This window comes from Aquarana catesbeiana, linkage group LG05 (assembly GCF_042186555.1).
Source record: "Aquarana catesbeiana isolate 2022-GZ linkage group LG05, ASM4218655v1, whole genome shotgun sequence".
Taxonomy (NCBI): Eukaryota; Metazoa; Chordata; class Amphibia; order Anura; family Ranidae; genus Aquarana; species Aquarana catesbeiana.
The window spans coordinates 292021884-292093972 of record NC_133328.1 but is presented as its reverse complement, the minus strand read 5'-3'; positions in this window follow the sequence as shown (position 1 = coordinate 292093972).

Here is a 72089-nt window from a genome sequence, read left to right as displayed (position 1 = left end):
AACTCAATGTTGGCCATGCTGCAGTGGCTGCACATGCAGCAGAGGGCCATCAATGAGTACCTGTGCGACTATGGCACCAGAACAGGTTCAGGGGAGCTTGGTTTTTTCCCCACGCCAGTGGGCCATGATCAGGGATGCATGCACTGTCCTGTCACCATTTGAGGAGGCCACGAGGATGGTGAGCAGTGACAGTGCATGCATCAGTGACACTGTCCCCCTTGTTCACCTGTTGGAGCACATGCTGCATGGAATAATGTACAGGGCACTTGAGGCAGAACAGAGGCAGGAAGAGGAGGACTTCCTTAGCTCTCAAGGCCCCCTTTATCCAGACAGTGTTCCTGCGTGCCCGCTGATCACACAGGAAGAGGAGGAGGAGGAGGAGGAAGAGCAGGATTGTGTCAGCATGGAGGTGTAGCCTGGCACTCAGCATCAGCAGCAGTCTTTAAGGAATAATTTACAGTCCCAAGAAACCCATGGACTTGTATGTGGCTGGGAGGAGGTGGCTGTGGATCATGTCGTCCTTAGTGACCCAGAGGACTCCAGACCGAATGCCTCAGCAAACCTACGCTGCATGGCCTCCCTGATCCTGCAAAGCCTGCGGAAGGATCCTCGTATTCGTGGTATCAAGGAGAGGTATCAATACTAGCTGGCAACCCTCCTTGATCCACGTTACAAGGGTAAGGTTGCGGAGCTTATCTTGCTGCCGCAGAGGGAGCAGAGGATGAAGCATCTTCGGGAGGCCCTGCAGAAAGGTCTGTGCAACGCGTTCCCAGAGACTGGGAGGTTACAAACTCCTGTTCCTGGACAACGTGTTGCTGAGGCTTCGGTCAGTCAAAGAAGGAGCGGTGGAGAAGGTGGCCGTCTGACCGATGCGTTCAGACAATTTTTTAGTACACAGCCCCAAGGTATGATCGGTTCCAGCAACCATTGCCAGCGTCTGTTTTACATGGTGCAGGAATACCTAGAGGCAAGATCTGACTTGGGCACCTTTCTCACCGAAAATCCTCTGGGTTACTGGGTCTTGAGGATGGATCACTGGCCAGAGCTTGCACAATATGCAATTGAGCTACTGGCCTGTCCTGCATCCAGCGTTCTTTCGGAACGCACATTCAGTGCTGCTGGAGGTTTTGTAACCGATCACAGGGTGTGCCTGTCCACCGACTCAGTCAATCGACTGACCTTCATAAAAATGAATCAGTCTTGGATCACCACCAGCTACCAAGCGCCTGATGCTGATGTAACCAAATCATTTTTTTTTTTTAAATGTCAGATCCCTTCAAGACTGCCTATGCTGATGCTGAGTGACTATCCTGTTATGCTGAGTGACTATCCTCTTCCTCCTCAATGATCATGCTGATAGCTTCTAAGAATATTTTTGGATCTGGGCGCCACCACTAGTGGCTAAGGCCCAATTTTTCAGCCCCTGTTTAACAGGGGCATGTAATTACAATTTTTGATGCAATATTTTGCAAGGAGTGTTCGTTGCTGCACTCAACTAGAGTATTTGTGAGGGGTTGCTATGTTGAGGCACCAGCACCAGTGCCTAAGGCCCAATTTTTCAGCCCCTCTAACAGGGGAGTGTAATTACAATTTTTGATGCAATATTTTGCAGGAGGGCTCATTCCTGCGCTCCAACTAGAGTATCTGTGAGGGGTTGCAGTGTTGTGGCACCAGTGTCTAAGGCCCAATTTTTCTGCCCATGTTCAACAGGGACATGTAATTACAATTCTTGATCTAATATTTCACAGCAGGGCCCGTTCTAGCTCCCACCAAGAGTAACTGTGAGGACTTACAGTGTTGTGGCACCAGCACCACCACCACCAAAGGCCCAATTTTTCTGACCCTTTTCAACAGGGGTATGTAATTACAATTCTTGATCTAATATTTAAAGCAGAGCCCGTTCCTGCGTCCACCAAGAGTAACTGTGAGGGCTTACAGTGTTGTGGCAACACCAACACCTAAGGCCCCAATTTCTGAAGAGTATATAGGGCAGGCCCCTACTTTCAAACATCCAACTTACAACGACTCCTACTTGCAAATGGAAGGAGACAACAGGAAGTGAGATGAAATCCACCCCTAGGAAGGGAAATTCTCTCCTGTAAGAGTTAATATGGGAAAAACGTGTCTCCTCTCCACTGATGCTTTATCACCAATCCTTGTTTCACTAAAAACCCCAAATTGTCAAAAAACATTTGTCATTGGGACAGAAAGTGAGGTAAAATCTTCTGAAGAGGTGCACAGACAGAAAAACAAATGTCACAGGGGTGATAACCCTTCCCTATGTTTTCCAAAAAGCTTAAAAATAGATTTTTTGGCTGGAGCTACACTTTAAAAATGTACCAGTTCAAAATTACAAACAGATTCTACTTAACAACAAACCTACAGTCCCTGTTTTGTTTGCACCGCCTGTATACTGCTGTTCAGAGGGCCTGGGGCTATCCTTTTTTTAATTTGGGTGCGGGGTTCCCCTTAATATCCATACAAGACCCAAAGGGCCTGGTAATGGACTGGGGGGGGGTACCCATGCCGTTTGTCTCACTGATTTTCAACCATATTACCGGGACCAGACATTACATTAAAGCCGTAAGCAGTTTTAAATTACTTTTATTACTTTAAAAATGTCATTTTGTGCAGGGACTGTTCTAAGCATGGGAAACATGCGCCACGTTACATGTCACTTTTTTTTTTCACTTTAAGCATCATTAAAATCACTGCTCCCGAAAAAACAGCCGTTTTTAAAACTTTTTTTGCATTGATACATGTCCCCTGGGGCAGGACCCGGTGTTGTAATATGTTGGCCAATTTATGTATAATATTGTATTGGAGTGCCATGCTGACCAGAAATTCAGTTGCATTGTCCAACTGAATTTTAACATAGCAAGGGGACAGCTGAAAACCCTTTCATGTGTTAGTCTCATGCAAGTCTACCTAGGGGTGTGAGGTATGGGCTGTTAACCTAATTGAACATTTCAAAGGGTACATTGTTTAAAGGACCATAGAAGAAATATTTATGGATGGTAATTAGACTTGAGGGGGTAACAATGGGATCAAGGAGTGTTTTGGGTTGGCCTAGCGGAGGCTCCCTCCTGTGGGGCTAATTTATCAGGGGGGCTTGTTGATATGCAGGAATGTAGGTATTCCAAAAGGTATTCAAAAGGGTGTTCAGGTGGTATACACATATCTAAAGGGGACTTGTTGATGTTGATACGCGGGAGTGCAAATTGGGGTGGTTCACGGCTGTTCACGGCTGGGGGTTGTTGTCTGTTTGAAAGACTAAAGCTAATCAAAGTCCTAAATTGAAACGGCCAATCAAATTGCTCAGCCATTCAATATTTAGTGAATATAACACGGCATTCAGTCTATAGGTTTGAGGGAGGCTTGTCTGTGTATGCACACAGACCTAAGAACATGGGACTTTGAATTATATTTCCTCTGTCGGATTTCTTTGTCATCTGTGGACTTTGGACTTTGTTCTGTGTTGGAAGTCAATAAAGTGCATCTCTCTGGAAGAATTGGGTTGCTGCGGAAGAGTACTTACATCATCATTATAATAATACCTAAATATTAATTATCATACCCACTCTACATCATATCACCCAGTATATATTAATATACCCGATCACTACACCCGGGTCCCCCAACCCTTTTTAGGACAATACCATGTAAATTAGCCTTTAAAATTAGCACTTTTGATTTCGAACATTCGAGTCCCATAGACTTCAATGGGGTTCTAACGTTCGTGCGAATTTGTGGTCCGTTCGCAGGTTCTGGTGCGAACTGAACCAGGGGGGGGGGGTGTTCAGCTCATCCCTCGTAAATACATTTACTAATATTTGATTCTTTTATTTCTATACAATATTATTTTGCATTTGAGGCATTCATATTATGGAAACAGCCATGCCCATGCTGATGTAGTATTGGCTATTAGGAGGCATTTGCCTGTTGCAGGGGGAAAAAAAAAAAAAAGAAATATTCTTGCGAAGATGCGAACGCTATTAATGTCTATGGGGCACAAACATGACAATTCCAAAGTCATAATTTTAAAGGCTTATATGCAAGTTATTGCCATAAAAAGTGTATGGGGACCCAGGAAACTGCCCTGGTGGACATGTATCAATGCCAATTTAAAAAAAAAATTGTTTTTAAAGGAGCAGTGATTTTAATGATGCTTACAGTAAAACACTGAAAATTAAATATTCCTTTAACTCTCGTGCCTGGGGGTCCCCTTGGTCTGCCTGTTAAGTGGCACATCTGTGCGATGTATTGAACATACCGTAGCAATAATTACATTTCTAAGCCCAAGTTCACACTTGTGAGATGTCAGACATCACATGTGATTCGCACCCGCACTGCGGTGCCGATCATATGCGATGTCTCTGCAGTGCAAGTTCAGCTATACAGTTGTATGACTGGACTCGCACTGGATTTCCATTAAAAAAAAGGTGCAGGGACTTTTTCCCCCACACTGGAATTCCTGTCCAAATCCACAGCTTGCACTGCGATCTGTTAACCAATCTGTGGGTGTCATTAACATTGTATTGACACCCACAGCGGTTCGCAGAGGGCAGTGTGAACTGCCTGCGGGAGAGATGCGATGCGGGAACCGGCGCTGGAATTGTGCTGATTCCCACATCGCTATAGTGTGAACCTAGGCTAAAGGAAAAAATGTCATATAAATTTGCTTGCAGCTGTAATGTATTGCCGGCTCCTGGCAAAAATGATGAAAAAACGCCAAAATGTATACAAAAATTGGCATGGGGTCCCCCCCAAACTCCATACCAGACCCTAATCCGAGCATGCAGCCTGGCAGGTCCCCCTGAACCGTACCAGGCCACATGCCCTCAACATGGGGTGGGTGCTTGGGGGTGCCTAGGATTGCTAAAAGAATTGTCAAAAACTGGCTCTTGTGTTTTTTACATTTTGATACTTTTATAGTGAATGGGTAGGGGGACAATGTACCCGATACCCATTCACATGAGGGGGTGGGATCTGGGGGCCCCCTTGTTAAAGGGGGATTCCAGATTCCGATAAGTCCCCTGCCTGCAGACCCCAACAACTACAGGCCAGCATTGTCGGGGAGAGGCACTTGTCCCCATCAACATGGGGACACGGTGCTTTGGGGTGGGGATTCCTTGTACCCCCCCTATCCTGACCTACCAGGCTGCATGCTCAGATAAGGGTCTGGTATGGATTTTGTGGGGGACACTATGACATTTTTTTTTATTTTTTATTTTTTTTTATTTTGGCGTGGAGTTCCCCTTAAAATCCATGCCAGACCCGAAGGGTGTGGTATGGATTTTGGGGGGACCCCGTGCCAATTTATTTTTTTAATTTGGGAGGGGGGTAAATTTGGTGCTTAGAGAGAATTCACATTTAGTTGACATATCTTATGGTTTACCTAGTCCACAAAAGAATTCATAGAGCCCTGAAATTCAACATTGGAGCAGGGATTATTTTTTTTGTTTTTTCTTCCCCATCCCCCATTACACTTTCTACTCAAGGACTTGAATGTGTGCACAACCAAATACTTTTGTATGCAACTTATAAAATATGTATTTATAGCCTGCAAAGGTCAAACAAAGCAAAAATGAATCAACTTTTTGTTTCAACAATATTAGTATAAACATTTGGTACATTAATGTACTTGGGCAAAACATAAAAATAAAAGGCATGGAAATAATGCTCCAGCATTTGAAAATAGAGTTAGAAGGGCCCTGCACAAAAAAGCTTAAAATCTACAAAGTAGAAAAGCAGAGTACAAATCAAGCTAATAACAACTATGACAAACCTTTCTGGTGATCAGAACTCCTCGTTCCTAACCCCTAAAAAGTTAAATTGCAGGATAATAAGCAAAAACAGAAAAAATTAGTACAAAATCCAAAAAGGCAGCGCACACACAAAATCCATGCCCACAAAACACACTTGAGGGCCTTAATGCAAAACTATACCAGCAAACACATAAAGCAATCATCAAACCACAGCCTTAGTGGGGTGTGGGTCGGGTATTACGCACACCACCACCCCAAAAAAAAACAACAACATATCTGTTTGTAAACCAATATAAGCACTGCAAACAAAGATTCTGGCCTCTTTTGAGGCCAGACACCTGCCACAACTGCAGGCCTTTATATAACCTAGCTAGGATTGCTAAAACACATCCACCCACCCAGTAAAGGATACACCCACAGTGCTCACACCTGTTCATTAGGAACACACACTTTACAAATAAAAGAATGCAATAGCATATATATCCATACAGGGTAAATTTAAAAATAATAAACGTGCAAGGCTCTGGCTATGATCAGTGATACCAAAAATCGAAAAAATTAAACTTGTACGTTGTTGGGCATGTGAAGGGTACAAAACAGGACCACACCATACGTATACATCCATATCTGGCCCATAACACACAGTTCTAGATTTGGTGCAAATCTATAATTTATAAATTGATTTAAAATATCATTTCTTGGGTTTCCATTACGTGAAATCAGTTGAAAATGTAATAACTGGTGAAAAATGTAATTGAAAACCAGAGGAAGAACATACAAACCTATAACTAGGCAGTGGCATATTTGGTATTTGAACCATCTACCCCAGTACTGCTAAGCAGAAATGCTAACCAGTTAGCCACTGTGCTGCCACATGGATGGAGTCTGCATCTCTGTGTTGTTAAACAGTCCTAAGTCCCAAGGGTGCAATAAGTTAATCAATGCAGATGTCCTGTGGAAGGCCAGAGAGCCATTGAATAACCTGTTTCTGGCATATGCCATCTGTTTTGAAGGCTGGGTATGGCTGATTACTGTCAGCATGCTGAACCATCTCTAATTTTGTTGCTTTTTGCTTGGTAAGAGGCTAAAATTGGTGCTTAAGGCTGATTATTGTCCTTGCCCAAGGAAAACATATGGCATGATTTGCAATGGTGGTGGAACCCTCCTACACATAAATACACATAAATACTGCATTTCTTTGGACATATAGCTATAGGTGGTGGAATGACATCAGTCAGGAGTTATGCTTCTTGATTTATTCTGTGATATTTGGTGGTTCTTGGTGTGTGAGTGTAGAAGACAGGAGACACATGACGTCAGAGGAAGGCGGGGTCGCCCGTTTACATCACCGAGTGGCCCCGCCCTCAGCTATATAACAGCTGTCACAGAGAAGAAGAGTCACTCAGCGGGAGCCTCCCATGGAGGCGGAGCTTTTGCGGCTTTTTTTTTCTTTTTTCAGCTTGTTGGGCGGCGTGAGATGGATCTACATTGTGGAACATTTTTATTTTTTTATCTTTTAATAAAGGACTTGTCCCAAAGTGTCTCCTGTCTTTTTTACTATTTTTGATACTTTTTTTGTGAAATGGCAGGGGTACAATGTACTCGTTATCAATTCACATGGGGTGAGAGGCCAGGATCTGGGGGTCCCCTTGTTAAAGGGGGCTTCCAGATTCCGTTAAGCCCCCGCCCGCAGACCCCCACAACTACTGGGCAAGGGTTGGGGGGATGAGGACCTTGTCCCCATCAACATGGGTACAAGGTGCTTTGGGGGTGACTCCAAAGCATCTTCCCCATGTTGAGGGCATGTGGCCTGGTACGGTTCAGGAGGGGCGGTGCTCTCTAGCCCCCCCTCTTTTCCTGCTAGGTTGCGTGTTCTGATAAGGGTCTGGTATCAATTTTGGGGGGCCTACGACATTTTGTTTTATTTTGGCGCAGGGTTCCCCTTAAAAACCATACCAGACCTGAAGGGCCTGGTATGGATTGTGGGGGGACCCCCACGCAATTTTTATTTTACATTTTTGGTTTAGGGTTCCCCTTCTTATTCATACCAGACCCAAAGGGCCTGGTAATGGACTGGGGGGGGACACCCATGCCGTTTTTTTCCAATGAGTTTTACCTATATTGCCGAGACATGACAATTCATTACAGCCGTAAATGACTTTTTTTCTTTAGAAATGTCATTTTGCTGTGGTACTGTTCTAAACATAGGAAAACTGCACCACTTTACAGGCATACTATAGACACCTCACAGGAACAATATTTAAAGGAATATTTCATTTTTATTGTTTCACTTTAAAGCGGGGGTCCACCTAAACCGCCAAAAAAAAATAAATATTAAAAGCCAGCAGCTACAAATACTGCAGCTGCTGACTTTTAATAAATGGCCACTTACCTGTCCCAGGGTCCAGCGATGTCGGCAGGCGACGCCGAGAACCCGCTCGGTTCTCGGCAGCTGCCGCCGCCATCCTAGGTGAGGGAATCAGGAAGTGAAGCGTTGCGGCTTCATTTCCCAGTTCCCTACTGCGCATGCGCGAGCTGCGCTGCGCATCGTAACTGGTCCCCGCTATCTCCTGGGAGCTGTGTTTTTCCCAGAAGACAGCGCGGAGGGACAGGAAGAGGCATAGACTCCCATGGGAGTCTATGCCGGAAGTGGGTGCAAATACCTGTCTTAGACAGGTATCTGCACCCCCCTGAAAGGTGCCAAATGTGGCACCGGAGGGGGGGAGGGTGCCAAAAAGCGGAAGTTCCATTTTTGTGTGGAATTTCGCTTTAAGCATTATTAAAATCACTGCTCCCAAAAAAACTGACTTTTTAAAACTTTTTTTTGTATTGAGGCAGAACCCAGGTCCCCAGACACTTTTTATGGCAATAAATTGCATATACGCCTTTGGAATGAGCACATTTGGTTTTTCATGTTAATGTCCCATAGACTTTAACGGTGTTCCGCGGTTTTCGAATTTGCCGCAAACACCGCATAATGTTCACTGTTCGGTGAACAGGGGAACACCCAACGTTTGAGTCGAACTTACGTTCAACTTGAACATTGGGCTCATCCCTATTTTTTAGGCAGATTATCTTTAAACAATATAACACGTATTTTGGTACCATTTAGGATATCATATCATGCTCTAAACGTTTTTTCCATGTGCAACTCTCTTGTTTCAAGCAAGTAATTATTTGGATGGTCTCTGTTGTCTGGGAACTATAATGAATTTGATTTTGGGAGTATTTTTTCCCCGGAGCTATATTGAATTAATTTTAGAGCTAATTATCCCAGTTTTGGCTATTTTGAGTGTATTTATTCTCCCATTCACATATTAGCGCTATAGTAAATAAACCCCTCTCAGTTTTTTTTCGTTCAAGAGGAGCTCGCTGTGCTAACTAGTACAGCGATCTCCCCACTGAGATACTGTGTTCTGACAGGGCTACTGCCCTGCTGCCAGAACACACCGGCCAGAGCTCGCAGCCACTGGCTAGGTTTTTCAGCATGCCCATTTGACAGAAGCGGGCAGTTTTTTAGTGCCCCCTATCTTCCCCCTTAAGCTGCAAAGGTACCAGACAGGGGGTGTTTACATGCCGCAATCATGATGCTTTACTTTGCGCGCACCGCAAAATTATCACTCCGCATGTGTTTAGTAGGCGGTACCACCGAACACAACACCTTCAAATTTCCTGCAACTGTGTGCAATGAACAAGGTTGTAGGGCATTGGTGCGGCATTTACAGGGTTAAAACCTGCAGTGAGTAGGCATCAAATTGCTTCCTCATGACTTGTCAAATGCCTCTGAAAAGAGACCTGAATGAGGAGTTTAAACACAGGGCTCACTGCATACCTCCTAACTTTTGAAATGGGAATGGGGGACACCCATTAGCAAATGTATGTAGGCATAAGACACACCCCCTGCCACACAAAAAAAAAAAAAAGATTAAACCCACTTGTGCTTTTTTTACCACAACTTTTCTATTTTTTTTTACTTGTAATTTTATTGAAATTTAAAGGTATACAAGTGACAAAAACATTTGTACATATTATACAAGGGCATAACAGATGAGTTACTTATTTCTGTACTTGTTTACATATAAAAGGGCATATATTTCATTATACATGACTGCAAAGTAGTTGGAATGGACCACTTCGGATAACATCAAGCCCCAATAAAGGGGATCTAAGTACGCAAAACAGGGTTGAAATAAGCTCCAACCATAAAGATTAACTACGGTATATACTGTAACCCAAATGGCAGCAAGAGAGATAAACTTAAGTATGAGTACCAAGGTAGTTACAAATTAGGTGGTATAGTGGAGAATAAGCATCTAGGTGTTTAGCAAGAGGGTTTATCTGCTCCTAGGGTAATAGACAAAGACCTGAGAGAGGGCCCTATGAGAGAACAAAACGGGACAGACATTATCCTTAAAAAGTGAGGTGGGTTACTCGTACCATAGAACATAGGGTTAGTACTGACCTTTGCTGGAAGTAAGGCCTAGTGGCTTATTGATGGAGACATGCCCTATTTTTATTTATGTATTTATTTTATTTATCTATTTTATGTGAGATCAAATTCACATTTGGGGTCTCGTAACCAAGGGGCCCAATGAGCGAAAACAATTTGTAAGGTATGATGTGCTCTAGCATACATATATTCCATATGAAGATTCTAGTTAAGAATGGATATACAGAGCTGAGAGGTAGGGGGATGAATGGCTTTCCTGTTTTGGGCAAGGCCTAGCTGTGCAGCTATCAGAACATGTGTGATCATTAGATGGAATTGTATATGCCATGCCTGTATTCCTAATCCCAGCAAAGCAATTTGAGGGGTTAATGTTACATGCAATTCTGTGAGTTGGGATAATAGGGTATTCACATCTTTCCAGAATGGAGTAATTACTGGGCAGTACCACCATACGTGTGGGATGTGCCTGTAAGGCCAAAGTTTCTCCAACAGTGGTTTGAGTGCGATGGATACATATGAGACAGCTTAGCTGGCATGTAGTACCACAGGTGGAGGATTTCTAGGGCTGATTCGCAATGTGTCATGCACTTGGAGAGCTTTAGGTAGGTTGTTGCTCGATGCCAATTTTTAGGTTCTTCTGTGAAGTGAAGGTAATGTTCCCATTTCTCAATTGAGGAGAGTTTTTGATGCTTTTTGTTTGGCGCTAACAGTTTGTAAATAGTGGAGATCCCCATGCAAAGGTGGAAGGAAAGCTCGTAAGTTTAAATGAGCTGTTGGGGCAGGGTGGAGGAGGACCAGAGAGTGTCCAGAGAGTGTTGCATAGGGCATGTCTGATGCGTAGATATTTATAAAAGTCTTTGTGACTGATGTGTGACTTGGTCTGTTGCGTATGGAAGGGAGACAAGACTTTATTTTCATATAAGTCTCCAATGATCCGGATCCCAGCAGATCTTTTGGTATTCCTTGGGATGCTTGCAGAATGGATTTCCACACTTTTATTGTAGCAGTAACTGTGTCAAGATAAAGTTGCGGGGAAGTTAATTGAAGCCATAGGACTGCTAGCAGTTGCTGAGGTGAACATCCAATTACATCTTCCTCTATTTGTAGTCATAGATGCTCCTGCGATGAGGTCCACCATCTCCTTGATTGATCTAACAGGATAGCTTTGTAGTATCTTTTGACTTTGGGAGCACTTAGGCCAGCTGTGCTTGTGGGAGCATATATGGTGGAGCGACAGACTCAAGGGTGTTTACCATTCCAAATAAACAAGTTGAGGATCCTCTGAAGCTTAGACAGTTGATCTTGCAGAAAAGTCATGAGGATGGAGTGAAACAAGTAAAAAATATGAGCCATGAGAAACATCTCTACTATGGCAATTTTTACAGCCCAGGATGCTTTTATGGAGCGCAAGCTATGGGATAGGTCCTGCAATTTCTTGACCACTCTATCCAAATTAATCCTTACTAGATTAGTTGAGGGCGTTGTCAATTGAGTGCCTAGGTATGCTAGTAATGACGCTGGGGCCCAGGGGAAGGGGGATAAGTCAGAGATTCTTTGTTTAAGTTGGGGGTCTAAGCATATTCCCAATAATGCAGATTTGCAGCAGTTAACTTATTAGAGAGAGACTTTGCCAAATTGGGTAAGAAATTCGCTAAGGGCCAGTAGTGAATGATTCGGATCGGTAAGTGCAACTATCACGTTGTCTGCATAAAGTCCTATCTTATGAGTAGCGTTACCTATTTGAAAGCCATTTATGAGGGGATGTGACCTGATTGCCTCCGCCAGTGGTTCCATCACTAGCGCAAAAATCAATGGCGAGAGGGGCCATCCCTGCCTTGTGCCATTGGTAATATTAAAGGGCATAAAAGTAAGACAAGACATTTGAACTGTGGCAGAAGGAGAGGAAAATAAGTTCAGGACAGCTGTAGCAAAGGGGCCATGTAGACCGAACTTCCATAGGACCACTGAGAGATACCCCCAGTTCAATCTATCTCTGCATCTAGAGATAGAAGAAGAGAAGGCATTTGGTGATGTTCTGCCCACTGAATGAGATTAATAAATCTCCTAGTGCCATCCGGTGCTGTCCTGTGTGGGACAAATCCTACCTGATCGGGATGGACCAAAAGCGGAACACATTGGAAGAGACAGTTGGCCAAGATTTTTGGGTAAAGTTTGGTGTCAGTGTTAAGCAGTGAAATGGATCTATAGTTGGCTGGATCCTCATGTGACTTGACGGGCTTGGGAATAGTGACAATCACTGCCTCTAGGGATTCCTTAGGGATGTGTCCTGATTCTACAAAGTGAGAGAAGGTCTTACATAGTTGGGAACTAAGAAGGGCGGGGAAGGTTTTGTAATATTCATAACAGAAGCCATCTGGCCAGGGGGCTTTGTGTAAAGGGAGGTCATGGATCTCTTTTTCTAAGAATGGTTTGTTGATCTCTGAGAGTTGGGCGAGTGTTATGCCCCGTACACACGATCGGACATTGATCGGACATTCCGAGAACAAAATCCATGGATTTTTTCCGACGGATGTTGGCTCAAACTTGTTTTGTCTACACACGGTCGCACAAAGTTGTCGGAATTTCCGATCGCCAAGAACGCGGTCACGTACACCACGTAGATGAGACTATAAAAGGGCAGTTCAGAACCAAGCGCGGCACCCTTTGGGCTCCTTTTGCTAATTTTGTGTTAGTAAAATTTTGGTAAGAGGCGATTCGCGCTTTTTCAGACTCGTGGTTTTCAGATCGTTTTCTGCTGTTCAGTTTGTGCTTGTGGGTTTGTATCTGTTCTTCAGTGCTTGCAGCGAGTTCCCCTTGACTCTGTCATTGTGCTCTTGTTCGTTCGTTACTGTTTTTCAGGTCGCTCTTCACAGACCTTGCTGTTCTTCAGTGCGTTCTGTTACTTTGTTCTGAGCAGCCGACCATTTTCTAGCCATGTTGCGTATACGTACTCCTCGTAGAGTTCGTGCTGTGCGGGGGCTTGGTGTTGGGGTCCTTACCTTGACACAAGCCCAGTCCATGAACAGGGTGGGGAGTAGTTCATGGACCAAGAATTGGTTGCTCCAGCGTGACCAGTTCTGTCACATGCCTTTGCTCCGTGAGATCCGTGAGAATAATCCTGACGATTTCAGGAACTTTCTCCGGATGACGGACCCCGTATTTCACCGTTTGTTGGCTTTGCTGACCCCCTATATCAGCAGGCAAGATACCTGCATGAGGCAAGCCATCACTCCGGAGCAGAGGCTAGTCGCCACCCTGCGGTACTTGGCGACGGGGAGAAGCCTGCAGGACCTTAAGTTCTCGACAGGCATCTCCCCCCAGGCTCCGGGGATCATTATCCCAGAGATCTGTTCTGCCATCATCCAGGTCCTGCAGAAGGAGGATATTAAGGTAAGATTTTTATCCTTTTACATCACATTTTATTGTATAGAATGTTTGCTAATGTATTGTATTTCTTTCCTCATTCCCTAATTACCATGATTGTAATATGCTGTGAATGTCCCCTTTGTCCTCATGCATGCTGGATTTTTATATAATTTTTATTTTTGTCCTTCATATATATTTGCCTTCACTTACCTCCCCAGCATGCTCTCCTGGGCCTATATTCACCTCGTGTAGTCACTTAACAATGTATTTTGTCAGCTCCATAGTAGTGCTTTACCCTAAATACCCCCTAAAATGTTTAAAATTGTGATGTGTGCTTGAAATTCAGGCAGAGTGCCAGAGGCTTTTTTTTGGGGTTCACAAAACCTTTTTGAACCCTCCCTCCCCCCAACTGCTAACTCAGCTGATACCAATCCTCTATCTATCCTCAATCCCCTATCTGCTGACTTTGCCAAACCCATACACACTATACCCACCTCTTTTGTGGTCAGATTTATGGATGAATTCCCCAAAGCACGTAGCGCAAGGGCCTACCTGAATACTTTCAAATGGTAATGTTTAAAATTTTTGTATCCTATTATTATCTTGATAGGTAATAGCAGAATGTAAAAATGTGCTAAAATGTGTACAGTGTGTATTTTTCTCTTTGTATTATGACACTTCTTACCTTTCCAGTGGGCTGCCAGTGTAAAGTAAGAAGGGGCTGGCCAAAGTAATCCACATTATTTAGGCATTCATCTCTCAATGAAGTGTAGAGGGTGACCTGTCCAAAACATCTCCCCCCCATAAAATTCACAAAATGGCCCATGAGAGGGGGGAGGAGGAATCTGATAGGTGGACCTTATACCTTTGCCTTTAAATAGTCCTTAAAATAAATGTTATACTGATGTTGACCAAGAGTGTTTGTGTCTAATCTGCTTTCCATGTTTATGTGCAAAATGATTACGTTTATTTTCTTGTTTGACTCCACAGTTTCCTTCCAACCCACAGGAATGGCAGACTGTGGCCTCCCACTTTGCCCAGCGGTGGGACTTTCCAAACTGCGGAGGGGCAATTGATGGGAAACACGTCCACATCGTCCCACCACCCAACTCGGGGTCATACTATTACAACTACAAGGGGTTCAATAGTATTGTGATGTTGGCGGTGGTGTAGGCTACTTACAAGTTCCTGTATATGGACGTGGGGATGGCCGGATGTCAGATGGTGGAGTCATCGTCCAGACGGCGTTCTACAGGCGTCTCCAGAATGGCAGCTTGGACTTGCCACCTCCAGAAGACAATGCGGAAGGCCTCCCATTCTTCTTCATTGCGGATGAAGCATTTGTGCTGGGGACCATCTTATGCGGCCAATCCCTATGAGGACCCTCACCCCGGACCAGAGGGTTTTTAATTACCGGCTGGCCAGTGCCAGAAGAGTGGTGGAGAACACGTTTGGAATAATGGCCAGCCGGTTCCGCCTATTTCTTACACCCATACATATTGTGGAGTATAAACTCAATCATATCATCCTGGCTTGCTGTGTTCTCCACAACTTTTTAAGGAGAAATTCTGTGAATTATGCTGGCTCAGTTGGGCCTGAATCCAGAATTCATGTAAATGAACCAACCCTTATGGCGCTTGAAGCTGGACATCCCGGCTTGCCCCCCCTGAGTGCCCGCGAGGTCCGTATAAGATACATGGAATACTTTGCGGGTAGGGGGCCATCAATATGCCAGACAATGTCTGAGACATTTTTGAAATAAAAAACAAATTTTAACTACTAAAATATTTGCTGACATTTACTGCTTGTCTTTCTTTTAGCTGACCCTGACATAAATTTGGGGAGTCCTGAAAATGGTGTGATTTTGTAACATTAGAAAGCACTGTTGGGTGTTATTTACTAAAGGCAAAGACACTTTGCATGACAAGTGCACTTGAGACTGCACTGAAACTGCGCTTGTAGTGCAAAGTAGTTTTGCCCTTAAGAAATAACCCCCATTGTCACAGAAACCAACAATTTTACCACCAAAAAAATTTTGGAGCATTGAAAGAAGAATCCACACATTCTTGATTATCAATCTTTTTAATACAAGCACTATCACATGTGCATTTATCAAAGGATATTAAAACAAACTAATATGTTTGTTGTATAACAATTTTTTGGGTCACATTAATAAAAGTAGAAATGTCCATTTTAGATGAATGTGTGGTTCCCTCCGCCTAGTCTATGTCTGGATAATTAAATTCCCCCATTATGATAACACTTCCCATCCTTGTTGCTAATCCAAATTGTGATAGGAGATCTGTCTCCCCTTCCTCCCTCAGGTTAGGGAGCCTATAGCATACTCCCAGTATTATTTTCCCCTTAGCTTCATCCCTTTGGAGCTCTACCCATAAGGATTCCACCTCCTCCCTAGCACCCTTAGTGATGTAATCTCTCACATTCACTTGTACATTATTCTTGATATATAGGCATACCCCTCCCCCTTTTTTACCCTCTCTATCCTTGCGATAAAGGGTATACCCTTGAATGTTTACCAGCCAATCATGAGAGCTGTTGAACAAGGTCTCTGAAATTCCCACAAAATCCAAATCCTCCTCGTACAACAGTATCTCTAGTTCGAAAAACAGAAGAGAGAGGCGCCTCTGGGTGTAGACTAAAAACAGATTTTATTCATAAAAGGATAATAATGGTCAAACTCACATGTTGAAGGTCATCAGTAAAGCATAAAATAGTGAGCAGATACTGGAGAAGACATCATCCATCAGGAAATCAAATCGGGTACTATTTTATGCTTTACTGATGACATTCAACATGTGAGTTTGACCATTATTATCCTTTTATGAATAAAATCTGTTTTTAGTCTACACCCAGAGGCGCCTCTCTCTTCTGTTTCTCCTTAGGATTTGGAATGTGGTTTCGTTTCTTGATGAAGGCAGCCCTGCTTGTGGACTTACCATTCCTTGGATCCTTGAACCCCTTATATGTATATGACTGTGAGATCATGCCCCACATGTAATAACGTGATACATTTCTCTCCATGGACGTATACATGTGGACACTATTCATTTATTGAATTTATTGTAAGACTGGGAAGATTTCAGTTTTCTCCCCACCCCCCCTGTTTTTTGTTTTTGTTGTTATTATTGTCATTTCCAGTTCTCTGTGCCTTTACTTGCATACAGTATCTCTAGTTCACCCATCTTGTCCGCCAGGCTCCTGGCATTGGTGCACATGCCACGCAGTTTAGACCGGTCACATATTATCCTCTTATTGGGTGTTCTGAGATTGCAACTAGGACTTGCTACTACACTTACCTTGGGTTTATGTGCTTTGGTCAACCTACCACTAATGCCCCCCAATACTACCCTCTGGAATATGTTCCGCGCTGACTATCTCTACTTCTGGACCCTCCCCCCATCACCTAGTTTAAAAACCCCTCTAACTTTTTGGCCATCTTCATTCCCAGCTGATCTGCACCCTCCTCATTTAAGTGCAGTCCATTCTATAGTACTGGTGACCGACTGAGAAGTCGGCTCAGTCCTCCAGGAACCCAAACCCCTCCTTACTACACCAGCTCTTCAGCCACTTGTTTACTTCCCTAATCTCCCTCTGCCTTTCTGGTGTGGCTCAATGTACCTGTAGTATACTGAGAATACTATCTTGGGGGTCATTTTGCTCAATTTAGCTCCTAAGTCCCTAAAATCATTCTTTAGGACACTCCATCTGCCTCTGACTTTGTCATTGGTGCCAACGTGCACCATGACAGCTGGGTCTTCCCCAGCCCCTCCCAGTAATCTGTCCACCAGATCCATGATGTGCCGAACCAAAGCGCCCGGTAGACAACATACTGTTCGGCGCTTCAGGTCTTTGTTACAGATTGGCCTCTCTGTCCTTCTAAGAACTGAGTCCCCTACCACCAGAATCTGTCTTTCCTTTCCCTTCGCTCCCCCCCACTCTAACTGGAGGAGTTCTTCCCCTGGCAGCTAGGAGAGTCCCTCAGCTCCAGCAGTGCTGGTCCTTGACTGGTTTCACCAATGTCACTCAATGGAGCGTACTTATTGGGATGCTCCAGCCTTGGATCGGCCTCCCTGGCACTTCCCCCTATACCCTTCCTGACTGTCACCCATCTACTCTTTGCTAGTGCCTTTACCTCTTTCTCTCCACCTGCCTCTGTGCTGGCCCCTTCCGGCACCTACCGTGTACATTCCTGGCTCTCCTTTAGTATGGAGGGACTTCTCAGTGTTGACAGTTGCTTCCCCAGATTCAGAACCTGGGCTTCCAGGGAAACAATGTGCTTAAATTTTGCACAGCAGTATTCACCTTCGATCGGATGATCAAGGAACGCATACATGCCGTAAGATGTACAAATAGTCACCTTTCCACACCCGCCGGGCACCATACCTATTAAATTTAATGAGGATTGGGGATTATACCCTGTCCAAATTAACAACTAGCTTCCTGACACTAATACTCAAGACAATACAGAGGTACTCAAAAAGACAATACACAGGTACTCACAGACCTACGTGCACTCACAGAACTACGTGCGCTTGCAGACCTACGTGCACTCGCAGAACTACGTGCACTCGCAGACCACTCACAGAACTATGTGCACTCACAATACACAAGTATACAGAACACAATACACAAGTACTAACAATCCACACTCACTACTCAGACAACACTCATGTACTCACACTACACAGGTACTATGTCCCCTGTTACAACCTCCTGTTTTAAACTATGGTTTTAACTCACCACTTAGACCAGTTCCATTTGGACACGGTTCCAGCAGACTCAAAGATGAGCAGGCTCACAATTGAGTTCTACACAAGGTTATATAGGCCTCAAGCACCTGTGACCATTTAACCACTCCCCTTAATTAGTAGGCTGAAGGAAGCAAAGAAAAAAAGCTGTTTAAAAAGTGTCAGAAAAAGGTGTTAAAAAGCTACAAGGAAAAGCCCCAAAAAGAACCTAAAAATTCAACCCAGCAATCACCAGCAGTCAAAAAGCAAGACTTGTTCACTCTCCACTCAAGGTCCCCACTGTTTAGCTTCCAACCAGCAGTCTGGCAATTTCACATGTGCTCTACATAAGGTTATATAGGCCTCAAGCACCTGTGACCAATTAACCACTCCCCTTGAATAGTAGGCTGAAGGAAGCAAAGAAAAAAAGCTTCCAACCAGCAGTCTGGTCGACATGGGTTGCATGTCGGGGAGATGACGGTCATTAAATCTTCAATAAATGCATATTGTGATTTTGGACACTTTTCTTATTTCATTGAATAAAAGGATGTTTGGTGATGATGACATTATTTTTCAGGATGTCATCTGATGCAGATTTTTTTTAGAACTGCAAAGTACATGCTGATTCCATAATATTTTCCGCAGAATAGAGTGATTCCATATTTTTTCCTCTGCTTGATCTGCAACAACAGTTGCAACTGACTCCAGTTTTCTTTCTTTTTTCTTTTTTAAAAGTTTCTTAAAGCCAGAAGGTTGGAATGTTAAATGAAAATAGTTTTGAGGCATGTCTGTAATTAGTTTTTTTTTAATCCAAGTATTTTTTATTGAATATAAATCAAGATACATAAAATAGAGTTTTGAATTTACAATCGAATGTACATCAATGCGCTTACAGAATATAGGCAAGATGCACGTTTCTCTTTATATATCTCTCTCAAATTCACTCCATTTTCGATTCAACAGCAGTAAGATATCATTTGCTTATAGTTTTACATATACAGAAAAAACAGATTGCATAACTAAGCATTAATAGAACAAAATTTTAAGTAATTACGAATTGTTGTAACAATATGGTGGTAGAAAATAACTTTTCAACATTAACATGTGTGGGGAAGAGGAAGGGAAAGGGATAATGGGGGGGGGGGGGGGGGGGAGTAAGGCAATACCAAAAGGTGCTACAGCGATCAGGACTATACTCTAGATTGATTCAGGGAGTTCCAAGTGGTCCAGTTCGAGATGTATCTTGTACTTGAGCCATCTTTGTATGCCAGTATCTTTTCGTATTCTGGCACAATATTGATTTTTGTGGTAAGTTCTCTCACACTTGGGATTTCATCAGTTTTCTATTTGCTCAACATCAGGGATCTGGCAGCAAATATGATGTGCATTGCTATTGATCTGACTGAAATTGGGTATTCTGACATGTTGATGCTCAGAATTGCTTTCTCGATAGAAGGCTTGGTAAAGACCCCAGAGAATCAATTTGGATACTTCTGTCCAGAAGCTACGGAGATGAGGACACGCCCACACCATATGGACCAGCGTCCCCACTTGTCCGCAGCCTCTCCAACAAAGATTGGAGTTGTCATCTGAGAACTTGGCAACTATGTATGGGGTAAAATGCCATCTTGCCAGAAATTTTACTGCCAGTTTCTCGTAGCTCGAACACCTTGAGAACCGATGATTACATTTAATCGCTGAGAGCCATTGTTTATCTGTGAAGCTCTTACCTAGACCTTTTTCCCATTTAATTAAATGGTTAAATTTGAGAAAGGTTGACTTGGCATTGATTAGTTCATACATCAGAGAAATACCTTTAGCCTTGGGATTTGAGGAGTTTAGATGTTTCCAAACTTGAGTCAGGATTGGAGTATGTATTGTATTAAGTTGTTGATACACTGAGGATATCTGCAGGTAAGTTAGGAAGTCTGAGGAAGGTATGTTAAATTTGGATTGCACGTCCGAAAGGGCATCAGTTTGTCGTCTTGCATGATGTCTTATAAGAGGGTTATATCCATTTTCAGCCAGTGATTCAGGGATATGTTTGGGATTAACCAAAGAAGTGTTTCCAGTGGAATGGGGATGTTCGTGATTTGGGGATTTGAGCTGGATGTTTCTTTTAGATATGTCCATGCATTTAATGAAGCTTGTATTGTGGGGTGGTCAATCAAGATTGTAGTTTGTTGTAGATTGTGTGCAATCAAGAGGGATCTTGGAGATTTGGGGTGAAACCATGCCTGTTCTAGATGACACCATGGTTTGGTTTCTTTTCTAAGATTGCTGCAATGTAATAGTCTTTCAATATTGGAATACCCAGGCTACCCGCCCTTTTATGTTTCCCTTGCATTTGAGATGGAAACCTAGCTCTTTTGCCTGCCCATATAAAATTGGACATTTGCTTTTGTATGGAAGTAAAAAAGGATGATGGGAGGGGAATCGGGAGGGCCCTGAAGAGGTACGTTAATTTTGGAAGTAGTAGCATCTTATACGCCGCTAGGTTGCCATTCCATGAGTTATAATGTTTCTGGAATCTGGAAATATCTTTTTGGAATTCATTCAATAGCTGGTAATAGTTGGCTTGGAACAGGTTGGAGGTAGGGGAAGTTAAAGGATTACTAAGTAAGATATAGATTTGGGAGACCACGGGTATGGGAAGTTCTTTTGAAGGGCGGATCTAGTGGAGTTGTCAATTGCTATTCCTAGAATTCTGGATTTGGATGCGTTAACCTTATAGTAGGCTACTTTGCTAAACAGTAGAAGGGTCTCATGAGCTGCGGTTAGAAAGTCAGAGGGGTCAGATAGGGTCAGTATAACTTCATCTGCAAAGAGTGATATTTTGTGTTGTTTGTCCTGAGATGGGATGCCGTGAATTAATGGGTGTGTTCTGATCTTTTCTGCTAACGATTCCATAACCAAGGCAAAAATTAGTGGTGATAATGGGACCCCTGTCTCGTCCCATTGTTTATATGGAAATTTCTTGAAAACATGCCCTCTGTGAAGACGTAGGCAGACGGAGAAGAATACAACGCTAGTATAGCCTGTTGGATTGGGCCAGTCAATCCAAATTTCTCCAAAACTATGGACAAGTATCCCCAATGTACTCTGTCAAAAGCCTTCTCTGTGTCCAAAGTGAGGAGCAGAGAAGGCCTTCCAGATTTTTTAGCTAAATGAAGAAGATTTATCATTCTTTTTGTTGGGTCATTTGCTTGCCTGCCTGACACAAAACCCAGCTGATCCTGGTTGATGAGCTTCGGTAATAGAGAGGACAGTCTGTTGACAAGTAGTTTAGCATATAGTTTAACATCGACATTCAATAAGGATATGGGTCTGAAATTCTGAGGAGCTGAAGGTTCTTTGCCTGGTTTTGGCAAAGTTATAATAGTTGCTATCAACATTTCTTGTGGGAATGAGGCATTGGACATTGCGGCATCAAAGATCTGCTTTAGGTACGGGGATAGCTTGTTTTGGAACAACTGATAGTATTCGGAGGAATATCCATCAGGTGATTTGTTGTGGGGCATGCTTCTATTTTTTTAATTTCAGGAATTGTAAATGGCATATTAAGTGTGGATAGTTCCGTTCGGGATACTTTAGGTAGGTGTATTGACGCTAGGAAGTCTGATATCATATTATTTGATGGTTGAAAGGTGTCTGGGTCGTCTTTAAGATTATGCAAAGCTTCATTGTAGTCGCTAAAAGCGTCTATGTCTTTAGGATTCGACACTACTTTTCTCGATTTAGGATTTAACATGTGTTGGATTTTTTTGTTTTACTATTTTTTCTTTCAACTGATTCACCAGCAATTTCCCCGCTTTATTGCTGCAACGGTAGTTATTTGTTTTCAATTTGCAGAAGCGGTACTCCTGCTGGGAAATCAGGTGTGTTCGTAAATCTTGTCTAGCGTAAAACAATAAGTCTCTGATTTTTTGTGTGGAATTTTGTTTGTTGGAGGATTCCAGGTTTTGTATTTTAGTTAGCAGTTCGTTGAGCCGCTCCATCCGCTGCCTTCTGAGCCTAGTACTCAGTTGTATGAACAAACCTCTTATAAATACTTTGTGAGTGTTCCAGAGTGTGAAGGGGTGGTTCACCGAAGGAGCATTCAGTTCAAAGAATTCTTTCAGAGCAGATCTGATTAAATTTAGATTTTCAGGTTGTGAGAGGGTGAAAATATCATTCCTCCATCTATTTGCTCTCGTGTCGGCGCTAAGACCCCCCACACTATTGGAAATAGGAGCATTTTCAGACCAAGATATAACATGTATGTTGGATTTAACAATCTTTTGTAGCAAGAATTTATCTACCAGGAACAGATCTATGCGTGAATATGTATGGTGCACGTTAGAAAAGAAAGTAAAATCCTTCTCAGAGGAATGCTGGCACCTCCATACATCAAAAAAACAGAAGATGTGATAAAGTGTGTCAGAGTTGTCCTGCGTATTTTGTGACGCATGGGATTGGAGAGGTCCAGGTCTTTGGGATTGCATTAAAGTCTCCGCACATTATTACATAACCCTGTTTCATGGATTCTACTTTTTTCAAAATCTTTTAAAGAAGCAAATTTGATTTGTATTCGGTAGGTACACATTAACCAATGTATATTTAATTTTGGATATCTCACACACAAGAATGATAAATCTTCCTGATGTATCTAAGTAGGTCTCAAGATGCGTGAAAGGAATGGAGTCTCTTACTGCTATTGCTACTCCTCCCTTCTTTTTGGGACCATATGCCATATATACTTGAGGAAATTTACAGTGATTGAAAGATGGATTGAGCCTGGATGCTTCCCTCCGAGCCATTTGGTTGTTGCATAGTAAATGCAGAGAGATCTGTAAAAAAGCATAATGTCTTCCAAATCGGCCAATTTTGTTTTGATACTCATAATCTCATCATTCCCGTCGTTGTGGATATTGTCCATGCTGTTAAAGGTGGTTGCAGACTCGCCCATTTTAGTTTCAATGTGGGAGACTCTGTTAGATACTGCTGAAACCTCTGACTTGAATTGCTGGGTTATGGCCAGTATGTCAGCATGCAAAGTGGAGCGAAGAGACACCAGAATATTTTTAAGAGTAGTGTCTATGACTGGTTGGTTTAGTGTGGGGAAGTCAGTAATGGAGTCTTGTAACTCCCTGGTGTCATCTAGTGAGGAATTAAGACTGCTTACCTCCAGAGTCTCTGACGGTGCTAAGGACGTCTTTTGTCTGCTTTTTGCTGGGCTGGAGGAAGCAGAAGGAGGTGGTGGGTAGTGAATGTGCCCCTGCTGCAGATTTATTATTGCTGCTGTTCTGCTTCATGGCCAGTTCTGCCGTTTGTGTCCCCACTGTGACCGCCGGCGCCATCTTGGACATGGAGACGGTGCAGATGTATTAGAAAGTCCGTCATCTTCCCAGGTTTTGTAAACTCTTTTCTCTTGCGGGATGGCATCAGAGGGTGAGCCTGCTTTAGTTGCGGTATTCGTGGGCTTGGAACGAGGCTTGTAGTCGCTGTGAATCCCCGTTCTGTCCAGGAGGATACGGAGCTGTTTTGGTGTGCGACCATCCACTCCGCTAGCTAGCCACGCCCCCTATTAGTTTTTTTTTTTACACAATTAAACAATTGAATGAACATTTTCCAAGAGTGATGATTCCATACTTTTTGCCAGGGGTTGTATTATAGCACTGACAGTTCTTGGAGATCTATTTGACTTATCGCTGCACATTATGAAATCTGTCTAGTTCCTGAAAAACGGGAAATTGTAAAATTGTATCATACCGTAATTTTCCTTTCCTGGTGCCTATCCATGGCAGCATACCTGTGATAGAGCTCCGCCTCTACTCCTCCTTCAGGACTAGTGTAATAATATTACAATATTATAATATTAATAATAATAGTGTAGTGTAGTGTAATAGCATAAATTAAAGGGCATAGCCCCTCCCCCAACATTCTTCGTAATATAGAATACCGAGGATGGGAGTCTATGCTGCCATGGATAGGCACCAGGAAAGGAAAATTACGGTACTATGATACAATTTTCCATTTTCCTGGTGCCTCCATGGCAGCATACCTGTGATAAATAACTAGCTCACATGGGTGGATTTTAATGCTTAAACAAAAAATAAACTTTAATTAGTCACAAACCTAGCGGCATGAAGTGTTTTTCTCCCGAACTCTACTGTTATGAGAGCCCCGGGATCAATGCGATAATGTTTGAGGAACGTGTGCCTGGAAGATCAAGTGGCGGCCCTGCATACTGTTTCAAGAGAAACATTTGCCTTCGTTGTCCAAGATGCTGATACCGCTCTTGTTGAATGAGCATTCACCTGAGCCGGAGGATCCAAGTTCCTCACCCTGTATGCTTTTTGTATTAATTTGACAACCCAAGAGGCCAAGGTTCTGGGGGAAGCCTCCCTTCCTTTATTCTTGCTCCATGGAATGATGACAAGTCTGTCGGAGTTCCTAAAACTCGCTGTGGCTTCCAGGTAGGCCCTGAGAACTTTGGAGAGATCTAACTCATGACAGGAGCTTGATTCTGGGTCAGAGAAGCCTAGTAACGCCCATGGTTCTGATATATTTGCTGTTGAGGTGACCTTGGGTGTGACCCCTCTGAGAGTGTGAAGTTCTACTCTATCTGTAAGAAAAGAAATGTGTTCATCTCCCACTCCCAGGGAGTGAAGCTCCGAAATCCTCCTGCTGGATGTGATAGCCAGGAGAAAGGTTGTCTTCAGGGTTAGGTTCCAAATTGATATTTTATCTACCAGTGCAAATGGGTAAGCGGATAATACTTCTAGTATCAGGGGAAGATCCCATTTTGGAAAGGAACACCTGGTTGAAGAACGCATCTTCAGAACACCCTTGAGAAATGTGACCACTAGAGGATCTTCAACCCACCTTATGTTGGTTGCTGCCGAGATTGACGATACTTTAAAGCGGAGTTCCACCCACTTTTACAACTCTTCAGCATCCCTCACTAAACTGCGCACTGTAAACGAATTGGATATTTTTAATTTTTTTTTCTCAGCACCTACTGTATATCTGCTGTATTCATTTTTCACTTCCTCCTCCCTGGCCGTGCCCCATCTCATCATTTCCTGTTTGCAATGCCTTCTGGGAAGGGGCGGCAACTTCCTCTGACACTGCCGTTGCTATGGAAACCTGACCTGAAACCTATTACACTGCTTGTGCTGCACTGAGCATGTGCGAGATCTGCAAGGATGAGATCCAGAAAGAAATACAGTCTGGCTTCAGATGCCCACACTTAAGATGGCCATGGCCTGCTGTAAGTTTATAAAATAACAAACTACTGCTATAAACTAACAAAACAGACCTTAGTTTACAGACTAACTTTACTAGAATACATTAAGCTTCTGTATTATAGGGGTATTTTTATTTACAAAGTATAATTTCGGCTGGAATACCACTTTAAGGAAACTCTGGCTGAGGCCCAAATAGAAACCTGTTTGAAGAAAACTCAAAATATCAACAGTAGCCGGAGAGACTGGATTAAAACCCTTTCCTGTGGCGTAAGATAAGAACTTGTCCCAGATCTTAGCATATATTACATTGGTTGCTGGTTTCCGGGCTTTCAGCAAGGTGGATATAACTTCCTGGGAACATCCTAACAGCTCAAACCTCCTTCTTTCATCCTCCATACTCGAAGATCCAGCTTTTGTGGATCTGGATAAATTAGCCTGCCCTGGGTTAACAACTGCGGGAAGGGGGGAATCTGAATAAGAGGATTCACACTGAGGTGCAAGGCTAGGGCAAACCAAGGCCTCTTCGGCCAGTAAGGTAATACTGCCAGAACTTGAACTGGCTTCTTTAGGAGTCTGAGGAGAAACTTCGATATGAGCGGATGAGGAGGAAAGGCATAAGCCGTCTTGAAGTTCCATGGGCATGATAATGCGTCTACTCCCTCCGCTTGTGGGTCTGCCATGGATGGGAAATCTGATTGAACACATGGGGGTGACCACTCGTTGTTGTCCCCAAAACTCCTCGACAAGATGTCTGCCTCTGTGTTCATCTTGCCTGGGAGATATATCGCAATGAGGTCCACCAGGTTCCTTTCGGCCCAGATCATTATGGGTTCCACTTCCCACAGAAGCGTCCAGCTGTGGGTGCCCCCCTGTTTCTGAAGATAGGAAACTGCAGCTTTGTTGTCCAGGTGCAGAAGTGCCCTCTGTCCCTTGATTTGGGGTGCAAATGAAGTTAAAACTAAAAAGGCTGCTCTGATTTCCAATACATTGCATACTATCCCCCTGGTGGGAAAGCACCATTTTCCCTGGATCCTGACTTCTCCGCATCTGAAGTAATTGTGGTCCAAGAGTGGGAACCCAGATGATGAGAACGGGAGAGATTTTCTGGCCTGGTCCACCAGTGCAAGCTCCTGGACGTCAGGGTTGACAACAGAATTGCCTGGGATAGATGTTGCTTTTTCCATTGTGCCAGAAAACTTGTCTGGAAGTGTCTCAGATGCCAGTGAGACCACGGGACCATAGGAATACAGGAAGACATCGTGCCTATGAGGCTCAGACATTTTGAGGCTGACAAGTGGGACTTCTGTAAAGTCTTCAACATGTTTTAAATGATGCCCTTCATCTTCTGTTGAGGTAGAGAAGCTGTGGCAAGATCTGTATTGAACATTGTTTATAGGTAGATCATTTGTTGTGTTGGGATCAGCTGGCTCTTTCGGTGATTCACCAACCAACCTAGATCTGACAAAGACTGTAGAAGTATCTCTCTGTGGGCTATAAGTTGATCTGAATTGTTTGATAACAATAGGATGTCATCCAGATAGTGGTAAATTCTTAGCCCTCTCTCCCTTAGAGGGGCCAGGACAGACATTAGCACCTTCGTAAACACCCGAGGGGAGGTTTACAGCCCGAAGGGTAGAGCCTGGAATTGTAGGACATGACCCATTGCGAACCTTAGATACTTTTTGAAAGATGGTAGGATAGGGACATGAAGGTAGGCGTCCTGCAGGTCTACTGATATCAACCAATCTCCTGGTTGTATGACCTGAATGATTGTCTGCAGCGACTCCCTCTTGAAACTCTCGATGAATAAGTCTCTTCTCAATGTTGAGTCTCTTCAAGTTTATCACAGGTCTCCAGTCACACGTCTTCTTCTGTACCAGGAAGAGGGTGGAATAGAAACCTGTAAAACGTTCCGATGGAGGGATGGGTACTGCGGCCCCCTGAAGCTGAAGCAACTTCATAAACTGACCTAAGGCCAGAGCTTTCTCCAGGGAGGCCGGAACCTGGCTTTCCTTGAAGGAAGTGTGTGGAAGCTGATGGCAGAAAGTCCAGAAATGTCCGTGCCGAATTGTTGATAAGACCCATGGGTCCTGGCACCTGGCATGGGTCCTGGCACCTGGCAGCAGACTGGGAAAAAAAGTTTTAGTCTGGCTCCTACTGGGGGCGCCTCCGCACCTTTGGCGTCAAAAAGACTTCGTCCCCTCCTGGGGAGCAGTGAGAGTCTTGTTTTTTCTGGCACCCAAAAAGGAAGACTGCGTGCCTCGCCATGATTTCTTGTTGCCCTTAAAGGGACGAGATTGCCTAAAATCTCTTGAGCTTGACTGCCGGAAGCGAGATGCATAATTTCTTGTCCTCCGAACCTTCCTGTCCTGAGGAAGCAAGCCAGATTTTTATCCTGATACTCGGGAAATTGCTTTGTCCAGCCTTTCTCCAAAGAGGGATTTTCCATCAAATGCAATCTTGCACCATTTTGTTTTGACGCAAGATCAGCAGTCCATGGTTTCAGCCATAGGGCCGTTTTTGCCATGACCGAATGCAGCATTGAGTTAGCCGAACAGCGAAATGTGTCAATGGCTGCTTAACCCACAAAATCCGCCGCCAACTTAAGCTCCTCCAGAGCCTTGATTATATCATCCTTGGGGACATCCTGGCGGACATCCTGCTTCTTATGTTTTCGACGTTAGAGACAGACGTTAGCGCAATGGCAGGTCTGCAAGCTGCCCCTGCAGCTAGATAGCTTCTCTTGAGATCCAAGTCAATTCGCCTGTCCAGGGGATCCTTAAATGAAGCTGAATCCTCCATTGGCAAAGTCACGTTCTTTGCTAGCCATACAACTGCTGCATCAACCACAGGCATTCAACTTATTATGGCCCCCAGCTCTGAAAAAGAGTCCTTCAAGAGTCCTTCAGCAGATCAACCACCTGACGGCTCTCTAGTTCTCGGTTGGCTGTATAGTCCTTGAAACAGTGCTTACAGACCATTTTATCAGGGAGTGGTACAGCGCCACATGGCCAGCATTTCTTGTTTAACCCTCTAGATGGGGGTGAGGGAGAGTGATGACGCCTTCTAGAGCCAGATCTCCAGGAAGACTTATGACGTGACGAACGTGACTCTTGCTCAGGGCTGTCGTCATTATCGTAGCATCTTGAAAAAATTCCGGACCGCTTGGCGAGAGCAGGGCTGTAACAAAAAGGGTTTGTTATAAGTGGCGCACTCCTTTTTTTTTTTTTATACTCACATAAGAGTGGTCTCATATCTTTATACACAAGAGGAGCTTGACTGCGAGATGAATGGCTCATGGCGGAATGGGCAGGAGGATCAGCTGAAGAAATACGGAAAAGAAGAAAAATAGAACCCCAAAGAGAGGCCTAACAAAAATCCATAATGTCAGTGTAATGTAAAAAGTTGACACATACCTGTTTCCACAAAAGTTTTTGAGCTGCAGAGTGCATACTGGTTATGAGGAGCAGCCCTGAGCTCAAAAAGGAACTAACCTTTATAGGGAGAGTGGGTGGGAACATTCCATCAATTCATTAATTTAATTAAACAAAAAAGACCTGTAACCAATTAAACTAAGCCCTTCCAGGCAACAATTACCAGATTGGCACGATTCTTCCCTCAAGGAAGATTCGCCGCCCTATGTGCCTGCTCGCACGCAAGTGTATCAGGAGCACCGGACTTCTCACTGACATATACGAGCTGCAACGTATCCCGGGCCACGCGTGTGCACAGGGACCCAAGACATGCCACGCTTGTCAGGAGGGACACCGCCACACTACCCCTTTCCCCACCGCCCGTTCAGTGAGTGGGGAGAAGAAACACCCTGAAAGAGGCCACGGTAAGAACGGCAACAACCCGGGGTATACTCTGGACCATAAGAAAAGGCAAAAGTAAGAAGCCCGGGTCGTGCAGGCGTGAATCGGGAATAAAAAACATCTTAAAGGGAACAAACTTTCCTGTCATATAAAGACATCACTAATTTCTCTGCTCGTTCTTATTTTATCAAAGAAAGAAATACTCTTTATCAAATATTAAACCCTTCTCCTATTTTTTAAAGGGAACAAAATCTAACATAACCAAAGACACCGGAAGAGAGAAGCTGATCCTCCTGCTGCCTCCACCAATCATTCGTTTGTTCTTGTATTGCCAGCAGACTGCGTTCCTATGAGATAACTCTGCAAAACCCCAAAAGATCCACAGAAAGGGTTTCCAGTCTTATCAGCGCTAATAGCGGCCCAAGAACAGGGAGAGGCTGAACCCGGCGGACGCTGCCGACTGCAGAGGTATGGACATACTGCTACTCTTCACCAGATCCGAAGGTATAAGGAAAAAAAGGAGAATGTTGGGGGAGGGGCTATGCCCTTTAATTTATGCTATTCACTAGTCCTGAAGGAGTAGTACAGGTGGAGCTCTATCACAGGTATGCTGCCATGGAGGCACCAGGAAAAATATTTAGCGAATATAAAGATACAAGATATGCTTGCAAATGATAACTGTTTTGAAGCCAGAGGCCACTTGGCAAATTATTTTATTTAAAGTGGAGAATGAGGAGCTCCCAGTTGGACACTTTGGTATAGCTTGTCCTTTATGGCTGTGATGCATCCACTGAAACTGATTGTTGAATTAGAACTCATCAAAGAGCACAGCAAAAGTCTTGGGGGAATATACTAACCACATGAATGTAGAAATATGTAGTGTGTAAATCTAATATATGTGACATGCAGCAAGTCATTTGGTTCTTGGTGTTAAAAGACTTGTATTAGAAGGTTAGCATTAGTGATAAGTGAGTCATGTGGAATTCATTCTGCCAAAGATTTATGAGAACCAGGATCCAGATCCCTCTTTGTGGTCAGAATTTACACTGAAAATGTGAATTACACCTAATGTGTTTTGGGGTTTTAAAGAAAAATTCCCATGTGACTACTCCACACTCTAATAATTTTGTGAACCATATCTGATTATATGAGGGTGTATAAAAAAATATTGGAGAAAAGGTGTTATTTGCTGATGGGGAATTGTAAAGTATTCTTTTAAAAAGTCTACTTTACTAATGAGCATATCCAGTTGTTCTTAATTATTTCATTTTTGATGAGCTTGTTAACAGGGACACGAGGCATGCACATGGTTTATAGGGAAGAAAATATTAAAATATGTTTATTTACACCAGTATGCGGTTGGAAATAGTGAGGAGGTGTTATATATTGCTTACTCTCCACCTATTTTAACCCCAAAAAACACACACCACACACTGTAACTGTGTGTATTGCACATTGTTACGGTGTGGGAGCACCATCAAGAGGATTGTTTTTGCCATGTGTACACCAACTTCTGCTGCCTTTGCAGATTAAGAAGCAGGGACAGTTTAGGGGCAGTAGAACGTGGCTTAACTGCACGTTTTTATTGCCCCTTGACTGCAAGTGTAAACAAAGCTTAAGTGACAGAAAACCTGCTAATGCTTGTCATGCTTGTCTCTTCTGCATTAAAGCTATTTACCTGCCTGTCTGCCCCTTTACAGCTCACTGCACAAATTCAGCAATGCCAAATCTGATGGAACTCTTGTGCATGCACGGGAGTGATGCATCTTGGCCATGCCAATGACAACGGGCGGCGATCAAGACCCGGAAGCCGACCACCCGAAGATGTCAGCAGTAGGTGGGGAGTTCCAGGGACAGCGCATTTCTGAATTCAAGGTGAGTATTCAAGGTGAGTTCTTCATTCATTCCTTTTTCACATATTTTTCCTTATTCCCCCCTTCTTTGGATGTGGATCTACTGTGGTGTGTGCCCAGCACGCGCAGGCCGACGGGATGCAGAGTTGGATATGGACACGGGGGGATTTTCCTCAAAGTGTCACTTCCTTATGCATCGCATCGGCCTACTTTACGCTGTTCACTTCTGGGTTAAGAGATACCCTCTGTTACCTGTAATCCTATGGCCGCTTTTTTCCATCTGGCTCCCCGTCGCCGCTACGATGGTGATGACTACACCCACTGAGTGTTGGTGAGTTTTGGACGCATGGCATTACCCCGCACACAACGCTCCTTTCTTCCAGGTGGTTGCGCCGTCTGCCCCGTTTCTCTGGGGATCTACTATTTATGGCTTGGGCTGACTCCCTGAACGTGGAGACTTTGATGGGCAGACCCTCTCCTCCCCTCCCACAGGAGGTGGATTGATTAATTACACAGGTGACTTATCTATATATAGACAACCCCGCCAGCTTAGGGAGTAGTCTGGTCTCAGATGAGCAGAGCGTGAAAAGCTGTGTGGATCATCTTAGCAGGTATGCATTTACTTGGAATACTTCAGTTAGATTTTTTTAATATTTGAGAACAAGATAGATGAATATCATCTCACTTTCTTTGTATTATAGTACTTTGTATTTCATTTTTTAATTAGTTGGATCCGGAGAAACACCGGTACATGACTATTCTGCAATCATATTGCACACTGCTCAGGCTTTTTCAGTCCTTTTTGAATATGCTTTGAGCAAGGCTATATAGGATTGATGTTCCATAAGTATGTCTTTAAAAGATCTAAAGGCTATCCCTTAGGCTGAGGATTTTTTCATCTTTGATAGGTAATTTTATTTACCATTTAATATTTGTTTTGTATTACTCTTTTAGATTCATGTAGCACCTTACTTATGAGATATATGCCCCTTTTCCCCTTCGTCCATGCCAGGTTATCCCAGCGCACCCCCCTTGAATCACCCTAAAGACTGGGGAGGCTTTTCTGTCTTTTTCTGCTTCACATACCTTTCACTGACTGACTTCTACCGTTTCCACTGTTTTTGTCCCATTGTTGGCTGTGTGTTGCCAATTTTCATCAAGGCATTGTAAGTGCTCTTTTCCTTGTCCCATCCGGACCATGTCATGTGTATGTGAATGATGATGAATGCTCTAATGTATGCTTTGTTTTATAGACCATAAGTACTACGATTGTTAAAACATTCCCTGAAGAAGGAGCTTTAAGGACTCTAAAACGTGTTGGCAATTGGTTTATATACAACAATTGTACTCTCATTTAGTGTTTTTTTTTTTGCCTTGTGGCCACAGACCACATTTTTTATGTCTTTCATATGTATGTTTTATACTGTTAATTTCTTTTAAATGCTTTTTTGATACCAAATAAAAAACAATATATTTAATACTATTGTGCCTGACCTTTGCACATTCCTTGAGCCTAAAAAGTTCTAATTTTTCTGAGTGGAGAATTTTTTCTCTCAAGGTGAGTATTATTATGCTTTAAGCAAACACCGGTCAGTGTAGAAGCAAATTAGAGATCCAAGTTTAGCAGATGGGCTGGGACTGGGACAGCTATCTTGAGGAGGAAATATACAGAGTTGTTCAACACCGCAAACAAACAAAAGATTTCCTAGCACACTTACCAGCCAGCTTGCAAAACAACTGAATTGGCCCTGTCTAACAGTCTACATTAAAAACAGAGGGTTTTGTTTGCACACATTTGCAAATATATGTGTAAGCAGCACAGCCATTGGCAAGGGACCTCTATACATACTGCGGCCCTAACTCCCTAACCTCCTTAAAGACACATGGATGCACGTGATGCCAAGCAAAAGCACATGGGCAATGAAGGCATCCAGTACATCCCCGCACCCACTTCAACCAACTGTACAAAAAAAATGATAACCACTCCAACCCTTAACTATTTAAAGCAAGGTGCACATGGAAGGGCAACGCGCATTGGAAACAAACAAAAGATTTCCCAGCACACTTTCCAGCCAGCCTGCAAAACAACAGAATTGGCCCTGTTTAACAGTTTACATTAAAAGCAAAGGGTTTTATTTGCACACATTTGCAAATAAATGTGCAAGTAGCAGTGCCCACGGCAAGGGACCTTTGTTTATACATTATTGCGGTCCTAACTGTAAAATTAAAGCACATTTCGGTACTTTCCAGTATACCTTTATTCTTTAGTAAATTTGTGTATATAATTATAGATATATATATCTATATATAGATATAGATATAGATATAGATATATATACAGTATCTCACAGAAGTGAGTACACCCCTCACATTTTTGTAAATATTTTATTAAAGAAGAAATGACACTTTGCTACAATGTAAAGTAGTGAGTGTACAGCTTGTATAATAGTGTAAATTTGCTGTCCCCTCAAAATAACTTAACACACAGCCATTAATGTCTAAACCACTGGCAACAAAAGTGAGTACACCCCTAAGTGAAAATGTCCAAATTGGACCCAAAGTGTCAATATTTTGTGTGGTCACCATTATTTTCCAGCACTGCCTTAACCCTCCTGGGCATGCAGTTCACCAGAGCTTCACAGGTTGCCACTGGAGTCCTCTTCCACTCCTCCATGATGACATCATGGAGCTGGTGAATATTAGAGACCTTGCGCTCCTCCGCCTTCCATTTGAGGATGTCCCACAGATGCTCAATAGGGTTTAGGTCTGGAGACATGCTTGGCCAGTCAATCACCTTTACCCTGAGCTTTTTTAGCAAGGCAGTGGTCATCTTGGAGGTGTGTTTGGGGTTGTTATCATGTTGGAATTCTGCCCTGCGGCCCAGTCTCCGAAAGGAGGGGATCATACTCTGCTTCAGTATGTCACAGTACATGCTGGCATTCATGGTTCCCTCAATGAACTGTAGCTCCCCAGTTCCAGCAGCACTCATGCAGCCCCAGACCATAACACTTCCACCACCATGCTTGACTGTAGGCAAGACACACTTGTGTTTGTACTCCTCACCTGGTTGCCGCGACACGCGCTTGACACCATCTGAACCAAATAAGTTTATCTTGGTCTCATCAGACCACAGGACATGGTTCCAGTAATCCATGTCCTTAGCCTGCTTGTTTTCAGCAAACTGTTTGCAGGCTTTCTTGTGCAACATCTTTGGAAGATGATGCACATATATTATTTATATGCAATATAAATAATAAAAAAGTATCTATTTGATCACATACCAATTTTCCAAAGCTCTTTTGGTCCTACTTCTTCCGTAGGTCACAGGGGTGCACATCTCCTGTGCATTCCTGTGACCCTGATTCAACTGACAGTGGGCTAAAGTGCACTGTCGGCTGACATCACTCAGCAGGTCCAGGCTTTGGAGACATCCTGACTTTAATCCACTGTGATGCCTGAGCAGCAGCTGGCTCAGTATCTCAGTACAGTGCCGGAGCCTGAGGAAGCTGCCTCCGCCCCCTCCAAAGCAAAGCACTCCAGTGAGTGCCTAGGAGGGGTAGACTGTCAGTCACCAGCTCTCAGCTCCTCTGAAGACCACGGTCTTACATTGGACAGATGATGCACTCCTTTAGGTGAGTATGATTGTTTGTTATTTTAAAATCCCGCACTTCCCTTTTAAATGCTGCTAATATCATAAATGCTATATAAATAATAATGATTTACTAGGTAACATTAGGCTTTAATTAAAACTCAGCTGCTCCTTTCATTTAAATCAGCTAAATACATTTTAGGTGCATTAAAAAAAGGAGTTTAAAACCTTCCAGTTTAAGCCCGAGTAGAAAGCCTTTCCTTGCCAGCATCCCATAGGGAAGGACCCTTGCTCTCCATGTGAAAGCCTTGGTCTTTTTGCAGGGATAAGACATGCCCCCTGGTACAATATATAAACAAATGTGTTGCGCTGCTGACAAATAAAAAATGATAAATAAAAATAACTATATTATTCCAAAACATGTCTTATAATGTCTAAAATAGTGCCTGTATACATATCCACATAAATGTTTTCCATCACCTGCTTATAATCCAAATATTATGCATATGTGTCCATCAAAAAGTTATTAAACAGTCCACAATAACTTCATCCACTCTCAGTGTTAGTACATGCATACACAGATGGGTAGTAATTCCAGGTACCCAGTGCTGCAAGTCAAAGAAACTACTCCACTCTCCGTGTTCCACCACTATTGAAATTAGGTGCGCCCTCAACTTCATAAATTGACCTATACCACTAATATAGGTATCAGTGCACTTTCCTCTCTCCGGGGTAACAATGATGAATCCTCGGGATTGAACAGATACTCCACTTCCCACTCCACTTTAAATTATGCTGCTGCGCCTTTAAGACTGCACCCCTGCACCACTTGTATGCCACTGCAAAGGAACTCTGAGCCACATAGACTGCCATAGTCTAGTATTTCAAACCAACCACCAAATTCTATTAAAATGCCCTTACAATAATAAAAATGACACCCACATATCTATCTGCTTGCAGCAGCCGCACTTCCGGTCCACGGCTCCAACATCACCTGCCCTGGCCCTACACGTATCACATGACTTCATCAGGGTTTCTTGATCATTCCCTGATGAAGTTAGCATTTTTCAATACACAGTCTTTTGCACATTTGGTGTAACCTGTGGCAGCACATATGTTTTCTGCTTTAGTATGCCCCCTGGTAAGTCAGAGCCTGCTGTGTCAGAGCTAGACCTCTGTAATCAGCAGGAAGCATGAGCTTTATAGATTGCAGAGCTATAGGCCTAAATCAGAGGGAGGCATGTGACCTCTGTAGAGAGACCAATGCTTCACTTCTTTGCGCAGCTTTTGCTTCAAATCACCTAGAATATATTTAGCTGATTAAAACCCCAAATTTTGTTATGCTTTAAATTGGTTCCATCCAATGCTTTCTCTCATCTATAAATTGTTGTTCATATGTTAAAGTGTATGTAAATCCAAAAACATTAACTAAATATATTGGATTTACCAATCCTCAAACGTGGGGACTTTATTAGTTTTATTTTTAGTTTTTTTTTTTCCTTTATTGCAACCTGGGGATCCGACCAGTAACACACCCCCTGTCTTGGCTGTCTCTCCTCTATGGGGGAGCAATGAAGACACCTCTGGACAGCAACATTGTCAATCTGGGGAGAGGGTACGCTTAGATGCACTTGCAAATTTAGACTTAAAAGAATGGTATGGGTTTAAGTAAAAAAAAAATATATATACACTATATTACCAAAAGTATTGGGACACCTGCCATTGCCCGCACATGAACTTGAGGCTACTTTCACACTGGGGCGAGTGGGCGTCAGTTATTTTAGCGGCGCTATTCGGCCGCTAGCGGGGCGCTTTTAACCCCTGCTTTTGGCAGAAATAGGGTTAAAACCACCCGCAAAGCGCCGCTGCAGCGGCACTTTGCCGACAGTTCAGCGGCACTGCCCCATTGATTTCAATGGGCAGGGGCACTTTAGGAGCGGTGTAGTGAAGATTAGAGGAACTGAATTTATTCACTCTTGAGAAGAGGAGAATAAGGGGGGATATGATCAACATGTTCAAATATATAAGGGGTCCATATAGTGAACTTGGTGTTGAGTTATTCTTTTACGGTCAACCCAGAGGACACGGGGCACTCTTTACGTCTAGAGGAAAAGATATTTCATCTCCAAATATGGAAAGGTGTCTTCACAGTAAGAGCTGTGAAAATGTGGAATAGACTCCCTCCAGAGGTGGTTCTGGCCACCTCAGTAGATTGCTTTAAAAAAGGCCTGGATACTTTCCTAAATGTACATAATATAACTGGGTACTAACATTTATAGGTAAAGTTGATCCAGGGAAAATCCGATTGCCTCTTGGTGGATCAGGAAGGAATTTTTTCCCCTGCTGTAGCAAATTGGAGCATGCTCTGCTGGGGTTTTTTGCCTTCCTCTGGATGAACTGTGGGTATAAAATTGGGTATATTGGATTGTACGATATTTTTTATTTTATTTATTTATTGTTTTTAAGGTTGAACTGGATGGACTTGTGTCTTTTTTCAACCTGACTAACTATGTAACTATATGTAACTATGTAACTATCCCATGGCAGCACACACACTGGGTTGTGGCTCCCCCCGCACAACCTGATAGGACTGGTTAGCTATAAAGTTTTGAAGAGGAGCCCCCCGTTGCATTCTCAGTATCTATCACTTTAGATGGGTGGGTATCTGTGTGGTGCCATTGGATGAGCCCCCCTGGCGGCGTGCATCGCGGCGATTGTTGTTGCTGTGTGTCATTCCAATCTAGGTAAAGAGTCTCTAACGGAGACTCTTTATCACGTGACCAGCCATGTCCAATCACGGCTGATCACGATGTAAATAGGAAGAGCCGGTGATCGGCTTTTCCTCACTCGCGTCTGACAGACGCGAGTAGAGGAGAGCCGATCGGCTGCTCTCCTGACAGGGGGGGTCTGTGCTGATTGTTTATCGGCACAGCCCCCCTCGGATCCCGCCCAGGACCACCATCATGCCACCCAGGACCACCAGGATGGCCATCCACACTGGACCACCAGGTATGCCCCCCCTAGACCCCCAGGGAAATACTAATCTGTGCCCAGGCAGCTGCCAATCAATGCCCAGGCAGCTGCCAATCAGTGCCCACACACAAAGCCCACCACTGCCAGTGCCACCAGGGATGCCTATCAGTGCCTCATATCAGTGCCACATATCAGTGCCCATCAGTGCCACGTACCAATGCCCATCAGTGCCACGTATCAATGCCCATCAGTGCCCATCAGTGCAGCCTATCAGTGCCCATTAGTGCCTAGCAGTGCTGCCTATCAGTGCCCATCAGTGCCCAGCAGTGCCGCCTATCAGTGCCACCCATAAAAACCCATCTTTGCAGCCTTTCAGTGCCCATCAGTACCCACCTGTGCCACCCATGAGTGCCCATCAGTGCCGCCTATCAATGCCAATCAGTGCTGCATATCAGTGCCACTCATCAGTGCTGCCTACCAGTGCCCATCAGTGCCGCATATCAGTGCCCATCATCAGTGCCCGTCAGTGCCCGCTCATTGGTGCCACCTCATCGGTGCCGCTTTATCAGTGCCTGTCAGTGCCACCTTATCAGTGCCCATCAGTGAAAGAGAAAACTTACTTATTTACAAAATTTTATAACAGAAGCAAAAGCAAAACTTTTATTTTTAATTTGTTTAGCAAAAAATAAAAACCTTAGAGGTGATCAAATACCACCAAAAGAAAGTTCTATTTGTGGGAACAAAATGATAAAAATTTAGTTTGGGTACAGTGATGGATGCCCGCGCAATTGTCATTCAAACTGCGACAGCACTGAAAGCTGAAAATTGGTCTCGGCAGGAAGGTGTATAAGTGCCCTGTATTGAAGTGGCTAAAAAGAGTAAACACAGTTGATTGATAATAACTCCTCAAGTTCATCGATAAAAGGGAAGGTCTCTGGGTCCCTTTTTAAGTTAGGGAAATGTTTCCTGAGCTTGCGGGCGTTTTCTTTGGTTCCTCCCAACCAATCGCCTCCTTTACTGACCTTGCAAAGGGGTCAATTAAAGCAAAATCGAAACCGACCGACACTGCAGAATCTTCTTCAGAATCTTCTTCAGCAGATGAGTTATCTGATTCTTGCGGTACGCAGGAGATTGTTGCTGATTGGTGCTTTGAACTGATCTAACTGGTTCTGTGGCTGACACCTGCAGAATTGATTCTTTTACAGATTCTCTGATTATATTCAATACTTCTAATGCATCCGATTCCTTTTCCATGGTTGCTTCTTCCGCGCATGTTTTGCAGCTAACTTGGTAGGAAGGGCTTGCACTCCTCATATCCAGCAGGCATTAGCTGCAGGTTGGGTATGGTGGTCGTGCTGTGCTTGGTGTCAGGATGACGATTTACTGTGATGGTGGGAGGAGGTTCTTGACCGGCTTCTTCTACAGTGTGAATGCCTTGAAGGGGATCGTTCTCTACGTTTGGAGTGAGTTGATTTTGACGACTTGCCAGGGCTATCAGGATAAAGTGATATTAGTGCCATGGCTCTCTTTTACTCCTCTTCACTACTTACCGAAACATGATGCCTCTTACCTTACTGTCTGTGGATGGTCTGCTGGGGCAGCGGCCTCCATGAGCAACCGACAGAGTGTATCTGGGAAGGGAAGGGTTAATCCCGTGAAGCTCAGTACAGTGCAGGCACATATGCAAAAGAGCAACTGAAAAAGTAGAGTCTTACCAGGTCAGAAAGCTAGATCAGAAGCGGTGGCAGCAGTAGCAGATGAAGAAAATGCAGAGTGCGAGCTATACAGTATAAGAGCTGTTTTTAAATAGACCGCCATAGCAGCGGAAGTTACACAAGCGCCGCGCATGCCCTGTAGCGATCCGCAGCACCCGACGCCATCTTTGAAACTGGCGAAAGGAGTAGATGCTTGCGTCACTTCCGGTCGCACAGCCAAGCCGATCACGGCCACCATGATGGGAGAGAAAAAGGAATTAGGTAAAGAACAAACAGAGAGTGGCTTAAGAAAGGCAGGTAAGAGGTAAAATGGAGGAAAGATGGAGAAAAAGAATGGTGGCCGATGCATAGTAGTGTAAGCCTGTTTAAGGCTTGTAAAATGACAATGTAACTCCCCTGAGACCATCAGAGTGGGGTCCCTGCATATAGCTCATTTAGAGACTGTAAAGTCACGGCTTCCAACTAGGAGAGGCTGAACCTAGCTGGGGCGAAGCCTTAAGAGGTCAGTGCTTTATCCCGCCAGTCCTAACAGGTGAGGAAAAATAAGGAGAATGCAGCGGGGGGCTCCTCTTCAAAAGTTATAGCTAACCAGTCCTATCGGTTGTGGGGGCAGAGTCACAACCCAGTGTGTGTGCTGCCATGATGCGTAAGGAAAGGCTCCTGTACTACTTTGGGGTGACTTTGGAGTGGCTTGTATTGACTTCTATACAGAAGTCGTTTTGCAAGCCACGCTGAAGTCGCTCTGAAGTCGCCCCTGTAAGAACCAGCACTTACAGTCCAATCAGCTGATTAATTTTGTGCTGGAGGTTGGATTACTGGCAAAGTGCATTCCTGCGAACTGAGTGAGAAGGCTGTTGTATTGTATTTGAGCATAGGAGAAGAGATATTGTCATTGTGTGTGTTAATGGATTCAATAAACAAATGACTTTCTAAACTACGAATCGTTATCACGTATATATATGTATATATATATATATATATATATATATATATATATATATATATATATATATATATATATATACACATGTATAAATATCGATAAAAAACAAAAAGTGTAGCGCTAAATGAAAATACACCCTCAATGTATAAATTGTGAAAAAAATATTAATAAATGAGTGTCCAGTGCTTTCAATAAAGAACAAATGTCCATCAAAAACAAATTGAATGTCCTTCAGTGAACCAATAATTAAAATCCGTAAACAATAAATATCGAATCGATATACATACAAAATGAATAGATTCGGTATAAGGAATATCGACACTCTACAGAAATAACAAATTATCCGAAAACAAATTAACGTAACATAATACAGACATAATCGCGGATGTAGAAATACGGAGCAATTTAGGAAACATGGATTGATAACTGGCTACAAGGGCTATTTCAGAGGGTAGTGATAAATGGGGACCAATCCTATTTAATTTATTCATAAATGACCTGGAGGATGGGATAAACAGCTCAATCTCAGTATTTGTGGATGATACTAACCTAAGCAGGGCAATAATTTCTCCGCAGGATGTGGAAACTTTGCAAGAAGATCTGAACAAATTAATTGGGTGGGCAACTACATGGCAAATGAAGTTCATTGTAGAAAAATGCAAAATAATGTATCTGGGTGGCAAAAACATGAATGCAATCTACTTACTAGGGGGTTAACCTCTGGGGGAATCTAGGATGGAAAAGGACCTGAGGTTCCTAGTAGATGACAGGCTCAGCAATGGCATGCAATGCCAAGCTGCAGCAAGCAAAGCCAGCAGAATTTTAACATGCATTAACCACTTGATGGGCACTGATGGGCTGCACTGATGGGCACTGATGGGCTGCACTGATAGGCACAGATAAGGTGACACTAATAGGCACAGATAAGGCAACACTGATAGGCACTGATAAGACGGCACTGATCGGCACTGATAAGATGGCACTGATGGGCCCTGATGGGTGGCACTGATGGGTGGCACTGATGGGCACTGATAGACGTCACTGATGGGCACTGATGGGTGGAACTGATGGGCACTGGTAGGTGGCACTGATGGGCACTGGTAGGTGGTATTGATAGGCAGCACTGGTGATGAGGCACTGATTGGTGACATTTATAGGTGGCACTGTGGGCACTGATAGGTGACACTGTGGGCACTGATGGGTGGTACTGTGGGCACTGGTAGGTGGCACTGGTGGGCACTGGTGGGCACTGGTAGGCGGCACTGGTGGGCACTGGTAGGTGGCACAGGTGGGCACAGAAGCCTCTGCAGAGGCTCACCATGATCGTGACTGATGTCCCTCTCACAGCCGCCGGTGATAGGCTTTTTTTTTCTCCTCACGCTATCAGCATGAGGAGAAAAAATGGCCGATTACCGGCTCTGTTTACATCACATGATTAGCTGTCATTGGCTGACAGCTGATCACGTGGTAAGGGGTCGGGATCGACCTCTTACTCCGATCTGTGATCAGCCGAGTCTCGTATGGACGCCCTCCCGGCAAAGTAGCGCTGTAGCCGTCTTTCGGCTATAGCGCGGATGGGAAGACGTAAAAACGTAATTAACTCTAGAGATAGAACAATAATTCTCCCACTCTACAAGACTTTGGTCCAGCTGCACCTGGTGTATGCCGTCCAGTTCTGGGCACCAGTCCTCAAGAAGGATGTACTGGAAATGGAGAGAATCCAGGGGAGGGCAACAAAGCTAATTAAGGGACTGGAGGAGCTCGGCTCTGGGGAAAGACTGCAAGCACTGAACCTATTCTCTCTGGAGATGAGACGCTTGAGAGGGGATATGATTTCAATGTACAAATACCGTACTGGTGACCCCACTATAGGGTAAAACTCTTCTGCGAAAGGTAATTTAAAAAGACACGCGGCAATTCACTAAGATTAGAAGACAGGTGGTTTAACCTTAATCTGCATAGCGGGTTGTTTACTGTAAGAGCGATAAGGATGTGGAATTCTCTTCCACAGGCGGTGGTTTCAGCAGGGAGCATAGATAATTAAAAAAAAAATATTAGATAGGCACCTGAGCGACCACAACATACAGGGAAATACAATGTAATAGTGACATAAAAGTACACACAGGTTGGACTTGATGGACTTTTTTTAAACTCACTATGTATAAACTATGTATTAACAAACATAACAGAATGAAATTATGTATTTTATGAATGAAAATGAAACAAATCTAAACAAAATGTTCCATTGTGCACAAGTCTAGACACTAATACAGTGATCAGTACTAAAAATATGCACTGTTACAATACTAATGACACTGACAGGGAAGGGTTTAACACCAGGGGCGATCAAAGGGTTAAGTGTGTCCCTAGGGTGTGCTTACTAACTGTGTGGGGATTGCTCGTACTGAGAGAACACATATATTGAGTTGGCCCACCCTTTGCAGCTATAATAGCTTCAGCTTTTCTGGTAAGGCTGTCCACAAGGTTTAAGAGTGTGTCTATGTTTGACCATTCTTCCAGAAGCACATTTTTGAGGTCAGGCACTGATGTTGGATGGGAAGGCCTGGCTGGCTCGCAGTTTCCCTCTAATTCATCCCAAATGTGCTCAATCAGGTTAAGGTCAGGACTCTGTGCAGGCCAGTAAAGTTCTTCCACCCCAATTTCGCTCATGCATGTCTTTATGGGCCTTGATTTGTACACTGGTATGCAGTCAAGTTGGAACAGGAAGGGACCACCCCCAAACTGTTCCCACAAAGTTGGGAGTAAGAAATTGTCCAAAATGTCTTGGTATGCTGATGCCTTAAGCGCTGTTCAAGCAACACTTTTTCGGCTGCTAGCAAGGCACTTTTAACCCCAAAGAAGGGTTAAAAACACCCGTGTTGCAACGATTCTGAAGTGCTGCCCATCCATTTCAATGGGCATGTTGTTATGGGAACGCCTGTCTACAACGCTCCCAAACCACCCCAAAGATGCTGCTTGCAAGACTTTTCTAACATCCTGCAAGCACACCACCCCAGTGTGAAAAGTCACACTGAAATAAATGGGATCCGGTTTTCAGGCATTATTTAGAGGCTATTTCTAGCGCTAAAATGCCTGAAAAGCACCTCAGTGTGAAAGGGCTCTAAGAGTTCCCTTCACTGGAACTAAGGGGCCAAGCCCAACCCCTGAAATACAACCCTACACTATAATCACCCTTGCACCAAATCATTTGGACCAGTGCACAAAGCAAGGTCCATAAAGACATGGATGAGATAATGAGAGGAATTGAAGCTGTTATGGCTGCAAAGGATGGGCCAACTTAATATTGAACCCTGTGGGCTAAGACTAAAATGCCATTAAAGTTCATGTGTGTGTAAAGGCAGGCGTCCCAATACTTTTGGTGATATAGTGTATAATATTGCTTATGAATATTCTGCATTCTAATGTTTAGCTGTCAGAGTATTCTCTTCTATGAGCAGTTTGTAAAGTGTATTCTTTAAAATAAAATAACAAACATGTTATAGTTACCTGCTTTGTGCAATAGAACTTCCTCTTCTGGGGTCCTATGCCGTTGCTCGCTCCTCTCCTCTTTTGTGTTTGCTCCAATAGCACACTGCTTGCTATGGGGGCACACCTGTGGGCTCACTTCCGAGACCGGGCTGTGTGCGTCTATAGACACATACCACACACAGCACAGCTCATTCCCCCCCCCTCCTTCTTACAGGATTTAATTGACAACAGCAAAAGCCAATGGCTCCTGCTGCTGCCTCTGAGTCCTGTGAGCAGAGGAACACAGACAAGCCCTGTTGCAGATAGGCACAGTTCTGGATCGAGATATTTAGTGAGGTAAGAGGGTGATACAAGTACGGGAACATTTTTTACCTTAATGCAGGGAATGCATTAAGGTGAAAAACGTTCTGGCTTTAGAACAACTTTGAGGTAATTCACACTCCGAATCTTCATAGACATTACCTGACAATTTCAGAAAATTATAGGCTAAAATACCAGAATAAAGATCCTTATTTTAAAAAAATTACAGTGATTTCACTGTTATTTTCAGCCAAGTTCAGTAAGGTTTTCAAATTTCAGTCACCTAGCTAAAATAAAGATCCTTATCCTTGTTTTGAATTTTGCATAGAAAGGGCAAGGGGGAAAAAATGGGACTTTAGATGAGGCATACATATGGTAATATGTGCCTCTATCCCTGAATCAATGAAAACTAGAAAGGAAGTTGGGACTTTATATGAGGCAAATGGCAATTGAACAAGGCAATACATACATAAAGACTTAATGAGTTTATGTAATACATTAAAAGCCAATACATATATGTGAACGTTGAATAAAGTACAGTTCATGAACACAAAAAATGAAAGAATACAATTACATAATCCAGGTAATTCATATTTACACAACCTTAAAAACAAAATAGCATCCAGTTACCAATGTATGGGGTAAATGCTCATTAAAGTGTAATGAAAAATCAGAGAGAAAGCGCCTCTTAAGTATCAGTATTTATTGTAGTGTAGAAAGGGAATAATGAACAAATATATAACCACACATAATGTGTGTAATCAGTCAATAAAGATAAAAAAATCAATAAAATCAGTAAACAATATCCAGTAAAAATAGTCCAATACTGAAAAAATTAATGAAGAAAAAGTCTATGATTCATCGATGTAGTAGATGGATGTGGGAGTCAAGGGGATCTCTATATATCCAATACTCAGGGCAGCTTCCTGTTGAGCGAAGTCAGCTCTCCATAACAGACATGAAAAATCAGAAAGAAAGCGCCTCTTAAGTATCAGTATTTATTGTAGTGTAGAAATCACATTAAAACACTTATTAAGGCTAATGGAATGCTGGAGTTCTTACCATAACTTATCGGTATATATATACATATATACAGTGGGGATGGAAAGTATTCAGACCCCCTTAAATTTTTCACTCTTTGTTATATTGCAGCCATTTGCTACAATCATTTGAGTTAATTTTTTTTTCCTCATTAATGTACACACAGCACCCCATATTGACAGAAAAACACAGAATTGTTGACATTTTTGCAGATTTATTAAAAAAATAAAAACTGAAATATCACATGGTCCTAAGTATTCAGACCCTTTGCTTAGTATTTAGTAGAAGCACCCTTTTGATCTAATACAGCCATGAGTCTTTTTGGGAAAGATGCAACAAGTTTTTCACACCTGAATTTGGGGATCCTCTGCCATTCTTCCTTGCAGATCCTCTCCAGTTCTGTCAGGTTGTATGGTAAACGTTGGTGGACAGCCATTTTTAGGTCTCTCCAGGGATGCTCAATTGGGTTTAAGTCAGGGCTCTGGCTGGGCCATTCAAGAATAGTCATGGAGTTGTTGTGAAGCCACTCCTTCGTTATTTTAGCTATGTGCTTAGGGTCATTGTCTTGTTGGAAGGTAAACCTTCGGCCCAGTCTGAGGTCCTGAGCACTCTGGAGAAGGTTTTCGTCCAGGATATCCCTGTACTTGGCCACATTCATCTTTCCCTCGATTGCAACCAGTCGTCCTGTCCCTGCAGCTGAAAAACACCTCCACAGCATGATACTGCCACCACCATGCTTCACTGTTGGGACTGTACTGGACAGGTGATGAGCAGTGCCTGGTTTTCTCCACACATACCGCTTAGAATTAAGGCCAAAAAGTTCTATCTTTGTCTCATCAGACCAAAGAATCTTATTTCTCACCATCTTGGAGTCCTTCAGGTGTTTTTAGCAAACTCCATGCAGACTTTCATGTGTCTTGCACTGAGGAGAGGCTTCCGTCAGGCCACTCTGCCATAAAGCCCCGACTGGTGGAGGGCTGCAGTGATGGTTGACTTTCTACAACTTTCTCCCATCTCCCGACTGCATCTCTGGAGCTCAGCGACAGTGATCTTTGGGTTCTTCTTTACCTCTCTCACCAAGGCTCTTCTCCCCCGATAGCTCAATTTTGCTGGACAGCCAGCTCTAGGAAGGGTTCTGGTCGTCCCAAACGTCTTCCATTTAAGGATTATGAAGGCCACTGTGCTCTTAGGAACCTTAAGTGCAGCAGAAATTTTTTTGTAACCTTGGCCAGATCTATGCCTTGCCACAATTCTGTATCTGAGCTCTTCAGGCAGTTCCTTTGACCTCATGATTCTCATTTTCTCTGACATGCACTGTGAGCTGTAAGGTCTTATATTAGACAGGTGTGTGGCTTTCCTAAACAAGTCCAATCAGTATAATCAAACACAGCTGGACTCAAATGAAGGTGTAGAACCATCTCAAGGATGATCAGAAAAAATGGACAGCACCTGAGTTAAATATATGAGTGTCACAGCAAAGGGTCTGAATACTTAGGACCATGTGATATTTCAGTTTTTCTTTTTTAATAAACCTGCAAAAATGTCAACAATTCTGTGTTTTTGTGTCAATATGGGGTGCTGTGTGTACATTAATGAAAAAAAATTAACTTAAATGATTTTAGCAAATGGCTGCAATAGAAGAAAGAGTGAAAAATTTAAGGGGGTCTGAATACTTTCCGTCCCCATTGTGTGTATATATATATATATATATATATATATATATATATATATATATATATATATACCGATAAGTTATGGTAAGAACTCCAGCATCAAAGGGAGGGGAATAAAAAGTATTATAATTTAGTTACTTACATGGGACTGGAAGACAGGGGTATTTAATACTGCACTTGAAAGGAACCACTGGGGTAGGTCGCCTGTCATGGGAGCTGAGGAAGCTAAACCACGCATGAGGCAAATGCCTAAACATGTTTTGTTTTGTAATTTGATTGTTTTGTGTGATTTAAATATTAGTGGCAATTTGAGAACAGCATTCATATCGCCAATGTGCCCAAACAAGGATATAATCGTGTTCTTGTGTATACATTTGTGGCTTCCACTTTTTAGAAAACATACATTTGACAAGGTTTTAATAAATATGATCTATCTACATTACATACCATTTATTTGCGCCTCCTTCACAATGTTTTGTCAGTTAATAAATTAAATTTGGTCCTAACAGTACTTAAAGTGGTTTTAAACCTCAGACATGAAATATGAGCAAAGCATATTCCTATAGTGTATACTTGTCTCAAGAGCACTAAGTGTCACTTTTGTCTGCTGCTTTGTTCCTCTGCTATCAGCATGAATTACTTCTGACAAGTTTTCCTGACACCAAGAGAAAAAAAGTGACAGGGGAGGGACCTCCAGTTGATAGACAGCCTCAGCTCTGTTCCTGTTTGCTGTGTGAAAGGAGGTGTGTCTGTTCATTCCAATCAGCTGTCATAGCTCTCCTCAGTGAGCTCTGCAGAGTGTAACTTCACAGCTCTCCGCACTCTTTTTCTGACAGCTCAGACAAGCTTTATAAATTCCGTATTTTGAGGGGCGTGTCCTAACCGCGGACTAAGATGGACACTTAGTTCTGGTGCTCCGGCCATCAGAGGATCAGCAAACTGCTTAGCAGAGACCCGCACCTCTCCAACATGGGGAAACCGGACTGAAGCCGATCTTCATCCTACTCCAGATTGCCGCAGAAGTCGGGCGCACAACAGAGCCAGCGAAACCTGGAGAAGCAGCAATCCACAGCTGCCTCAGCAAACACAAAGCTCGGTAAGAGTCTCTGCCCCCTCACCAGTGCCCACACAGCAACCACAACCCGCTTTCTGCTTAAATGACCTCCATGCTGTGACTAATGACATTAAAGAAACACTGACAGCAGCCTTCTCTGCAGCCATAGCAGATCTCCACCATACAGGACATTGCAGATAGAATACAGGAGGTTGAAGTCTCTGCTGCCCAGCATGAGACACAAATAGATCAGCTCCGAACCTCTCAAGATGCATAAACACTGCAATTAAGAGATATGCAAAGACAAATGGAAGACATTGACAACCGTGGACGCAAGAATAATCTACGTGTCCGTGTCCCAGAGTCGATCGAATATGATCAAATACAGCAAACTGTGACAGCCATCTTTAACAATCACCTAGAAAAACCAGCCACAGATCGTATTGAGATGGAAAGAATACACCGTGCATTACATCCAAAAGGGAGAGACACAGATCCACCATGAGACATAACCTGCTGCTTAACCAGTTTTCGTATTAAGGAGGAAATACTGAGAAAAGCTTGCAACAGAATGCATATAACCCATGAATCAGCCGATATCAAAATATATCGAACATAACTCTGCAACACTGCAAAGATCTGAGACCGTTATTGGAGGTTTTGCGGACAAGAGGCATTCACTAGAGAAGAACAGCTCTACCAAAAGTACCAGAAGACCTTCCAAAATTCTGCGACTGCCTAGGCATTCCTAAGGTCCTAATTCCTGAATGGTATGCAGAATTCCATCCCCCCTCTTTCATGGGAAAACACCACGGAGAAGATGGAATGGAAACACAGTCCTTCCATTACAGACGTCACGGGTCACCAAGACCAGATGCACCTCATTAGAATGTCCAAAGATCCTTACAGGGCCCAAGCGCCACTGCTTCACCTGCCCACAGGAGGCCCAGACAAGAAACATAATCTGTTATAACATCCTGGTCTGCAGCTAAGTACTGTACAGAATAATAATAATAACAATAGTAACGGAATAATATGTTTGCTTAATAGTTCCTTTGGACTCTGCAAAGTTGATCTGCTGATCGCAATTATCCAAAAAATTCAATCAACAGTAGTGATTGAACTTAAAAGTTTGTTAATTGGTTAAAAAAAAAAAAAATATATATATATATATATATATATATATATATATATATATATATATATATATATACATAAAGAAGCTGTATAAGTAAGATTGGAAAGCAGGTTTAAAGAATAAACACAAACATATTATGCAGAATATACAGATACCATTTTTTTTTTTAACATTTTGGAGAGTTACAAAATGACTGCAGTGTCAAAATTGCATACAATATTCAAAAACCAAGCAGCTGCTTAAAGAAGTAGAACACACCCAGTTGTGACTTTACCAATTATCACAAGTCTAACTTGAACAACTCACATTTGAAAAAAAAAAAGAAAGAAAAGGGGAAGAAAAAATAAAAACACTCTAGATGATATCGTAAAATACTGAAAAATACAAACTTTCAAATCAAACACTTTTGCGATTATCAACCAATTGGGAAATCCATGTAAAACTTGTTCTTGTGCTAACATATGATTTCATATAACCAACACGATGCTAAGCTGAAACATGGTTAAGAAATCTATTCACTGAACAGAAATGAGCTCCATAATTCACGACCCATAATCCAGAAACACATTGGAGACTTTCACAAATACACATTTCAAAATGTCTCTATATAAATACCACTTTTTTTACATCCTCTACCAGGTCTAGGCTCTCATTGCAATTCCAATCTATGTTATACTACCCCACAGAAGATAGCCTCCTAAAAAAATATAAACGACACCTTGTGAACTATCTCCTTTCCGCTGACTCACCCCGGTAAAGATCCTTATCCCAATCCCCATCTTAGGCAAGCTAGCAGGCTCTTCCTTGCCTCCAGGGTACACCCTACCCCCTCCCCATCCCCCCTATAAACACTAGACCAACCACTCTGCAAAGAACTGTAATAAAAATATCCCATTCTCTAGGGGGGGATAGCACCCCTAAACACCCCTCTACTCATACAGCTAAAGTTCTAAATATAACCTATGCTCCCCTTTAAAACATATTCTACAACCTCCTCCTAACACTCTAACAACATAACAGAAAAACATGATATAAAGAAAACAAGAATCCAAAACTTTGAAGCTAGTATCGATCAATGCCCAAGGTCTTAATATACTAGAAAAAAGATCACAATTATTGACTCTAATGAAGAAACAAAAAGCAGACATTGTACTGGTCCAAGAAACACATTTCAGAAAAGATCTAATACCTAAATTGACCAATCATTCTTTTCCTACGGTCCACCACGCAACTGCCAAACAAAAACTAAAGGGGTATCAATACTCATCGCAAAACATTTACCCATAAACATAACAGACACTCTTGCGGATACTTACGGGAGATACCTTTTTTTTTAACCACTTGCTTACTGGGCACCTAAACCCCCCCTCCTGCCCAGACCAATTCTCAGCTTTTAGAGCTTTCATTTGGTGGTATTTGATCACCTCTGGGTTTTTTATTTTTTGTTAAAAAAATTAAAAAAGACTGAATATTAAAAAAAAAAAATACAAAACCATTTTATATTTTGTTAATAAATTTTGCAAACAGGTATTTTTTCTCCTTCATTGATGTGCACTGATGAGGCTACACTGATGGGCACTGATAGGCTGCAGTGATGGGCACTGATAGGCTGCACTGATGGGCGCCGATAGGCTACATTAATGGACACTGTTAAGGCGACACTGATAAGGCGGCACTGATAGGCAGCACTGGTGGGCACTGATAGGTGGCATTTGTGAGCACTGAGAGGTGGCACTGATGGGTGGCACTGATGGGCATTGATAGGTGGCACTGAAGGGCACTAATAGGTGGCACTGATAGGTGGCACTGATGCGCACCAATGGGTGGCAGTGATGGGCACTGATGGGTGGCAGTGATGGGCGCTGATGGCACTGGTAGATGACACTGATAGGCAGCACTACTAGGTGGCACTGATGAGGCACTGATTGGCACCACTGGTGGGCATTGATAGGTGGCACTTGTGGGCACTGATAGGGGCATTGATTGCTGGTACTTAAGTAACACAGTGGCGGCACAGGGCGGCACAGTGGTGCAGTGGTTAGCACTCTCACCTAGCAGTAAAAAGGGTTGCTGGTTCGTATCCCAACCACGACACTACCTGCCTGGAGTTTGCATGTTCTCCCTGTGCCTGCGTGGGTTTCCTCCGGGTACTCCGGTTTCCTCCCACACTCCAAAGACATGCTGGTAGGTTAATTGGCTTCTGTCCAAAATTGGCCCTAGTATATGAATGGGGACCTTTGATTGAGGGTAGGGACTAATGTGAGTGTGCGATGTACAGGGTTAGGAACAAGGGTCAGGGTTGTAGACACACACTCACTCAGGTTGAACTGGATGGACCGGTGTCTTTATTCAACCTTACTAACTATGTAACTATGTAACTATGTAACTATGTAACATGGGCACTGTGGGCACTGATTGGTGGGCACTGATTTTGGCACTGATTTGTGGAACTGGCAGGTGGTACTGGTGGGCACATAACATGCTGTTCTTCTTCGGGACCGATGTCCCTGCAAACAGAAGCCGGTGATCGGCTTTTTTTCTCCTCGCGCTGTCAGCGTGAGAAGAAATAAAAACTGATTACCGATCCTCTGTTTACATCACGTAATCAGCCATCAAAGGTAACCTATATAACAAACCACAATAGCAAATATATGCTGTCCAAATACAAAACAAATCTCTTTTTTAAATTCTATAGCATCACATCTATCCACCTTCAAAATGGGAATGCTAATTATGGGAGGGGATCTGAATGTCCCTCTTCAGCCCACATTAGATACATCCAATGGAACAACCTCCATTCCTTATCGAGCCCTGAAAAAAAATGAACCTCTCCATACTCCAGGTACACGATACATGGCGTACTTTAAATCTAAACATTCGTGACTATACCCACTTCTCTGTCCCACATAACAAATATTCTAGACTTGACTATTTCTTTCTTTCAAAAACAGACCTACATAGATTGACCAAATCCACCATAGAGCCAGCAATTCTCTCACATCACAATCCAGTCACCATGACTCTGACTATACAAGAAAAATACTCCAAAATCTGGCTTCTGGACACCTCACTACTCGCAGATAAAAATCTGACCAAGAAGTTTACAGCCTGCCTACAAACTTACTTCAAAGAGAACATTGATCCCGCCCTGTCACCAATCTCGATTTGGAAAGCACACAAATGTGTAATAAGAGGAGAATTCATTGTAGCAGCAGCTACACACAGGAAAAAAGAATACCAAGCACAAATAGATAAAATCATTACACAAATCCAATCACTAGAAGCAGTGCATAAACAATCACAGGCTGAACAGACACTTCAGGAACTCATGCAAGCTAGGAAAGAACTATTAGAAAAACTAGAAAGAAATATTAAACGCAAATACACAATTACAAAAAAATTGTTCTATTAACAAGGAAACAAAAGTGGAAATCTATTAGCAAGAGCTCTTCAAGCCAAACATGTAAAATCTACGATCCACCACATAAAAGGCCCAGATGGTAGTCTATCTTATTCTAATACAGACATTGCCTCTCAGTTTGCTCAATATTATACAAACCTCTACAACCTTCACCCTGAAGCAACCTCACCAAAAGAACAAATCGCTCGCCAGTCAAACAAACTTCCTTTCAAAATATAGCCCAAAAACACTGTCCTCACTAGACTCAAACTTACTAGACCATCCAATCTCCATAGAAGAACTTAACAATACTTTGAAGCAATTAAAAATTGGAAAAAGCCCAGGACCAGATGGCCTATCTGAAGCATACTATAAAACTTTTATAGACACACTATCCGTCCCATTTTAAAAAAAATTTAACTCCCTAGCATCCAAACCAATGGCCTACAAGGTACACTAGAAGCTCATATCTGTGTTATCCCTAAGGATGATAAAGACCAAACACTAGTAAACAACTATAGGCCAATCTCATTATTAAATGTAGACCTTATAATCTTCTCCAAAATCCTAGCTAATCGCTTGTCATCACATTTGACATCCCTCATCAATAAAGACCAAGTAGGCTTCATACAAGGAAGGGAAGCTATAGATAACACCCTTAAAGCTCTAAACCTACACTACTGGATAACCAAAAATAATCAGAAGGGATTTTTTCTCTCTTTGGATGCAGAGAAGGCATTCGACAGAGTGGCATGGGACTCTTTGAAAGCTGTCTTGGAAAAAACAGGACTAAGACAGAAAATGCTCAACTTTATACTTGCACTGTACTCGTCACCATCCGCCAAAATACGAGTTAATGGCCACCTGTCGATTGCCTTTCCTATTTCAAACGGAACCAGACAAGGATGCCCTTTATCACCCTTACTCTATGAACTCTCCCTTGAACCCTTACTAAATTGTATCAGAATGAATGATAACATCTCAAGGATTGAGGTTGCAGGCCATACACATAAGATAGCAGCATTTGCGGATGATACACTACTCTTCTTAACCAACCCCCAAACTACCATACCCACCTTATTGGAAGAATTTGAACAATACAAATCTCTATGTAAACTACAAATACATTTTTCTTAGTCACATGCACTTAACATAACACTATCATAGACTGAAGTGGCAGACTGTGGAATTAAATTCCCCTTTTCATGGAAGACATAATCGATTACTTATCTAGGAATACAATTACCCAGCCACCTTGACGATTTGAATCATCCTAAATATCTACCGATACTAAAAAATATACAAGACCTTAAGAAGTGGCACATAATGATATTGACCTAGCTAATATATATTTTTTCCTAGTCTAGATTTATATGTCACTTCCGGTTCGACTACTTATTGGTAGATGCCCTCTCAGCGTCCGCCCCTCCCCAAATCTTTGGCGCCGTTTTTTTTTTTGCGCCAATTTGGAGAGGGGGAGGGTATTTAAGCACTCTGGTGGTTGTCAAAATTGAGGGCCAGCCTGAGAGGAGGAGGACGCCATTATTTCTACATACAACCCTGTCCAGGTACCTATCGTCATTTTAACCAACTCTGGGATACTCATTTAGTGGCCATTCTTGGTCCAGATTTTTTATTGATTTTTATCCCTTTCTTCTCCCAGGTTTATGTTTCCCCTTTGGGGCTTCTTTGGGGGTGATACTGACCAATGTAGATGAAAAAATTGCTTTGACTGGTGGTTCGGTGTTTTGTCTGTTCATTACAGGTAAAGCTCCTGTTCACACACCTTCCAGTTGATCTGATGTTTATCGCTTTGCTCCCCTTTATTTCAACAAAAATTGTTTATTTGTCCTTTTATTTTTATTTAAGGTCCTCTCTCCACCAGTTTATAATGCAATTTTTCTCTTATTTACCCTTTATGGTCATCAGATGATCCATCGGCGGGGCCCACCTTCTGACTCATTTGGTTTAAACATCAGGGTTTTTATTCAATTTTTTGATATATCTATATATAGGTAAATATATTTCCTTGGCTGGGGCATTGCATTGGCAGTCTAGATGCGTGGTATTATTCCATATTTGTATTTTGATTGATTTATTGTTTGTTCTTTATTGTTTGTTTATTAATTATAGTGCCTGAAAAATACTACTCTCCTGAGGAAGCCACGGCATTTGGTGAAACATGTTGAGAAACAAATCCTTCAGTCGCACTACCTGAAATTGTACTGTAACATTGGATGAAAACTCTTTTAAATTGATACGTTTTTATCAATGAATTTTTCTAAATAAAATTATACTTTTGATATAATTTGTGTGTTACTGATTGCACCTTTAACCACTTCAGCCCCGGAAGGATTTACCCCCTTCCTGACCAGAGCACTTTTTACAATTTGGCACTGCGCCGCTTTAACTGCTAATCGCGCGGTCATGCAATGCTGTACCCAAACGAAATTTGTGTCCTTTTCTTCCCACAAATGGAGCTTTCTTTTGATGGTATTTGATCACCTCTGCCGTTTTTATTTTTTGCACTATACATGGAAAAAGACCGAAAATTTTGAAAAAAAATGATATTTTCTACTTTTTGTTATAAAAAAAATCCAATAAACTCAATTTTAGTCATACATTTAAGCCAAAATGTATTCGGCCACATGTCTTTGGTAAAAAAAATGTCAATAAGTGTATATTTATTGGTTTGCGCAAAAGTTATAGCGCCTACAAACTAAGGTACATTTTCTGGAATTTACATAGCCTTTAATTTATGACTGCCTATGTCATTTCTTGAGGTGCTAAAATGGCAGGGCAGTACAAAACCCCCACAAATGAACCCATTTTGGAAAGTAGACACCCCAAGGAAATTGCTGAGAGGCATGTTGAGCCCATTGAATATTCATTTTTTTTGTCCCAAGTGATTAAATAATGAAAAAAAAAATACAAAAATTACAAAAAGTTGTCACTTAATGATATATTGCTCACACAGGCCATGGGCATATGTGGAATTGCACCCCAAAATATATTCAGCTGCTTCTCCTGAGTACGGGGATACCACATGTGTGGGACTTTTTGGGAGCCTAGCCGCGTACGGGGCCCCGAAAACCAATCAATGCCTTCAGGATTTCTAAGGGCGTAAATTTTTGATTTTACTCCTCACTACCTATCACAGTTTTGAAGGCCATAAAATGCCCAGATGGCATAACCCCCCCCCCCCAATGACCCCATTTTGGAAAGTAGACACCCCAAGCTATTTGCTTTGAGGCATGTTGAGTCCATGGAATATTTTATATTTTGACACAAGTTGCGGGAAAGTGACAATTTTTTTTTTTTTTTGCACAAAGTTGTCACTAAATGATATATTGCTCACACAGGCCATGGGCATATGTGGAATTGCACCCCAAAATACATTTATCTGCTTCTCCTGAGTATGGGGATACCACATGTGTGGGACTTTTTAGGAGCCTAGCCGCGTACAGGGCCCCGAAAACCAATCACCGCCTTCAGGATTTCTAAGGGTGTAAATTTTTGATTTCACTCTTCACTGCCTATCACAATTTCGGAGGCCATGGAATGCCCAGGTGGCACAAACCCCCCCGCCCCCCAAATGACCCCATTTTGGAAAGTAGACACCCCAAGCTATTTGCTGAGAGGCATGGTGAGTATTTTTCAGCTCTCATTTGTTTTTGAAAATGAAGAAAGTCAAGAAAAACATTTTTTTTTCTTTTTTCAATTTTCAAAACTTTGTGACAAAAAGTGAGGTCTGCAAAATACTCACTATACCTCTCAGCAAATAGCTTGGGGTGTCTACTTTTCAAAATGGGGTCATTTGGGTTTTTTTTTGCCACCTGGGCATTCCATGGCCTCCGAAACTGTGATAGGCAGTGAAGAGTGAAATAAAAAATTTACGCCCTTAGAAAGCCTGAAGGCGGTGCTTGGTTTTCGGGGTCCCGTGCGCGGCTAGGCCCCCAAAAAGTCCCACACATGTGGTATCCCCGTACTCAGGAGAAGCAACAGAATGTATTTTGGTGTGTAATTTCACATATTCCCATGGCATGTTTGAGCAATATATCATTTAGTGACAACTTTGTGCAAAAAAAAAAAAAAAATTTGTCTCTTTCCCGCAACTTGTGTCACAATATAAAATATTCCATGGACTCGACATACCTCTCAGCAAATAGCTTGAGGTGTCTACTTTCCAAAATGGGGTCATTTGGGGGGGGGTTTGAACTGTCCTGGCATTTTATGCACAACATTTAGAAGCTTATGTCACACAGGAGGAGAGAAAGGGGATAATAGTAGATGGGAAAGTTGGAAAAACTACAAAGTCTCGGGTATTTATTTAGATAGGATAAAAGAAAGAATAGGTGCAGAGCCAAGTGGATAAATAAACAACATAAAGGAACGGACCAGACACAGGGGAGGGGGAGGGGGGCGGGGGGAAATAAGAGGGACTGAGAGAGATTAAGATAATAATAGGGTTTATAATTATAGAAGGTGTTTTGTCGTCGGTTTTTAAAATTATTTAAGAATATCCTAGAAGGGAAAAATAATAAAGATGTGACGGAAACAATCCACAATGATGTGAAAAAGGAGAAGAGATAAAGTTTGACACATAAAGTTGAAATAATGTCTCTCGGAAAACTTTCGCTGAAGTGGATAAAAAAAAAATTAAAAAAAAAATAAAAAAAAAATGTCACACATCACCCACTCTTCTTACCACTTGAAGACAAAGCCCTTTCTGACACTTTTTGATTACATGAAAAACATTTTTTTGCAAGAAAATCACTTTGAACCCCCAAACATTATATATTTTTTTAAAGCAAATGCCCTACAGATTAAAATTGTGGGTGTTTCATTTTTTTTTCACACAGTATTTGCGCAGCAATTTTTCAAACACATTTTTGGGGGAAAAAACACACTTTTTTAAATTTTAATGCACTAAAACACACTATATTGCCCAAATGTTTGATGAAATAAAAAAGATGATCTTAGGCCGAGTACATGGATACCAAACATGACATGCTTTAAAACTGCGCACAAACATGCAGTGGCAACAAAATTAATACATTTTTAAAAGCCTTTAAAAGCCTTTACAGGTTTACAGAGGAGGTCTACTGCTAAAATTACTGCGCTCGATCTGACCTTCGCGGTGATACCTCACATGCATGGTGCAATTGTTGTTTACATTTGACGCCAGACCGATGCTTAGCGCGAGAGCAAGGGGGACAGGGGTGCTTTTTTTTTTTTTTTTTTTTTATTATTTTTTTGCTTTTTTATCTTATTTTTAAACTGTTCCTTTCATTTTTATTTAAATCATTTTTATTGTTATCTCAGGGAATGTAAATATCCCCTATGATAGCAATAGGTAGTGACAGGTACTCTTTTTTGAAAAAATTGGGGTCTATTAGACCCTAGATTTCTCCTCTGCCCTCAAAGCATCTGACCACACCAAGATCGGTGTGATAAAATGCTTCCCCAATTTCCCAATGGCGCTGTTTACATCCGGCGAAATCTAAGTCATAAAATGCTCGTAGCTTCCGGTTTCTTAGGCCATAGAGATGTTTGGAGCCACTCTGGTCTCTGATCAGCTCTATGGTCAGCTGGCTGAATCACCGGCTGCATTCTCAGGTTCCCTGTTGAGACAGGAGAGCCAGAGAAAAACACGGAAGATGGTGGGGGGGGCATTCCCTCCCACTGCTTGTAAAAGCAGTCTAGAGGCTAATTAGCCGCTAGGATTGCTTTTACATGAAAGCCGACCGCTGGCTGAAAAGAATGATACCAAGATGATACCTAAACCTGCAGGCATCATTCTGGTATAACCACTCAAAGTCGTGAATGGCGTACCTGAAGACAAAAAAAAGGGTTAACAATAAAGCACAGTAAACGGTAAAGTATACAAAAATTGCATACCTGAAAAGCAAACATGATAAAACATAATAACAATAAAACATTGCAGAATAGAATACAGTAAAAAAGAGCAGAACAATAGAGAGAGGAGAGAGAGAGAACAATAAAACGACAACTATTTTTTTTTATTTTATATTTTTGTTTGCGTTTTTTTTTTTTTTTTTAACACTTTTTTTTGTAACTGTAACTTTTATAACTGTAACCGGTTCCAGGTTCGGGTCTCTCAAAATGCGATGGCATCTTGGGAGACCCTGTGAAAGTGTGTCTAGTCTGTGCAATGCTGTACCCTACGCTAATACTCAACTAGTGTATGGTAGCGTTCAAAACATTCACCAATGCAAAGACCAGGATTGTCAGGACAGGAGGGACAATAATAGCGGGTGTCACGCCTATATCCGCGCTTGCTGCAGACACAACATCTTTTTTGGGGGGGTTAGTTGGGTAGGGGTACTCGGGAGGACATAAAGAAAATGCCTCTCATGCAGCCGACTGCATTTGGTTGGGGATGTGAATGGGGGAAGTACGGGCTCTGCAGAAGTGGTGGGTTCCCAATTAGGATTGGCGAATGCAGCAGGAAGGGCATTATGGGCACGACGGGCCTGTGTTTGTCTTTTTGGTGGCAGCGGGACACTACTTGTGCTTGCCACCTCACCAGCTTGAACTGCACTTATGGGACTCGCCACGTCACCAAGTGTTACTGCAGTGCTGGTTTGACTACGACCAGGGTGTACTAGGCCGCTGGTGCTTGCCAGTTCACCAAAACGCTACCAAAAAAACTGTTAGCGATCGCAGGGATCAGGCCTGACTCTGCAAACACTGCAGTTATGCGTTTAGTGTTTTGTAAGTGACAGTGATCGATCGATACTGCACTTTGGTGGGCTGGGCTGGGCCGGGCGGAGGGGCAAAACGCAGGGGCTAGCAGGTATCTGGGCTGATCCCACTAACACTGCGTTTTTGGGAACCCTAAACTGCTGGGGTCGCCAGTATAGATCTGATTGGATCAGATATTGATCCGTTCAGATCCTATACCACTAAGGCAGGTGTACGGTGCGTGCGTGGGTGTTAGCGCTACTGGCACTAACCTGACGCTGCCTGGGGCTGGTGCTTGCCAGTTCACCAAAACGCTACCAAAAAAACTGTTAGCGATCGCAGGGATCAGGCCTGACTCTGCGAATGCTGCAGTTATGCGTTTAGTGTTTTGTAAGTGACAGTGATCGATCGATACTGCACTTGGGTGGGCTGGGCTGGGCTGGGCCGGCGGAGGGGCAAAACGCAGGTGCTAGCAGGTATCTGGGCTGATCCCGCTAACACTGTGTTTTTGGGAACCCTAAACTGCTGGGGACGCTAGTATAGATCTGATCGGATCAGATATTGATTCGTTCAGATACTACACCACTAAGGGGGGTGTACGGTGCATGCGTGGGTGTTAGCGCTACTGGCACTAACCTGACGCTGCCTGGGGCTGGTGCTTGCCAGTTCACCAAAACGCTACCAAAAAAACTGTTAGCGATCACAGGGATCAGGCCTGACTCTGCGAACGCTGCAGTTATGCGTTTAGTGTTTTGTAAGTGACAGTGATCGATCGATACTGCAGTTGGGTGGGCTGGGCTGGGCCGGGCGGAGGGGCAAAACGCAGGTGCTAGCAGGTATCTGGGCTGATCCCGCTAACACTGCGTTTTTGGGAACCCTAAACTGCTGGGGACGCTAGTATAGATCTGATCGGATCAGATATTGATCCGTTCAGATACTATACCACTAAGGGAGGTGTACGGTGCGTGGGTGGGTGTTAGCGCTACTGGCACTAACCTGACGCTGCCTGGGGCTGGTGCTTGCCAGTTCACCAAAACGCTACCAAAAAAACTGTTAGCGATCGCAGGGATCAGGCCTGACTCTGCGAACGCTGCAGTTATGCGTTTAGTGTTTTGTAAGTGACAGTGATCGATCGATACTGCACTTGGGTGGGCTGGGCTGGGCCGGGCAGAGGAGCAAAATGCAGGTGCTAGCAGGTATCTGGGCTGATCCTGCTAACACTGCGTTTTTGGGAACCCTAAACTGCTGGGGACGCTAGTATAGATCTGATCGGATCAGATATTGATCCGTTCAGATACTATACCACTAAGGGAGGCGTATGCTGTGTGCGTGGGTGTTAGCGGTACTGGCGCTAATCTGACGCTGCCTGGGGCGACGCATATCACCGGCGGGCGATCAGGGGGCTAAACCTTTATTCGGTAATAAACGGCGGGTGCCCTGACACTATAAAAAATAAACGAACTAACCAGCGTCACCCGTAACAGTTATACAGTGATCAGTGGTGAAAGGGTTAACTAGGGGGCAACCAAGGGGTTAAAACATTTATTAGGTAGTTTATGGGGGTCCCTGTCGCTATAAAACGCTGACAGCGAACCTAAATATTTACCTCCCTAACTAGCATCACCAGCGACACTAATACAGCGATCAGAAAACTGATCGCTTGGCGACACTGGTGACAGGGGGTGATCAAGGGGTTAAAACTTTATTGGGGGGGTTAGGGGGGTATCCTAGACCTAAAGGGGGCTAACACTCACTGCCTTAACACACTAACTGTCTCAAACTGACACCATGCAGTAATCAGAAAAAAAAAAACTGCTTGGTGTCAGTGTGACGGGGGGGGGGGGGGGTGATTGGGGGGTGATCGGGGGGCGATCGGGGGGGGGGGGGAATCGGGGGTGTAAAGTGTGCCTGACATGTTCTACTGTGAGGTGTAGTGTTGTGCAACTCACTCAGATGTCTTCTCTCCTCGACGCCGGAATGGAAACTGCCGAGCCGAGGAGAGATGACATCACATCCTCTGCCTCTGTGTACTACACAGAGGCAGGGGACGATTCCCATTGGCTGGGAGCGGTCGCGAGGGGGGGCCACGAATGGATGGCCTCCCCCTCATCTCTGATCGCTGCCAGACCAAAGCCGACCGCCTCTGGCACCGGGGGGGGTCCGATCGGACCCCCCGCCCGCGGGAAGGCAATCACGTACCAGGTACGTGATTTTGCCTGCCCGTGCCATTCTGCCGCAGTATATCTGCGTTAGGCGGTCGGCAACTGGTTAAAGTCCCAGTCCTTTATTCATTATGTAGATTATTACTTAAGGGATGTGGTGCCAATATATTTGCTAGATGTGAGGCAATTGTTTGCATTTCTCCTTTAAAAGGGGTCATTGGTTTCACTCACATTTAAAAGTGCCTTATAGTCCTGGCACCTGGCGTGTGTAGCAGATGATTATTAAGAGTAGTCGGCCCTGAAAGGAAAAGCCACTGCTTGTGGTGTTCAGCTTGATTCCCGGGTGGTTTTGTATGGGCGGAAGTAATGTGATGACGTGGTGCAACCTTGGGCGTTTTGGCCTATCACAAAGCCATCATCAGGAAGTGGCGGTGGTGAGGTGCATTTATGCATGAGACGTCATCTCAACAGGCTCCCTAGGGGTATCCCCACATGCCTAAGAGACCATACTAGCGATAGTTGGTCAACATCCAGGGTGAGTGTACATCTATGTGGGGCACCCAGTCTGAACAGCATTGCACAGGAGATGTCATATTAAGCATGGGCACTTTGTTTCATCACCTAATGGGACTTTATTAATTTTTTGTTTGTTGTGCATGTTTACATGAATGTAATCAACCCCAGGTGCAGCAATCTGCTTTTACAATCACATATAGTGTCCTTCATGTATGCTTTACTATTTTCCAACCAAGAGGTGAAAACCAGCGGACCATGTCTAAAATGGGAGCAAAATCTTAACATCAATCTTATAGAAGAAGACCAGGATCACATGCTACACAACTGTCAGGGCTGGGCTCAGCCCTTCCTTCTCAAAGCTGGCCGCTCATCTGTCGGCTAATTGCCCGCTCCTATCTCTCCACAGTGACTCACCTGTTGATGATATCCTGCTCATCAGTCCTGCCTACTTAAGCCGTCCAGCCCAGATTATCTCTGCCTTTGCCTTGATCACATCTCTAGAGACGTTCTCCTGTGTTCCTGTTAAAGACTTGCTTGGCTGACATTCCTTCTGGCTCCAGATCCTGCTTGCTATTCTACTACGCTCATCTCTGGCTCCCTGGTGTTTTGGTTTGTCTGACTATCCGTTCCGGTTCCTGAACTCTGGCTATGTTTTTACCATGTTTACTCTGTTTACCTTTTGTTATTATTATTTTTTTTGACTGTAAGAGTTTTTTATTTATTCAGAAATCATAAGAATACAAAACAGCAGTAGCATAAACAGTACAGTATTTGCCATCATATTACATCACTATAGAATGTAGTTATTACCAGACAGCATTGGAGGTACCCAAGGGTGGAAGGCAGCCTGTAATGTGAACTATATCCACAGTTAGTTACAAGTAACCAATAAAATAGTACAAAACAAAAAGAGGGGTGTGTATATTCTATAGAGCGGACGGTAGTCCTGGATTAAGCCAAGATTGATCCCAACATTCCACTGCTAGAAGTATGGAGAATGGAGAGTATTTTCAGTTGGGGGGGGGGGAGGGAGGGGGAAGGCGAGGGGGGGGGGGGGCGAAAAGTCCACGGGCCTCTCCACAACCACTCCCAGCTTCCTATTAGCTAGTATATACGATACAATCACATTTGTATATAATAGGAGTTCAGTCAAACGTCAGACCAATGTGACCATATTTTCTCAAATTTCGCGGGGCAGTTCCTACTTTCATATGTGATCTTATATAAAGGAAGGACTTTATTAATTGCACTTCTCCATGAGGCTACTGTAGGGCGATCCGTACCCTTCCATCTCAACAGGATTTCTCTCCCAGCGTAGTAAAGGGCAAAAGTCAAACCTAGTTTAGTATAACGGTCACCCTCCACGTCCCCAAGGTAACTGAGCATAAAGACAAGAGGGTCCAGTGTCAACGGGGTGCCGCATATGTCTGTCAATACCTCAGCCACCCCTCTCCAGTAAGGTTGGATCTTGTTGCAGGTCCAGACCATGTGGAAGAAGGAACCCCTCTCAGTGGAGCATCTCGTGCAAAGTGGGCTGAGAGAGGGGTAGATGGATGCCAGCCTTTGTGGGGTATAGTAAGCCCTGTGTAAGAATTTTAGTTGGACAAAACGGTCCCTAGAGGCTATCATAGAGGAAATAAACGTAGAAACGCACTCCTCCCATGTGTCTTCGTCTAGGTTGGGAATATCTGTCTTCCATTTGGCCAGCAGTTGTGAGGTGTCCGTATCAAGAGCTACTGTGAGATACATGTAAAGGGTGGAGAGTGGTTTGAGCAGGAGCTCCGAAGTGAGAAGTCTCTCGATAGAATCTGAATTTAAAGTGATTGGGGTAGGGAACTGGGCGGCGAGGGCATGCCGGAGCTGCCAGTATCTAAATTGAAAAGAACGGGGGAGTTTAAATGCTTGTCTTAATTCTAGGAACGTTAGGATCTTACCCCCTGGCATTACTTGCTTGAGGGTAACAATACCCCTCGTTGCCCACGCCGCCGGATCAGGTATTGTATTAAGGTGGGGAAGAAGGGGATTGCCCCATAGGGGAGTGTGAGGAGAGATCACCAAAGGATCCCGGAGGGCTGCCCGGGAACATTGCCAAACCCGAATCGTGGTTTTCATAGGGACCGTGACACCTGGGTGTGCTTTACACCCCCTGAAGACTAAGTTAGAAAGGGCTGCATATGAACCAAGTATTGCTGCCTCTAGGGTGACCGCTGGATTTTGTCTGGGCTGGGAGAACCACCAGCGGACGGTAACCAAGACCGCCGCCCAGTAGTATATAAGGAAGTTCGGAAGGGCCAGACCACCGCCAGAGAGGGGAAGATAGAGGGTCCGCCTGGCCACTCTCGGAGGTCTCCCAGCCCAGACAAAGTCGCTCACAATACTATCCAGTCTCCGGAACACTGACCGGGGAATATGGACAGGGGTGTGACGAAAGAAATATAACAATTTAGGTAAATACACCATTTTGATTAGATTCCCTCTGCCCACTGGCGTAAGAGGAAGTTTACGCCAAGTTGTGCACTGCTTGGTAAGTTTGTCCAACACCGGAATTAGATTACGGTCAAGGTATCTGTCCAAGGACAAGGCTACCCTTACTCCCAAGTATGTGAACTCTTCGACCCATCGGAGGGGGGTTCGGGTATCGATACGAGGCATGGATGGGTGAAGTGGAAAGAGGGTCGATTTGTCCCAGTTGATACGGACTCCTGAAAAGCAACTAAAAAGTATCAAACTGAGACAAGGCAGCCCTCGGGGAGTCAGAGGCATCAGCCAAATAGAGGAGGGAGTCATCGGCATAAAGGGACAATTTCTCCTCTGACGGGCCTACTTTAATGCCTTTAATAGTTCGATCTTTTCTAATATGAGCCGTCAAGGGCTCCAGGGCCAAGGCAAATAATGCCGGGGACAGGGGACATCCCTGCTGGGTTCCCCTCTCCAGAAGGAAGGGCTCCGACAGGGTACTGCCCGTGCGTATGCGAGCCCTAGGCTGCGCATACAACATTTGAATCCATGTGAGGAAGACTGGGCCAAAGCCAAATCTGGAAAGGACCCTCCACAGGTAGCCCCACTCGACCGAGTCAAAGGCTTTCTCCGCGTCGAGTGAGGCCACCACCCCAGGGTTCCCCGGATCAGCCATCGCAATGTGAGTGTGTAATCTACGTACATTTATATCTGTGCCTCTTCCGGGCATGAACCCCGTTTGGTCTGGATGTGTTAGGGCAGTGACGACTTTGTTTAAACGGTTGGCTAAGATCTTGGCCAGGACCTTTGCGTCAACATTTAGGAGAGAGATAGGGCGGTAGGATGCACAGAGGGTAGGGTCCTTCCCCGGCTTAGGGATGAGAACTATAACCGCCTCGCTCATCGAGGCCGGGAGAGTCCCAGTTTTTAAAGCTGAGGCGAAAATCGTCTGCAATCTAGGGGTTATCTCTTCCATGTATATCTTATAGAACTCCACCGGGAATCTGTCCGGACCCGGGGTCTTCCCTGCCTGCATCATTTTGAGGGCTTTTTGTATCTCCTCTAATTGAATGGGGGCGTCTAGTGTGTCTTCCAAGTAGTCAGTAAGGTCTTGGTGGTCATACACTACTCGTGAGCTATATAATTGCTGGTAGTAATTGGTAAAGCATCGATTAATTTCCGCTGGGGAAGAGTGAAGTGTCCCTTCTTGGTCACGAATCTGCGCTATTGCCGTTACTCCAGATTGTTCCCTGGATAACCAGGCCAAAAGACGATCTGTCTTTTCCCCCTGTTCGAATATGCGTTGGGACTGGTATAACAGCTTTTTTTGTGTCAGGGAGGTCTGTAGCAGTAGGGTTTGTTGGGTAAGAGACTGGAGTGTTATGTAATCTCGTGGGTCACGGGAACGGACATATAGAGCCTCCTGTCTGATCGCCTCAGTCTCTAGTCTGGTAAGCTCCGCCCTACGAAGTCTCCTCACCTTGGCAATAATACATTGGTAATGCCCCCTTGATGAGGCCTTAAAGGCTTCCCAAACAACATTATCAGAGGCTGTTCCTGGGTTGACTTCCCAAAATTGCTGTACCGTTTCCCGAAACTGAGAGTCGACATCTACGTCGGATATCCAGAACCTGGACAACCGCCAGAGTCTATCCGACAGGTCCGTCATCAGTTCCAGGGATAACAACAAAGGGGCGTGGTCCGAGATCCCCCGCGGAAGTATGCTGATGTCTCGAACTCTGGGGAGGACAGGGGCCACGACGTAGGCCAGGTCTATGCGAGAGAAGGATCTATGTGTGGCAGAATGGCAAGTAAAGGCCTTGGCTTGAGGGTTCTTCCACCTCCATACATCCACCAGGCTGTACGTGTCAGCCCAGTCTGCCAGGTTGCGGCGCGTGGCGTCTCCCACTGTGCTCCTGTCCAACCCAGAGTCAGGAACAAGGTTAAAATCACCCATCAACACAACGTTATCCGGGGGGAAGCGAGCCAGCTCTCCCGAGATCAAATTGAGGATTCTGAAGGAGCCCGGGGGGGGGGGGGGGGCAGATATACCCCCACCAGTACCCATGGTAAGTCATATATCAAGGCATGTATTAATACATATCTCCCATCAGGATCTAGAACTAAATCAAGGAGCTTAAAAGGGAGAGTTTTCAGGACCAAAATACTAACCCCTCTTGCAAAATTGGAGTAAGTAGAGTGGTAGTGATGACCCACCCAGGGTTTTTTCAAACTAAGAGTTTTGCTACCAATCAGATGTGTCTCCTGTAACACACAGATATGGGGATTATGCTTCTTTATAAATTGAAACACTAAAGAGCACTTCAGTGGAGAGTTTAAGCCACGTGTGTTCCAGGAGAGGATATCTAGGTTAGTCATGTATACATCTCATTTATAAGAAAAACAGGATACAACTTATATACCCCTCCTGATTCACCACAAGCCATCACAGGGAATGCCCGAGGCGAACCAGAGCCTGTCATTACTTTAAGTAAAAAGAGCAAACACAGTACTGTCAAAAAATATATAACAAAAACAAAAACGAAAAACTGGGAGCCAGGAACACGGCTCAATATCCTCAAACCTCCCCCCACCCCACCCAACCCCCAAAAATAGAGGCAGGTCTGTATCCCCAAACTTGCTTCAGCCCGAAGGCTGATCATGGAGGCAGTGAACTAGAGGCAACCAACCTCAGTGAATCAAAGAAAAATAAGTATACTTTAAGTTCCGGTAAGGAGAAAAAATGGTGTGGATCACCCGGAGCCCCGGGGGCACAAAACTTGCATTGGTCCATAAGAACCCCCGACCCCAGCCGGGATCAAGGCCATGCTGGAGAAAATGGCAGGGGAAATATGAGGGAGGAGGGGATGCAACAATAGAGGTGTCCATACAGACTGGGACCGGTCTCATTGAGGATAAAGTGTCATGTCCGCATCCGTAGTGGCATCGCAGCATAGGTAAAGGTTCCCAGCTTATCTTCCTTGATAGACAGCATCAATGAGGGAAGTCCGTTCGGGAGTGAAGTTCAGGGTTCAGATCAGATGTCTTATCTGCTTCAATGCTGGGGATTGAAGATACTGGTGTGCCAATAGGTATGTTCTTAAGAGGGGGAAGCATGGAACAGTTCCAAAGACATAGAACCAGATGGAGTGTTGAACAACTAGCCCCCGCTAGCCATTGATGACATGAGAGGGGTCCACAAAGGCACCCAAAGGATCAGACCCTCCCCTCCAGAAACAAATCCCCCGTAACCTCTCCAGCAGTGTACTCACAATTTCCCCGAGGGAATCATCTTTGGATGGTGTCAGCCCACGCGGCAGCTTCTCTGGGAGAGGTGAAGAAGTGCACTTTTTCGCTGTCCTGCACTCTGAGTTTGGCAGGGAATAGCATGTTATATTTGATCCCTTTTTCCCGGAGCATGGCACGGACATGATCAAAAGACTTCCGTTGCCTCTGTGTCTCCACAGAGTAATCCGGAAAGATGAGGAGTTTCGTGTTCTCATAATGTAACTCTCCTTGCATGCGGGCAGAGCGGAGCACAGTGTCCCTGTCTCTATAGTGGAGAAGTTTGAAAATGAATGTGCGCGGCGGCGCTCCCTGTGGGCCTCAGCTGGCAGGCATTCGATGGGCGCGTTCGATAGAGAAGTGCGGGGAAAATTGTGCTTTCGGTAATAGGGTTGGGAGTAGTTTCTCCATAAAGCCAACCGGATCCGTCCCTTCTGCACCTTCCGGGAGGCCGAGAACTCGGAGATTATTCCTCCGGTTCTCGGCGTCCTCGGCCCTAAATTCAAGTGCTTTAACCTTCGATTTTAGGATCTGAATGTCCTCATGTTGTTCTCTTTGCACATCTTCCGTAGTGGAGATCCGCCGTTCCGCCTCGCCCACTTGCTCTCTAAATTGATCCATGTCGCGTCGGATGAGGGCAGTTTCCTCCTGGACATGATCTATCTTGATGGTGAGAGTGGACTGGCAAGTGGAGATAGCGTGCATCAGAGCCTCGAATGCCTGGGATCCAGCCTGGATCGCGCCATCCGGCGGGGCAGAGGTCTGCGTCTCCATGTTACAGGCCTTAGGAGGGGAAGGCCCAAACTTCGGCGGCGTTCTTGTATGCTCAGGAACTCATGATTTCTGTGCTCCTTTTTTGTATCTGCGCATTCCCTGAGCCACCGGGGGTTTCTGGTGATATATGGCAGGGAGTTAGGTGCAAAATCCACACCAGGATATTAGAAGGAGATAAGTCCGGAGTGGGAGCTCTGGTACTAGACGTCCGCTCCCAGCGCCATCTTGGACACGCCCCCTTTGTTATTATTATTAAACAAGTGTGATTTAACTGTACTTCTCTCTCAGTCTGATTGATGGTTTCTAACAATAGGCAAAGGCCATGAATTTAGAAGATGCAGTCAATCCACTTATTGGTAATATTTTTTCAGATTGGATGAGCAGGATCAGTTTGCCATGGCATTACAAACGCTCCTGAGTAGCACGGCTCACCTGGAATCTTCAACTGTGGCTACTCCGGTACAACCTGTGTTGCAGGCCATCCCTGCTGCTGCTCCAGTCTCTGTGCAGGCACCCGCCTCAAGTATTACCTCTATGAGAGGTATGTCTGGTTCCGCTCCTCTTCCCCAGCGATTTGGGGACGATCCAGTCCAATGCAGAGGGTTTCTCAACCAGGTTGCGATATACTTTGAGATGCTGCCCCAGGTGTTTCCCATGGACAGAAGCAAAGTAGGTTTCATGATAGCTTTGCTTTCTGAAAGAGCCTTGGCCTGGGCAAACCTTCTATGGGAGACGCAAAAACCTGTTGTCTTGAGTTACCCTGAGTTTGTGACTTTTTTTAAAAGGGTATTTGATGTTCCCGCACGCACAGCTTCTGCTGCCAAGTGCCTCATGTCCATCAAACAAAGTATGAGAACGATTACGCCATTGAATTCCGTACTCTGGCAGCAGAGGTTACTTGGAACAATGAGGCCCTCGTGGCTGCTTTTTCTCATGGTCTCCCGGATACCATCAAGGATGAGATAGCAACCCGAGATATACCCACTGAGCTGGAGAGGTTGATCACTTTTGCCATCCTCATTGACTCCAGACTCAGAGAAAAACTCCCTTTTAAGGAGCGATTGTGGAAGCCTCCTGTACATTTGTCTCCGAACTTTGCAGTCCCACCCTTGCCTCCCTCACCTCCCATGCCTCCTGGTACCGAGTCGGTCTGTGAAGATGAACCCATGCACTTGGGCTTCACGCGTCTCTCTTAGGAGGAGGGAGAGATTGTGCCTTTATTGTGGCCAGGCAGGTCACTTTTTGAAGTCTTGTCCTGCCCGACCAGGGAACGCCCAAACCTTGAGGTCCTGTCACGGACATACCTTAGGTGGCCTTGTTTAGTCCCCAGTTATCCAGAAGGATAAACCCCTGGTTTTGGTTACCCTTTCTTGGGCTGAGTCATCCATCGACATACAGGCTCTAATTGTCTCTGGGGCTGCAGGCCTGTTCATTGATGCTGCCTTTGTATCGAAGCACTCGATTCCGCTGCAGCTGCGTGGCACTCCACTTGCCATGTGACTTATGAGACTGTTCCATTGTCCATGGCAGTAGGGATAAAACCAGAAAATAGGGAGTGGCGCTGTGTTCTACAGACGGAGTATCAGTATATAATTATTCTTTATAAAGTGACAGGTGCATCGGTGATTTAGTCCCCTTGAAAGTATAAATTGACAGGTGTAATAATAAAAACTATATTAAACATTTTTTTTTTATCAATGCAGTAGTGTATAGTTATAGATATAAAGTGATGAGTGCTAGTTAGTGCAAAAGAGAATTATAAACTGTATGCAGATACATTGGCACAGTCACTATCCCATATACGTGAAAAAACAGAAAAATTATATAATATAAAAACTGAGTAACATGTGCTCATAAATCTTATATAAATTAGACCTTTTGTTTGGAAATCCAAAGTGACAAGTGCAAAATCATACTAAATAAATATCATGGTATTCAAACCACTGTGCGATAGCATGCAAAAAAACAGAAAAGAAAGGAAAATTTATATATATATAAAGTCCAATTCATCAGCTGACTGTGTATCAGGAAAAAAAGCATATAATGTGCAACAATGAAATGTTCATAGAGGTGACGGGACGTGTCTTCAAACAAATCCCTCCTTTGTAGTAGAATATATATATAGAGGCGTGCAGTAATTATTGGCAATATCCCCCTTATGTGATTGCACTCACCGGAGCGCTCTACCCCTGCAGGGGTATGAGCGTGAGATGTTATTCCCCAGGTGCCCATATCCTTCCGATTCCCCAGGTGCTGATATCCTTCCAATTTCAAGTGGCCAGATCTAGGGTCATCCACCCACGGACAGGGAGGGAGGGAGGAGAGGGACTTCACTGCCTCCTATTTTAATGGAGATCCCGGCCGGACATCCACAATAGTGTATTTCATAGAAAAATAAAAATAGTCCACATAGCGTGACTCCGTTTCGATTCTTTTATTTGTAAATAGTAATAATGTGTCCAAGGAATAGGACTGAATAAACAATAAAAATTAAAAACTGAATAAAAGATAGGAGAGGGAGCTTGCTGGCTCTCTAACTCTCCAGCGACACGGGAAGCAACGCTGCCTAGGATCGCCGCTTGCGTTCCACCGGTCGAATATCCGGAACCACTATACCCGGATGTGATGTTGTGCGTGCCAAGATAGTCCCGCCTTACGCGTTTTGTCATACAGACGTCATCGAAGGAGGTGAAGTCCCTCTCCTCCCTCCCTCCCTCTCCGCGGGTGGATGACCCTAGATCTGGCCACTTGAAATTGGAAGGAAATCGGAAGGATGTCGGCACCTGGGCAATAAAATCTCACGCTCATACCCCTGCAGGGGTAGAGCGCTCCGGTGAGTGCAATCACATAAGGGGGATATTGCCAATAATTACCGCACACCTCTATATATATATTCCACTGCAAAGGAGGGATTTGTTTGAAGACACGTCACGTCACCTCTATGAACATGTCATTGTTGCACATTATATGCGTTTTTTCCTGAAACACAGTCAGCTGATGAATTGGACTTTATTATATATATAATTTTTCCTTTCTTTTCAGTTTTTTTGCACGCTATCGCACAGTGGTTTGAATACCATGATATTTATTTAGTATGATTTTGCACTTGTCACTTTGGATTTCCAAACAAAAGGTCTAATTTATATAAGATTTATGAACACATGTTACTCAGTTTTTATATTATATAATTTTTCTGGTTTTTCACGTATATAGGATAGTGACTGTGCCAATGTATCTGCATACAGTTTATAATTCTCTTTTGCACTAACTAGGACTCATCACTTTATATCTATAACTATACACTACTGCATTGATAAAAAAACAAATTTTAATATAGTTTTTATTATTACATCTGTCAATTTATACTTTCAAGGAGACTAAATCACCGCATTGATGCACCTGTCACTTTATAAAGAAGAATAATTATATAGTGATACTCCGTCTGTAGAACACAGCGCCACTCCCTATTTTCTGGTTTTATTTGTTTTTTGGGTTTCACTTAGGTGTTCCCTTCTCACATAGGGGGGCAGCAGTCATTTGAATATCCTGAAGCGCGGATCCATTGATAAATAATCATGGCAGTAGGGGCTCTTCACCATGAGATAATCCAATTCCAAGTTATTTCCTCACCTAAGTTTCT